Raw genomic sequence first — 72089 nt, forward strand, 5'->3', positions numbered from 1 at the left:
CATTAAATGCATTTTGTCCACACAAGGCCAGCAAGTCCCCACAATGTGACTGTGGAGACAGCCTGTGAGTAATACATGTCCACACACACGTCCACACACACATCCACACACAGCCACGCTTGCACAAGCTATCAGCCAGCTGTTGGTTATGTCAGAATGGGTACAAATAATGCTGGTCCTGGCCCTGGACCGAGTCTGAACTATGTATTTAAAGCAGCCTTGAATTCTTAATGCAGATCAGTCCGGACCCTCGTTCAAACGCTGATCTCCGGCCCTCTAAAATGTAATTTTATATATAAGATCGTGATTTTTAATAACAGAATAAAGCCAAACCAACATTAACTGTGGTAAATATTTTTGCGTGCCTCTGAGTGGTCTGCCACTCTCTGACAAACTTCCTGTCCAGACAGGAAATCCATTCTTTGGTGTGTGTTTCTCAGTCTGGGAGTGTGTGTGTGCGTGTGTGTGTGTGTGTGTGTGTGTGTGTGTGTGTGTGTGTGTGTGTGTGTGTGCTTGACGTGTGTGTTTGTGTGGAGGCAGACAACAGACATGTCATGGTATCTTATAATAACTGTCTGTGGAATGCAACCCACTTCCCTTGGTGCTACAACTCAGCTCCTGTCTGGGCCATAATGTGCAATATATTGTGTTGCAGTGTTTGTACCCGAAACATGAAAGTTAATAAGTATTGCAACAATACAAGTACTGCAACAACCAATAATGTCTGTATTCTTATTCTGGAGCAACAGCCCAGGTCCAGGTCAGTGGTTATGAATATGGTGTTGAAAATAAAGTCAGTAGGTATTGGAGGATATTTGCACTAAAAAGAATTGAGACAAATCGCAGTTGTTTCATCAGTGAATTTTTTGGCTAATTAGTATTAGTATTTCTTTTTTACTTAAATTTTGGGTGATGTCCTCCATACCCTCTTCAATATAGAAGATTTAGCTAGAAGTGAGTATTTTTCTTGAATTCTGCATATTTCAGGCTGGAAATTAGTAAACGGATGAATCAAAAAGAGCCTTCATTTGCAAATACAGCTCAGCAATTTATTACTTAAACATACAGTACCAATATTTACACTACACAACCCGCAACGGAGAAATAGTGAAGTAGCATTCAGGCAAACGTTTTAGCAGAGGTCATCCAGCAAACAACAACTTAGCCTGGCAAAACTGTACACACACACGAAAACATTAACAGTCGTAAACATTTACTGTACAAAACAACATGTGGATCAAAATCGAGCTCTTGAAACAGAACCACTTGGTCTCACATTGCATGAAAGAAAAACTGGTGCTTGGTGCCGACAGAGAAGAAGAGGCCTCCCATTCTTAAAGCTAGTAGTCTGTATCGTTCTTCAAGGGCCTTGACCTGCAGCCAAAGCACTGGATCGCTCGTCCAAAGCCTGAGTTCATATCCATAATAAGTCGTGTGGACAGTGCGGGACTCATAGCCAACCAATAAGCCGTCTATCTACATTGTACATTACAGTGCTGGTGTTGCAGCCATACATTGATAGAGCCACAGAGTAGGTCCTTTTTGGTGTGAATCGATATTCCTTCTTGTTCTCAGTACGTCAGTTAGAACCAAACTGACGTCTTTGGTTTGGCCTGATCAAGAGCTGCAGGGGAGAAAGAAACAAGGTAAAATTACTATTGTACATTCAGTTAGAAGACAGGTGAAGTTTGACAAAAGCCTGCAATTCAGTGCATACAGTATACTGTATCTACCTGTGTCATACACCTCCAAGGATCCATGGAGGGCCGAGGGGGTCCAGGTAACAGTGGTAGCAGTGATTGGGCTGTTGCTGCTGGGGTCCATCTCTGTCTTCACTCCCTCGCTGTGTGGAGGACTCCCTGCGCTGGCAGTCGGCTGGTTCTGGTTCCGAACACCGGGCAGCAGCAGAGGGTTAAACCTCGGATCCAGCGCCGGACCGTGGGTCGGGTATGAATGGAGCATGGGGTGGTGGTGCCGGGTGTGGATGTGGGCGTGGGGGTGAGCGTGGTAGACGTTGTGGACGTTGGGGTAGCCGCTTGTGCTCTGGGGGTTCAGGCTGTAGGTCCAGCTTTCGGGGAGGGTGGCCGGGGAGGGAAGGCTGGCCTGGGAGAGCACGTGGTCTGCCCACAGGGCTCCATCCGGGTGGTTGAAGGAAACAGGGCTGGAGGAGAAGTCGGGGTGGACCGAGACAGACACCGATGGGAGGCAAGACCCGGCCTGGGTTGGATAGGTGTTGTTCCACACTGAGCTGCTCTGACTCTCAGAGAGACACCCACCATCTAAAACAACAACAAATTCAGTTTTTATTGATCAGCTATGGATTAGAATGATCAGCTATGAAGTCAACCAAAGTCACTCAAAGGTTTGAAGCTTATATCATTTAACCAAAGTTTCTCTCACCTTTCCACAGGCCGGCGGCGGCTGAGGCCGACGGCTGAGTCACCCTGATCGGCTTGGTCTCGCTGTTGAAGGTGCTGGACTGGCTGAGCGCCCGGGAGAAGTGCTCGTCCACAACGTCGCCGATGTCCCCTTGGAAGTAGGTGAACAGAACACACCTCGAGCTCAAGTACTCTGCCTCGGCTGGCTGGGCACCATCCTTCAGCTCCGAATCGGACGCGGATCTCCGGCCTGATCCAACTCCTGGCGCCGCAGGAGCCTGCCGGAGGCCTTGATCTCTGGAAAGCATCCCTCTTAATCCTCCTTGTTGCTGCTGCTGCTGCTGCTGCTGCTCCATACACTCCTGCATCTTACTGTAGACACTCAGCCTTCTCTGGAGGAAGAGACAGAGAGAGATTAACTGACACGTTCAGCCGAGAAAAAATAGATTTGAATAAAATAAAAAAAGAGTTTGCAATTTAGCAGAGCCTAAATGCTGTTTTAGAGGAATCAGCTTCTATTATTTCATGTCAAAATGCAGGAATATTCACACTCATACCAGTCATTCTTTTCTGTGGGAGCAGCTTGGGAGTTGTGTGAAAATGAGTTTCCTTTTTCCCATACTGCATTCCAACTATTTGTAAAGCTCAATGCGCCTCATCCACATTCCTGAGAGACTGACTGGCTGTCATTACATCACCGTTTGACCGCTGGATTAATAGTTCCGTGTCATTACGCCTGACCTGAGGTGAATGCCGAGCGCCACGCTGGAATTTAATCATTCAAAACTGAAACTGAAGTTAAAGAGGCGTGTGCGAGGCGTCAGGAAAGTTTGAGGTGGCGTCCCGAGCAGAGGTCAGGCGAAATTTATGGTAAACTTTATCCTGGTAAAAAAAAAAAAAAAAGTATGATGAACATCTCACCTGTTGTTGCTGGTGATGGTGGTTATAGTATGTCGCCTTGTACGCCGCTGCAGGGAGGTAGTGCGCTCCATAGCTTTGGTGGTACATCACATCCAGGCAACTCATAGCGACGGACCGGAGCGCTGAACGAGAGAGAGAAAGTCGGGGGAGAGAAGCGCGCACAACGCAGCCGAAGAGCGACTCTCCACTCCTGACACTTCAGACGGGCTGTATCCTCCGAGCCATCGGTGCCTCCATATATGCCCAAACGCGCACAATGGCCATGCCGTCCAGTTTGCATACAGACAATGCGCCTCCCGCTGTGCGCTCCACCAGCACCACCCGGGGCCACGAAATGGATCAAAAACGGTATGAGACAAACACACTGTATCCCAAAAAAGAAAGAAAGAAAAAAAAACTCTTCTCTGACAAGTTTTCAGGCCGCTTCTGATTGGATGAGTATTCCTTTCCCTCCTCTCTCTTTCTGTTTTGGAGGGGAGTTATATTTAGAGAGGGCTGGGGCCATTTATTCACGCCCACCGGGGAAGGGCCAGCATGGAGCAGTGGAGTTTAGCAAGGCACTAACGGCAAAGCCATGAGACTGAGGTTCCAAACCCAGTGATGGCACTCATTCATGAAAGTTTAATGTACTGATACTCCTGTGGGCCATCTTTAGAGCTTATAGATCAATGACCCCTGACCTCAGTGGTCAGGATTTCGGACTGAAGTGTCCCTCTACACATGAACTGACTCCGAATGTTTTTAATTTTTTAAAATATTGTACTTTATTTTGTAAGTTTTATATCCCATCATGAAAGTTCTGTTTTAAAGCTTTCTCCACACTTCCAGGAACAAGATCATTTTTTTGATGGCCTGAAAACAATCAATATTTGAAATGGTGCATCTACAAAATACTGCAACAACCCTTTAAAATATCCACCAAGTATTTAACTGTAGGATACAAACTCCCTCCCTGGTTGCTACAACTCCTCTTATTAGGACTGGATTTGATTTTTTCCCTGAAAGAGCAGATTTTAATGAATTAAACTGAGTGTCGATTAATTGTTGTCCGCAGGTCATTTTTGAGCAACAGGTGCCGTTCAAAGGCAGGTGAATTTTAGCCTGTCGAAATCACCTTTAATTTTACCCTCCAGGTAAAGGTTAAAGGTGACAGAGAAAAGCAACAGATACAGCAACAATATTGAACATTATTTTTTGCGTATGTGTTTGTGTCTTTGGTTTCTAACTTAATTCAGTTAAAATTAAAGTTGCTCGGATCATTAATTTTTGCCAGATTTTTTTCTCTCAAAATAGCTAAAAAAAAAAGAGAGATTTTTTTAATAGCATTTTCACGTTTATTGGATAGCAGAAAGTGTGGAGGCAGACAGGACAGGTGGAGAGAAGATGAGTGACATCTGATCATCAGTTTTTCCTCTTCCAATGAAGCCCCCTGATGGACTGAGCGGAGCTGTCTGCTGCCACCTGTTGGCCTGACCAGTGACATGACGCGGCTGTCAGTTTGACCCTTCATGAGAGCCGCAGTGAGCTGCACACTTGTCGCATCCATAACACAAAGCAGATGGCCCAGAGTTGGACATGTTGATCTTTAGTAATGAGAAGTGATTACACAAAACTAATAAAAATCCAGAGAAGGATATTTAATGTATCACAAATTGTTCAAATGATTTCAAAATGTGTCCAACTTGCTCTGCTAAACTTTTTTTCCCTTTTTTTTTAAGAAAACCTGGACCATAAACATCTGATGGCACAAATTCCAGATTCATTGCTATAATAGAGGCTTTAGAATCTAAAGCCTCTATTATAGTTTAGATGCACACGTAGACACTGAGCTTTTTAAATTATTTCTTGTTTCAGATCATATTCTCCCTTCAGTCATAAATATTAATTCAATCTATAAATCTGTTATTATGAGGCCATTAAAAATAGGCAGATTATCCATCTACTTCAATATATGAGAAGTGATTCCCATGAAGACGTATTGTTCAGTAATGAGATGCACACTTGATTTTGCTATAACCATAGCTGGGCTTCTATGTAAAGTACAGGATACATTATACTGTGATGTTTCAGTTTCAGCCTACTGTCTCCCCGCTGAACTACAGCAGGAAATAACATGCTGTGAAGGGCAGAGTGTACACGGGACATTAAAGTAATTTCAGGAACTGATCACTGAGATTTTTGGTTCCAACAAAAACCTGAGGACCAATAATCTCTGCAGCACGATTGCCAACATAGGGACTGACCCCAGCCAATCATGAACCTTTGATTCTGATCATTTTATCTAGCTTCTTAAAGTAGAGTCTCTGCTAAGAGCTTATGGAATAACATTTCAGGTAAAATGCTTTTGAGGAATAAATAAAAATGATTTCTAAATTAGGACTTTAACTACTAGTGTAATGTAAATACATAGACATGCATTCAAACAATAAGAAAAAATGAAGTTTTCTGTAGTCTGTGTTGAAAACATGATGTTAGGGAAACATTTAAGGATCACCTGCAGCGCATAAAGGAACAGAATGAACATGCATTATCCAACATAACGGTTGACACATAAGTATGTATTTAGAGAAATATTCTTTATTCAGATTCCTCTTAGCTTCCATAATGTGGTCACTAGTCTACCTGTGGTCCTCACAAAACAAGCACAATAAAGACAATGATACCCTCAGAATTATGACTAAACAACACGTGTTTAGTCACAATTAGCAAATATTTAACTATGAAAATGTCATTATATACCTGCTAAACTTCAGCTATCAGTTAGCAGCACTGTGCCTAAGTGCAGCCTCACTGTGCTAGCATGGCTGCAGACTCTTAGTCATGCTGACCAGCTTTTTCCATGGTTTCCTTTTAGATGTATCTGGGTTGTAAGATGAACAAGGCCTTTTCAAAATGCACTCTAGAGCTCTTGAGCATCTTTCTGGGAATGCCTATTATCTCCATTGTTCACCGTTCTTCCCTGGTCAATGAGCATACACCAATGTACTGTGTCTCAATAGCAAACCTCATTTCACCTGCAGATTAACCAGTGCTACTTACCATTCAGCTCACTGCAGTTTACAGAGCAAAAAGGACAAGAGTTCCTTGAAATTCAATTCTTTATTTTGCACTGTACAAGAGGTCTGCACTGACAATTCAAACTCTCGAGCCTAAAAATGTTTAGCCCAAGTACGATCCCTGAGCTCATTGGGCATGATGGGTTATAATTTTTAATTGCCAACAATGTGCAGTGAGGGGCAATGTGCAGCTTTTTTGTCATGGCTGATGCTTCCTGCAAGTCTCCAGGACTTCAGTGCAGAGGTACTCCCGAACCGCCTTAAGGTGCACTTAAGCACCAGTGTCATCGCTCAACATAATTGCCCTTCCTGAGCAGCCAATGGTTGCGGCCCTTTAAGAAATTGTGCCCTCCGTCTTCAAGCCAGACTGTGTGAGGAAAAAAGCCATCCACAAATATGCAGGATGATTCCAGTTAACTGTAAAAAACAAAACAAAAACAATTACACTGATTCACATACCAAGAAAAGAAGACAAGGTCAATAAAGGAGCTGTCGTGTTTGACATAAAAACACGTAGAATCTGACTTTTAAATATTTCAATATGAGCACTGACCCCATCTTATAACACACAATTTCACAAGTAGCAAATTACTCTCATCCCTGTCAGGTTAGCATCCCAGAATGTGACTGACACTCACCAGTGGTTTCAAGTTTTCTCAGTTCAAACGGAGGCAGCAGTGTGCTGCAGAGGCAGGCAGTGATTAGGTTGATGACACCTGGCTCCTTTGCTGCACGGAGCTGTTCCCCAAAGTTTGGCTGTCTGAGATGCACAGGAATGATTTCCTGTCTCACATACAGGAAATTGTAATAAATAATGCTCCAAGTGGAGAGTTTTGTCTCTGCTGTCAGAGAGAATGTGCTGCAGAGGGGTAAAATGTGTTTTTATAAAAGATAATTAGATCACATACATTCTCTGAACCCATCATGTATCATCTGGTAAAGATTTAGCCTCTGGGGGCAACAAGCAATGTGGTGGGGCTTCCAGTGCAGCCAGCAGATATCTGTATAATGGATATCCAGGCCATCATTTCGCTCACATGCATATATCAGTTTATAGAGATAAGATCATACACGACCCCAGTGATTTTAATCTTAAGGTTGAACAGCTCTTGGTACACATCAAAGCCTCACTGTGCACATACATGCCACGCCTGCACACCACACATCAATCCATCATGCAGTCACACTGATAGGCCCTTTGACTTGTGGGAAAAACACAGGTGTTAATAATAACATTAACAGTAGCTCTTTTCTCTTCAAGTGTCCCAGTAAGTCGTGACAGTGAGCCAGCATGAATGATAGCAGGATGAAACTGAAGCAGCTCAACTAACTTTGGCCATCATTAATTCCATTATTTCCACCTGTGTTTTTCCTGCTGTGACATGTCTGAATGTGTCCTGTGAAGGACCGACATGAGGTTATGTGGGACCTCTTGACATGGCAGCTGTTTACACAAAATACAGACATTTTAAAAAGAATTTTATGTCAAAACTTATGTAATATTTTGTCCATAGATCCATTTGAAAATAAAGCGAATCTGTGCATTTATGCATGAAATGGCATCCATAAATTTCTTCACTGTCTGTATCAGAGATGTACTTCTTCTCTCGCCTTTCATCTCTGCTTTACCCCCACTGTGACGTCTGGTGAAAGGTAACTGTTTAGGAAAGACAACAGGAAGATTTATTATTTATTTCCAGGACCTGCCCTGCATGCTGCTTGCCAGGTCTGATGGGACCCCAGAGACTGGCAAGCGAGTCACCGTCTCATCGTTTTCACTCATGTTTCATTCACTTTGATTTCACAAAAGCAGCGTGAATTATTCAGCCGCAAGCTGACGGTGCGATTAGACACCGTGAAAGTGGGGCAGCTTTTTCGAAAGAAAAGAACTTAGGAGTTAGAAAAACATTTGGAATTTTGCTTATTTCATGGGACCTCAGCTGTGCACACCGAGGTCCATGATGAGAAAATGTTTCACTTGAGAATAAGAGTGGAAAGCTGAAGGAGGAACTGTCTTTGAATTGTACTGTAATTGCCAAAAATGCAGGCGCATATTGTGACCTCCAGAAGAGATGTGGTATTTAATGAGGAGCAGTAGTACCTGCCAATGTGTGGTCAAATTAACTGATCAATTTTACAATGAATAAGCCTTCAAAAAAAACAGATTATATCTCACAGCAAAGTTGAAAAACAGTGAGTGGGGCAGAATTTAATAAAACAGTCAGTATCAGCCCCATAAATCATGCAAATTCTGCTGCCGCCTGCTTGTCTTGACCTGACAGATCGCTCACTGTGACAACACCGGCAGACAAAGAGGCTGATTATATAATTGTGCAGAGACGGCAGAGTTAGTCCGCATCTCCATCTAGTGTTCTCATAGAGGAAATCTGGTCCCTCGCTGCGTTCGCTTGCTTTGGAAGTGGGGCAGTGGAACAGTTAGAGTGATGCCTGGAGACAGTGCAGGAAGTATCAAAACACACAGATCATAGACACACACACACACACTTGAGCAATCACGCACACTTGATAGTGCGCATTACAAGAGACAGACACACACGAGTTCTCCGACACAGACGCTGGACCTCGGGGGTTTTCCAGCAAACATCTGGAGCAGCCTGCGCCTCTACTCTTCTGCTCCTTAATGAGGCACAGAGATGATTATTAGTGGATGTTTTAGAGGGGAAAACGGAGGGAGGAGAAGGGAAGGGACAGAAATTAAAGGGGAGTTTGGAGAATTGTTTGCTTTTCCCTCTGTTGCAACGAGTGGCACCTCCAGTGTTTTAGATCTAAAGAAATTTCACACGCCTGATAAACTTCCATGACTTCAGATCACAGACACATTTCAGAGGAACATTGTTGTCTGAGAGGGAGGAGGTTTTGGGGATACATCCCAAGAAACCATAAAAAACAGGTCACGGGTGTTTTGGCCCAGATCTGAGTCTCAGAGGTAAAAAAAAGAAAAGAAAAAAGTTCAACCTCCAAGTTTGGAGAGACACTGACATTTAAAAACAGTTTTACCAACCATATGGAAAATGCATTTGTCAAACTCCTTTTCAGCATTTTCTTGGCAAATTAAAAGGTTAAACTCTCTTTTAACCTCACACGGCGCTCCTGATGAGGCAGGTGTGGCAGAACGCTGAGTGCTGTTGATGATGGTACCTCACATTAAGCAGAATGCAGCATCATGAGTTTTATAGTGCGGTTGCTGTCGTTCTTTTGCCCTGGAGACAGCCTATGGAAACACACACCTGCCTGAGCCGACTCTCTGTACGACCAGAAGATGATGATGAAGATGAAGACAATGATGATGAGGATGCACAAGGTTCTTGTGCACAATCAGGCAAACGAAAGAAGACTGCATGTGCACGTTTCGCTCATGCACATTTGGATACTCGCTACCTACGTAGATCTCAGTGAGCTGCAAGAATTTGACCAGTTTTATTGTTGGTGGATCCTTCAAAGCAACTTTAACAATACTTTAGGGTTTTCATGGCGAGGCTTTAAAATGTGGATGGAAATGAGTTACAGTCGGTGCGGCCACTCATTTCATATTTCAATGTGATGAACCTCTGAGAAAAGGAAAATATATGCAAAGAGCCAATATCTGCCCAACGAAATAACATAAATATTGGTCAAACTCTTCTATTGCTTCACGCATACACACATGTTATCTATATGTGTACTTTCAGTGGGTGATTTTATGCAGTTGCTACTTCAGTATAATGTGTGTGAGAGGTGGGGGAGGAGTGCAAACATTAAAGCCTAATTAAAGGACCATTAGTGCATCTTCAAGTACATGGAGTGATGCAATATGAGTGGATTTTTATTCACTTCAGTCACATTCAGAAGAAAAAGCTCTACCTACTGCCTATAAGGTTTGCCTCTAATTTAAAACTAGAACACGAGTCTTGATGTATAATTCAGTTTAACTGAGACACAAAAACAACATGGTGGGATCATTTGTATTGTAGCACCAGCGCGTTTTCTAATGAGCAAAAAAAGAGTCATTTGGAAGTTAATGGAAATGGAATTTCCATGTTAAACCAAAACGGGAAAAAAAATGGTTACAGGGCCTTTTTTTGTCAAACAGAAGCGCCATGCTTTCGCCTTTTCATTATCTCAACGATCTCACACATTCAGTTTTAATTGTTCTAGCCATTATTGCACATTTTATAAATGGAAAATAGAGTTTTAATTGCAAAGACTAGACAAAGCAAGGTACTTCCTTCACAGCGTGCACGCTTGTGTGTCCGTTAACAAAGTGACCAGTGGATATTGGGTTCCCTCACAGCTGACCTCGCTTAAAAAGCAGATAATTACTTCGTCCATCCTCCAGTTTTAACTCATATTCTGCATGTATAGAGATAGAGGAGGTGCCCCGGCTGCCTGGCACAAGTTAATGAGATGATGGAGACTCAAAGACAGGGTCGTGTCGATGGAGGGGATGTTGATGTGTGCCCCCCTTGGAGGGTCGAACTGGGGGGAATTTCACTTTTAAACAAAAGCTGGACATGGATTTAATGGTTAAATGTGGAAATCCACAGCAAATTGTAAATAATACTCCGGTTATGAAGGACATTTGGTTTCATGCTTTGGATGTGTGTGAAATTAAGCATACAGGTTCCTTTCCGGAGAAACAATTGGTTTAAACAATGACACAGTGAAGAATCTAGATTGGATTCACATTATCTGTGACAGTAATGAAATGCTCTCCGGCAGAGGTAAGACTGACTGAAAGACACAAAGGAATAAATAGAGACACAAGACAATTCTTTTGCTGTGTTGGCACTTTGAGTGAAAATGTGGGACAGGGTCAGTCTTAGCCTGTTTGGGGCCCTGGAGGAAATTTTGCTTTGGGCCTCCCTCTTCCATATCTTGGTCATCCAAGCTTTTTCCCGACTTAACAAAACTTTCAAAACAGGTTTAAAAACAGAATGTCTCTTCTTTTCATGAAATATTTTTTGTTGATTAGACTGTTTCAGGCTTTCTAGCTCAGTCTTATCTGCTCTCCCATAAAAAAATGTTATATTTTTCTAACATTTTTACACATAAAGGCTTTTATTAAGGGCAATAAACAAGTGAAAATGACAGGGTTCGAATTCACCCAAGCCTCTACACGAATAAATCTCAAAAGTAAAGGAATTCATTGAAAGCAATATGAAGCCCAGGGAACATGTCTGGTGTATTTTTGACAAAAATAAAAAGAGCTTCCTCTTTTTAACATTTAATTATTTATTGAACAGCAGCAAATTCAAAGCTGAAACTGTTGGTGTGAGCCTGGTATCTGCAGGTGATTTTCTGCTCTTCCAGCTTGATGATTCTCAATCAGCAAACTCACCTTTCCTACAGCACTTGTGCAGCAATTGACACTGACCCACACAGACCACACAGACAAACACAAACCTTCATCTCAAATGCAATACCTAGAATTAAACACATTCATTCAAGATACATTGTTTTGGCTTTTCAGAATATGGCATTCAGAATCAGGATAATCCACAATATCTGCTGCATGTATTGATATGTCATAAATACTTCTATGTACTACATATTAGATACATGTTTCTCAGCTACCTGATTAGTAAAGCTTCCCACTTCCCCAAACCTCCTCCCTCCTGTGCAGAGCGAAGGACTCGTCCTCCGTTGCCCTTCCAGATATAATGACTCTAATTCCCTCATGCTAATGTTGTGTCTGAGCCTCGGCCCCTGCTGGGACCACCATCCCACTTCTGGTGGTCACAGCCTGGCTCCAGGGCGAGGAGGACTGTGGACTGGAGAGACGGAAGAGAGAGGAGGGAAAAAAAGAAGGGGCAAAGGAGGGTTCTGGTTTGATGCATGTAGGATCCACCATCAGACAGATTGGCCTCCTCAGGCAAAAAAGACCTGTGGATAAAAGAGGGTGTCATTGAACCGTGTGTGTGTGTGTGTGTGTGTGTGTGTGTGTGTGTGTGTGTGTGCGTCCCTGAGTGTGACATCCAAAATTGGCGCCAGCAGCAGATTTAAACAATAACACCTCGCTGTTTGACCTTACCCACAAAACCATGTCTGTAAGATTGTGTGTGCACATGTCTGTATGTGCTTCGCACCTGCATCCTCGTGCCGAGCCCGCCTGCTTGCATTGGAGGGGGTGCGTGTGCGCGCTTCGTGGGAGGCTGGGGAGGTTGCGAGTGGCAATGATGATGAGCAAACACTACAGGGGAGAATAATCTCTCATTACACACAATTCCCTGATGCTGCACTGCGCCGGTGAGCGCGACTGGATTCGTCCCACGGGCAGAAATGAGTGGAGTCACTCACTCGATTTATTAGAACATCCCAAACCCCCCCCCGCTGCTGTCACCCTTTCTTCCTGCTTCCTACCACCCCTGCTTCTCTTCCCGCTCTCTCAACCACCTGCCGTCTTCCATATGTCCTAAATCCTCTCCGCTACTGACACACCATGTTTTGAAACTGATTAAAATGTCATGAAATAATTCCCCTTGGACATACAGGGCGGCACTGGTCATCTCTACTATACTATAACTGCAAATGATAAAAGTGGATGAACATCTTATTTTGACATAAGTTTGACATTTTGGGAAGTATGTTCATTCACTTTCTGGCCAAGAGTTAGATGAGAGGATCAATACCACTCTCATGAGTGGCCTGTTAGCTTAGCTTAGCATCAAGACTTTAAACAGTGGCGCACGGTTAGCTCAGTCCAAAGGTAAGAAAACACGCTAACCAGCACCTCTAAATCACTCACTAATTAAGTTGTGGTATTATGGCGGTTATGTGTGGGACTATTTCTTTGGAGTCCTGGAGTCTTGCCATGATCTGGAGTGGCCAAGAGCTCCCTCTTTTACAGTTTGTTTTTTGTGCTGATTAGACAAAGTATATGGCTTAAGATATGATAACTGTTTACTGGCTTTAGCTTAATATTTAACAGAGAGACTTGAGAGTCGCATCAATCTTCTCATCTAATTTATGGCAAGAAATCGAATTGGCTTCTTTCACAGAAAGGCACATTTCTTTAATAAAGGGACAATGAACAGCATGTGCTGTATCTGTATGAGCCTGTAGTGCAGAGTCCAAGGTTTAGATCCAGATTTCCTTTTGGTGCCAGACTTCTTGATTATCCTGTGAACTGTAGCTTCTCCCCCGTCCCTGCTCTGCGCTATCTTTCCATTGATTCACTCTTCTCGTCCTCACTGTGAATTTACCCTCTGTTCTCCTCCTGTAATCCCCCTGGTACTCCTTGTGTCCTCCCTGCCTCCCTCTATCTGTCTCTCTCCATCTGGGCAGCAGTGAAGTGTCCATCCATCAGAGAGAAGAAGTGCTGTTGAAATCCCGTGCCTCCCATCACATCCCCCTTCTCTCACTGTGTTTGCATACAAACATATTTCAGCCTACTTTTACATGTCAGGGGCACAGGGAAGAAAGTGGCATATAGTCATATCTTATATCCTATTATGATTCAGGATTTATGCTTGATGGATATGGGGAATGAGATTTACATCCTGAGGAGGCCTGAGGGAGCTTTGTTGAAATTCTATTACAAATGAAAAAATAGAAAACAATAATGGCATCTGTGGTTTTTCCTGCATTTGGGGGAAATATTGGCTGTTTTTTACCAAAAAAATGAGACATCATTGAGTCAGGGATGTCTGTCCCTGTTGTGATGGATAGGAAGTTGTTAAACCTGATTTCTGGTGAGACAATTTTGCAAGCTAAAGTAGAGAAGAAAAGTTTTTGTGATGCTTTGTCTAAATTACAGTATATTAAAGTTGCAAGAACTAAAGGGGGTTGAAAACACAGATCACTACCAATGTTTGTGTGGCTGTCAGGAATGAAAACAGCTAAATTGTCATTCGGTATGAAATATCAATCAGCTCTTGTCTGTTTTCCTCACAGTGAGACTCAACACTTGGCTTCATCACTGGATGTCCATGAATGGGTTCATCTGCGAAGAGGAGACACAGCACAGTTGTTACAAAATTACCTCCACCGTCATCAGATGAAAGGTTTTGTGCGATTTGTTCGATGATACCTTAAAGCTGAAAAGCTTGATGTGCTTTATGGCTGCGACTCCCACTGATTGTGCTGAGATCTCATTTCACACATGATCGTCTGTGTGTGTGTGTGTGTGTGTGTGTGTGTGTGTGTGTGTGTGTCCATACACTCTGTAGTTAGTGCCTGAACATTATATGTCTGCTTGCCCCGGGCTAGATCACAGAGAGGAGGAGGAGGAGAACGGGAAAGATAGTTGAAGAAAGTGGAGGAAAAAGAGGAGAAAGTGATTCTGAAAAAACAGTGAAAATGAAGGAAGAGAGAGAAAAACATTTTTTCACATTTTATATATTATGTAGATTGATTTTGTTTCAGTTCATGAAAGCCAAATATATATTTTTTAATCTGTTTGTTATTTACTAGAGATTTATTTATTTATTTTTTGCCAGATAAGCATGCATATTATATGGATAATAATAATATTGATCAATTCTACAAGGTGTATTTAATCAAAATTCAACATATCCATCACAGGAAGTAAAAGGCTCAGATTTAATCTTCACGTATTGATTTACATGTTCCTGCTTTGTAGCAGCAAAGCCAGAGACAGATACAGGCTTGGTACCTGCAAGCCCTGTGGGTGCTCTGGGCTAGATTTATCACCACTGGGGCTCGCTGATGATGAGGCCGTTTAGTTGGGGGTCCCTGTAGTCCTCCACTGATTAGCGTCAAACATCTTCCCTAATAACCTTAACAAGAACAACGCCTCAGGACGACATGCTGATGCACACAGGCAAGTCGTATGCTTACACACACACATCCTTGGAGATAGAGAAAAGAGCTAAAGGCTACCCATCCTCCTCTCCTTCTCCTCAAAGTCACCCCTCTCTCCTCTGCTCAGGCCATAACTTGGCATCTCTTACAATTTTAGGGTTGAGACCCCCCCCCCCCCCCCCCCCCCCCCCCCCTCCCACCACCTTGAATCTTCTGCGCTACCTCCCACCGCCAATTCCAACACGGACACACACATCCACCAAATTGAGTTGGTTATGGTTCAAGAGTCCCACCTCTGCACATAAAGTTGCTCTCAGCATCAATATGAAATAAGACAATGCGAATACATGAATACAGACCTGCGTGTATGAAAACCCCTTGTCTATTGGGATCAGGAACTGAGGAGGGAAATTGAGAATAACAGAATTTATGATGCTGTGAGAAGCTGCAGGCATTATTTTATAGACAGTAACTCCCACTGTGGATTATTTCCTTATAACACATTACATGTTTGTGTGCTATGACCAGTCTATATACTGATACCATGCACCAGATACACAGACTGCTCACATACACCAAGTGCAAAAAACCCACTTGAAAGCTTGAAAGGAAGGGAGAGCCAATTAAGACATCAATTGGATTAAATATGCTGTTAAAGTAAATCTGTAAAAAAAAAAAAAAAAAATACAAATAAAAGTACTTTAAATGACAGACGACCCACCCATGTCCACATGGCTTCATTTCCTTGCTTAGTCCGACCATTTAGCAATAGTAAGAAATGTCTTTGTTGCCACTTAACATTTTAATCTCTTCCCCTGCCTTTGTGCTGCATTCACTTACTACATGGACTGTTTGGAATATTGGCACTCTACTATATTTTCAATGGGTATGAAGGGTGTACTAGTTTAAACACATTTTATTAGATTGTATTCTATTTTTTTTTAGTGTAGTGGCTACTTTTCAAGGTGCCGGTACTATGGCACTGACAGTGGGGCCATCGTTGTCTGGCTTTTACTGTTCCACCCTTGTACATGCAGATAGCTAGATCTCACGTTGGTATCGGGATGGCATTATCCTGACCTCCAGATAGTCATAGGGTTTTATAGTCCAGCAGACAATAGACGGATGACACCACTGTGTTGACATTTTTACACGGGTGAGGCACACTTTTCTGCTCATAATGGGAATTTTTACGAGTCAACTTGAAAGCAGCATGAGAGTCCCGCCGTGACGTAAGGCGGAGCCGTTGAGTCAGTCAGCTGAGGGAGGAACTCCTCCGACAACAGAAAGTCAACCAGGAAACCGAAGCTGCTGAATTGACCTGCCGCCCCGGTATTGACGGCCAAACGGCGGTATTAACAATAGGAATAACACAGTATAGCAGTAAAGGATTTGTATTTGGTATTTAAGTTGATACAGAGCAGCGACAATGGCTTCCCTTTTCAAGAAGAAGACTACCGACGGTAAGTTTGCGCTGTGTAAAAAGCTAGCTAACTTGTTTTTAGCCCGGGTGTACACTGCTGTGTTGTTCCCATCTTCAATTAGCTGCTCCCACTTGTTTAACCTGTTCTCGGTCTCGTTGAGTCACCGGTCACATTGCCGACTGAAGTCTAAAACCAGCGTTGAACTGCTGCCAAACTCAGTGTATTAGCGTCGGTGAACATGCTACACTTATGGCAACATATATGGCTGTATCACAGTGCAACTCTAAACAACAGTATGTGGTGTTACTCGGGTCGTTTAGTTTAGTTCCTACTTACAGATCACACTCTGTCGTTAGCTCTTTGTTAATATTACGTCCATACAGGAAGAAGATGTTTGTATTGCTAAACTAGAGCTAAGGTTAAGTAATTGCTTTACAATGTCTGGATTACACACCGGACACATAATCCCAAATTAACATAAAATGTATGTGTAAACGTTGAATGTGCCATGTTACATAGATATAAGCAGATGTAATGTAATGTTTGTTTGAACTTTCGTTTTCTTTCTCGGAAAAACATTAACTAACTAATTAAACTAAAATTAAAATTAAACTAAACTTACTCTCCATTTGTGTTTGACACACAGACTCTGAAGTAACAGCCTTGCTGTGCTGTGACAAAATACCTGCGATTTTATTCAAAGCAGTGTGATAAGAATCTATAATGTGAAGGAAAGGCTGTTAAAGTATGACATTGTGTCATGCTGTCTTTATAGTTGGATATAATAATTTTAGTCAGTAACATACAGTGATGTCACCATTCTCAAAGCCTTTCAATGTACATGTTTCAGTATTTTTCTTCAAGATAGGGAATCGGCCTTGCAAGGTCAAAAATAAAAAAAACCTTTTTAATCAAATGTGATGAATCAGTTATTCTGTGTAAAAATGCAGATTTTACTGACTCATGTGGCTGGATTTCCAGAGGGACAGCAAACAAAGCTTCCCCTCCTGTGGACCTTATTTGTGCTCCATAAGAATATCACAGTATATTATCTGCAGGTTTAAAAATAGGCTCTGTTGGTAAAGGCAAATCTTTTCACAGCACCGCCTATCTACTCCTCCCATCATTGTCATTTCAGTTTCAGCCATAACGATCATCTGCATACTGTACTTACTGTGCTGTGTTACCTTCACACCATGCCAAGCCATTGTCAGGTCTTCCCAGCTGTGACAGTCTCCATGACATGTTCTTGATCCCTCTCATCTCTCGCTCTCTGGACGCTGCGTTTTCGGTTGCTGCCCGGGTTAGGGTGGTTGAAGTGGTTTCTGGTTAGTTGGCAAATGGAGGAGAGGGGGGTTAGATCACACATATTTGTAGGACGATATCCCTCCCACTTTGAGACGTTGGCGGCACGTCACCTTTTACGTATACACGTGTCGTTCCTACAAGTGGTCCAACGCACTGACGTGTCTTGACCAAGATTATGATGCAGAACTTTTCAGAAAGAATCGGCATTTTTTGGCAAAAAGTGATATTTTCAATTATATAACACCTTATGAATATAGAGCTGAATCAGTTACTAAGAAATTTATTGTTCAGTTCTTCATTACCTTTAACCAATATAATGTCTAAACTCTGCTTATCTTCTCAGAGAACTTAATTATTATTTATTTCTGTACTCATCTATTCCCATCTCTCCTTCCTGGTCCAGGTAGTGAGGTCCATCCTCTTTTGCCCTTGCTGGGGCTTTATTTCCTCTGAAAAAGGGTTTTTTGGGAATTTATCTGCAAATTTATAATCAGACTTGGTAAAATGATTTATCCAGAATCTGAACTTTATATAGTGCTTGAACATTCATTATAGACTTAAAATGTGTAAAAAGATATTGTGTGTGTGTACTCTGCCGTACATTGCAACATACAAAAACATCTAAAAATTTTGACTTACTCTGATTTCAGTTAAAAAGCAGCTGAATTCAGTTAAATCTCAAAACATTTTTTTCCATAGTCAGAATGGTAGAGTATTCTAAAGTGTGTGTGTGTGTGTGTGTGTGTGTGTGTGTGTGTGAGTGTGTGAGTGATTATTTGGATTACCCCTCACTCAGATGTCGTAGTTGAGTGTGTGACTTCAGGGTCATACATTATCTCACATGATGCCACTTTGTGTTTGTGTGGGTGGGTTCGAGCTGACTCAGTATTGGTGCCAGCTGCCCAATAAGCACGTCCGCAGTCGACGGTGTCAGCATGCATTCTCAATGTGCTGCTTATTACTCTGCGGTATTTCTTGTGCATGTGGGTGCGAACTTGCACATGCTCACCATTAAGCCACTGAATAGATGCTTTAGATTTTTTCCAGAGCCAGCTGACCTGGACCCTGCCCCTTTTCTAACTGCAATGCAGAAGAGACACAGTGATGTCCAACTGAAAAAAATAATCAATTTAGAGATTTTTCTTTATTTCTTTTTCTTTTTTACTGCAGAGTAAAAAAAATAGTAGAAGGTGGTCCACTCAGAAGATCAACGATAGAACTCCATGCCCTTTCTGTTTAGCTGTCAGCTTCTGTTTCTGTTTGCACTCAGAATTTTGAGTGTTTTAGCTTAAATTTCCTGTTGAAAAACAACTGATGTGAAATCCTACATATTTGATTTGGAGTAAAAGTAAAAGTTCATGGATTCAGTGAGAATGTATTTGGATTTTGGCATTTTAGTACCTGAAAGACGCCCCTGTGTGTTATAAATGTTCAGCTTTGACAAAGTACGAGCTGATAATTTTTCCGTCTGTCCCTCTCCAAAGACATAATCAAGGAACAGTCTAAGGAGCTGCGTAGCACTCAGAGACAGATCGCCAGAGACAGAGCAGCGCTGGAGAAACAGGAGAAACAAATGGTGGGACCACACACACACGCACACACACACACACACACACACACTCAAAGTCTGGGGAACAGAAGCATGTCTACGCAAGGCATTTCCCATAGATTTCTACATATTGCATCAATGCTTTATTAAGACCCCCCTGCTCTCCATACACACATACACACACAGCTCGAGATGCATCCACTTCCTGCTATTGAGCCTGATTGGCTAAATGGTCTAAATGAATAGACAAGAAGGATCTGGTGTTGTCGTTTTGCTTAAGGCAAGTGGGACTCTCTCTCGCTCTCTCTCTCGCTCTCTCTTTCTCTCTCTCTCCCAGCTCACACACACACACTCACACACACTCACACAGAGTTACAAGATGAGGCTATTATCACAGACACACATAACATTTCCCCTCTCTGAAAGATGAAAGAAGACGGCTGTGTCCTCTCCCCTCTGTAGTATTAAGTAAATATCATAGAGGACATAATTACCTCCCTGGGGAACCAGATTTTTTTTTTTTTTTTTTTTTTTTTTTTTTTTTTTACAATTTTTATTTATTTGTTTTTGTTAACAATACATTGTAATACAATCTCCTCTAGATAATGGAGAATGAAAAAATCAAATAACAAACAACAACAACAAAATCAACCAAACAAACAGAAAATACAATCATTAAGAGCAGAGCCTGTATACAGTTATGTAAGATCTAGTCTCTCCTTATATAATAACCATTTCCTCCATCTTTTAACAAACAAGTGTTCTTTCACTTTCAACTTGTATGTGAAATGTTCCATCACCAATATGTCGTCTATGATTGACATCCATTGTTTGTTACCAGGGGGTTCAGTCTTGAGCCAGTTTTTAGTAATGGCCTTCTTCCCAGCCACCAAGAGAATCTTAATCAGATATTGGTCTCCTATATGCACTGATCCATCCAAATGTCCAAAGTACAAAACAAGGCAAGATTTAGGAATCATATATCCCAGCACATTGCAGAGAACTGAGTGAACATTCCCCCAGAAGGGCTGAATATTTGTGCAATTCCAAAAAATGTGTGTGTGATCTGAATCTATGTCATTACACAGTCTCCAGCATGGCTGGTGAGTATTCAACTGTTTGCTTTTGATTCTAGGTGTAACAAAATATCGAATTAAATTTTTCCAATTAAATTCTCTCCATCTCAGTGACTGAGTCGTAGTTTGATGTGCTTTCCATAGATCGCACCATGTCCCTTCTGGAATCTCCTCACCCAGCTCCTGTTCCCACTTAGTTTTAACATATAATGTCGACTCCATTTTAGATTCCATTAAGCAGCCATATAAAACAGACACTGCTTTTGGGATAGGATGACTATATGCCTTAACCAGTAATTTAACGATAGGATGAATTTTATCCTCATTTATTTTGATATGTTTTATATAATAATCCCTTAATTGCAGGTATCTAAATAAATCCTGATTAGTTAGATTGTGTTCATTTTTTAGGTCTTGAAAACTTTTCATTTCATTTTTTTTTAAAGTTGTGCATATAGCTGTAATTCTCTTTTTTGCCCATTGTTTAAATGTCTCATCAAATTTACTCGGTGCAAATTTGTCATCATAAGCAACCCATTTTAATAATCCGATTTCTTTACCTATTTTTAATTGTTTCACTGTGGAATACCATATATCTAAAGTAAAAGATATCACTGGGTTTAAGCTATGTTCCCCTCTTATGTAAGTAGAAGATTCAGTTTCCCCTATAGTTGTTTGAATTGGTTTTTTATGAATAGAAATTTCAATATCTTTCCATCTAGCTACATATCCTTCATCACACCAGCAAATTAATTTACGTAGTTGCGCAGCATGAAAATACTCTTTTAAATTTGGGAGTGCCATTCCCCCTTTATCTTTAGGTAATTGCAGGGTGGTATAACGTATTCTGGGTCGTTTACCTCCCCACACAAATCTTGATATGCATTTATCCCATTTGTGAAACTGTTCTTTTGGTACATGTGCTGGTAAAGACAAGAACACATACAGTAAACGTGGCAAGATGTTCATTTTTACCACATTGATCCTATCGATTAATCCCATTGGGTATGTAATCCATCTGTCAATATCTTCCCTTATGTTTTTAGCAATGTGTTCATAGTTGCTTCTATATAATTTGGAAAGGTCTTTAGTTATGTTTATGCCCAAATATTTGATTGATTTGGCAGCCCAATTTATTTGCCACTCTTTGAGTTGTTGGTTTGGTGAACAATTGAACATGAGGACTTGAGTTTTAAGTATATTCACTTTGTATCCTGAATATAAACCAAAAGTTTCTAGAGCTTGTGTAAGCTGCTGAAATGAATTAAGTGGGTTTTTTAAATAAATTATAATATCGTCCGCAAACAGCCCTATTACATGTTTTTGTTGATTTATATCTATGCCAGTTATTGAGGGGTCTTGTCTCACCATCTGGGCCAACGGCTCAATGTATAAGGCAAACAGTGTTGGACTAAGGCAACAGCCCTGCCTAGTTCCTCTCTCCAAACTAAATCTACCTGACAGAGAGCAATTGACTTTAATCCTAGCTGTGGGCCTGCTATAGATAGACCTGATGCATTGAATTGACTTACTATTGAATCCAAATTTTTCCAAAGTTAGATATAAAAATTCCCAATTGACTCTATCAAAAGCTTTTTCTGCATCTAAACTAATCAAAGCAGCTGGTATATTATCTTTGTGTATTTTATGTATAATATGTAATGTTCTTCTAATATTGTCTTGTGTTTGTCTATCCCTAACAAACCCACATTGATCTTCGTCTATCAGGTCTGGTACAAAATTTTGGAGTCTATTTGATATAATTGAAGTGTACATTTTGTAATCAACATTCAATACTGATATCGGTCTATAATTTTGGCAATAGTTCTTGTCTTTTAGGGGTTTAGGGAGGATTGTAATAATTGCTTCAGTCCAGGAGGGAGGGATCCTGCCCTCACTCATAACCCAGTTGAAAGTCCTATGGAGTAGTGGTGTTAGTTCTTCACTAAACTTTTTGTACCACTCTGAAGTGAATCCGTCACTACCAGGTGCCTTATTTGATTTTAATTTGCCAATAGCTTTCCGGATTTCATTAATTGTTATCTTTGCTGTTATCTGTTCATTTTGTTTTGTGCCTATTGAAGGTAGGTCCAGGGAGTCAAGGAAAGTTATAATTTCTTTCTGATTCGAAGCTGGTGACTCAGAATAGAGTTCTTTGTAATATTCTCTAAAAATATTTTCAATTTCTTTTGGCTTATATTTGGGTTTATTCGTTTTTGGGTCAAAGATTTTATTGACTGTGGTTTCTGCTTGTTGTTTCCGTAAGCGTCGTGCTAACAATTTCATTGCTTTGGGACCTGATTCATAATAATTTTGTTTTAAGTATCTTGCTTTTATTTCTACTTCATGTTGGAGTAGATTGTTAATTTCCTTTCTCACCTCATTCAGTCGTTTGTTAACTTGTGGGTCAATTTTTCTCTTATGCTTCTGTTCCAAATCTCTCAATTCCTCTATATAATTTTTATATTGTTTTATTCTTTCTCTTTTGTGATTACTAGTAATTGCAATCAGTTTTCCCCTTATCACCGCTTTTAAAGCATCCCATAGTATAGCAGGATCTGTTTCCCCATTATCGTTTTCCTCCAAGTAGGTCCGTATGTCGGCCCTGATTTGTTCAACCACCGATTTATTGTTTAATATCCCCACATTCAACCTCCATATTGTATCCTTCTGTCTACTGTTCAAGTGTATCTTCAAATATATGGCACTATGGTCGGACACATCTGCCACACCAATCCAACAATCTTGTATTATGTGTCTATTTACTGTCTGCATAAAGAAATAATCAATCCTGGAGTAAACCGAATGTGATAGTGAGTAATGACTAAAATCCCTCCGCATTGGATGAAGATCTCTCCATACGTCAAAAAACCCCATCTCCCCCCATGTATTCCTGACCAGTTTTGTAATAGATTTTTTACTTATCTTAAGACTAGTTGTGTCCAAACCGTGGTCCATTAACACATTAAGATCTCCCCCACATATACATATGCCCTCCGCCTCTAGTGCAATGATGTCGAATAGAGACTTAAAAAAAACTTTATTACTCTCAGGTGGGGCATATATATTTACCATTGTTATCATTATTTGGTCTATTTTCCCTTTTACAATAATATAGGTTCCTTCTTTGTCTTTTATTTCCTTAATGCACTCAAATTTAATTGTGTTAGACATGAGTATTGCTACTCCTCTTTTCCTAGCATTCGAATGTGAGCTGTAATAGGTGTTCTTGAAACCAAATTTCTTTAATTTCTCATGTTCTGCTTTCGTAAGATGAGTTTCCTGAAGAAAGTTTATTTGCGTCTTTTCTTTTTTGAGCTTGGTCATTATTTTAGCTCTTTTGACTGGGTTTCCCAGGCCATTAACATTCAAAGAGAGAATCTTAATTGCTTCTTTGGTTTCCATAAATCACTTTTGTTGTATTAACCTCGTGAAAATGCATCAACAAGCTCTCAGTTAAACATTCATGAACTCGGGAACCAGATTTTTATTCCTCATTAATGCGTTCTGCTAATTAGTCTAGTTTTTTTAAGCTTTGTTATATGTTCTGAATGAAAGATACTTTCACTAAGAAATGGAAATGACCTATATTTGAGGTTTAGGATCATCATGACTGTCTGTTGACCCCACCATGCCTGCTAGTCCATAAGTCTTTGACAAGTTTGGAAAAATAAGTAACCTCTATTTTAAACAGCGAAAGTAGGACCTTAAAAAGAGTTAAAATGCCTTACAGTTGGTTAATACATATGCTGTGTCTTTTCACAATGATGCTGTTTGTTTAATCTCTTTTACGAAATCACAGTTGGACTTAAACTTATCTATTTTATTTTTGTTGTTAAGATGGTTTTAGGTCAGTTTTAGCCAGAACAGAAAATATATTAAATTGTATAAAATTTGGCTTCCTGAAACAAAAATACATTGAAAACATAGCCTGATTTTATTTTTTTTTTTAAGTCTGTGCATTGAAGCTGCTGTTGCAACACAATGTTCATCCGTTTTCCGTCAGAAAAATCTTTATCCCTTGTGTATACATAAAGATTTCCAATTCGTACGAGGCAGAGGTTTACAGCATCACAGAGAGCACTATCTATCCATCACAGCCCTTCACCCCCGTCCTCCTTGTCTGACAGGGCAGTAAATAAGACATTATAAGCTTCGCAACAGCAGCAGTCCCACTACTCTCGTTCATAGTTTTTCAGATGACAGCACAGTTGACATTATTATTGTTACTGTCTGCCTTTTTTTTGCTTTCTCACACAGCTCTGCATTTTTTTCCCCAGTGGCATTACTTCCAGTGTTTTATGCTCCAAGATATCTGCTGGGTCTTAAAGTATTAAAAGTTGATAAATCAAGTTATTCACAATCAAGGCCCTTTTAAAAGAATTAAAAAAGCCAATTTTCAAGGTATTCACTTTTGTAGCTTGTTTTCAGTATGTATATTTGTCTTTGGACCATGGTATCTTAATTATGTATAATACTGTAGTCCTAGGAGTTATCACCAACTAAGGCTGTTTAGTTGTCCTATCTTACCATCAATGTAAATTAAATATTAATATAAGTTAAAAGTCATTGATAAAACCAGTGAGAACTCGAAGAGGTGATGAGGTCTTAAACTTTGTGGAAAGGGGCTTTAAAAAGGTTTTAAAAGGTGTTAAATTTAACATCAGGAATCCTAAATGTACCGTGTGCTCATAATACAGGCTGAGACACTGAGCTGAGTGGGGAATGTCTATTGCTTCATCAAACATTAATAACTGATTGTTGTTTCCTGAAGATGCTTTTAGCTCACACACAAGAAATAAACTAGACATGCTGGAGCTGTTGTAAGTAGCAGTGCTGAGAGGCCTGGCTAGCTTACTGTAACCTGCAGCTCCACACTCGTCTCTTGGGATGCTCACACACACTCATGCCCACACACACACGATCCCTGTGGGTATCCATGTGTTTTCTGATGTTTACCAAAGCTAAAAGCATGTATTTGCTTGCCAGTGTGTGAGGTCTGATCCAGATGACTTTATTTACTATGTCTATATTTGCAAACACACTGGTCTCTTGGGAGCTTTGTGGATACATTTCTGTTTGTTTATAAATGCATACGGTGCATATGCAGGCAAGTACTTTAAGTATATATGTGTTGTACAGTAAGAGGAAGCACAGTATTTTGCATAGTATTTTGATTAGACAATATACACTGCAAAAGCCACCCGGATTTTTCAGAGTCACGAAATGTCATTTGAGATGGCATAAACGAGTGATGGACATCTAAAATGTTCCTCTGTGGCACAGATACTGGTCTTCTGCCAGTGATCTTCTTGCAGTTGACAAGGCTGATGATTAATCTATCCATAATTCTCCAAGAAATCAGTGTATGCTGTGTGCAGTGTGGCTTTTGACATTGATTTGCATGTCATATTGCTGAAACAGATTCGTTCACTGCTATTCACAAAACACACAAAAAAGAAATGTATCTATTATGCATGGTGGCTGCTCTTCTGCAGGTATTCTGCAATATGTGTAATCCTAAACCCTCTGTTTTTCTTAATTTATATGGAACATTACCTCAAATGAAATGCTTATTTTTACTGTTAGGCAGATGAATTACTTTCCCATAAAACCCAGACACACTTGGGCTCTCACTTGCTTCAGTGGATTTGTTCCAGATATCTACAGTGTAGCAGATTTAGAATTTGGAGCCATTAATGGCTGCTTCATCTGCTTTCTTTCCTGTCATACAATACCATTCTGTAATATGGACAATGGACTCCATTCTTACAATTTCCATTCATTTTTTGTGCATACCTGCACTAATTTGCTACATTTGCATACTGATATTGCATGTACTACAAGTTACACACTATTCATGTTAAGCATGATAACACAGTCAGAAGAGTCTTGTTGATGTCATGTCCTCATGTCCCAAATTCTCCTCTCAACCCTCCAGGAGGCAGAAATCAAGAAAATGGCTAAAAGTGGTAACAAGGAGGCTTGTAAAATTCTCGCCAAGCAGTTGGTCCAGCTGAGGAAGCAGAAGAACCGCACATACGCCGTCAGCTCTAAGGTCACGTCCATGTCAACACAGACAAAGGTCATGAACTCCCAAATGAAGATGGCCGGCGCGATGTCCACCACAGCCAAGGTAAGATCCTGTTCTTCAGTTCAATCAGTCTGAGATCAGGTTTTAAAATATTTCATCCATGTTGACTCAGCAAGTTAACAGTGCATGCTTTACAGACAGATCTAGTGTACAAACACAGTATATTAGAAGTATACAGATGGTTGTTGCATTAGTTATCCCTCCCTTCGATATAACTTAGTTCCAGTGTTTGCTCATATCAATATTTTAGTGTTGTAATTAAAGTATTAATGTGGGATCTGTTCATGTTTAAAGCCAAATCTTGTGGCAGCGTCGTCGTTAATGAAGTGTGAGAGGTAGTAATTGGCCAGGAGCGATGTACTGTACAGAGTCAGACTTAGCAAACATAGACAGGTCAAATATAATTAGGCTTCAGATTAATGGAGTGTGATGAGGTGGGTGTGTGGCTGTTTCACTGTGAGAATGTGTTAACTGTTTTACGTCAGATGTCACGAAGTTTGTTTATACACGCAGAAAAATTGGAGCTTCAGTTCAGTTTAGTCAGTAAATAGTGCAGCATTTTCCTCCGTAGCATGGTTAAGACTGACTTTACTGACTGTAAAGCGGGATTATATCTTATCTCTTGTGTCAGGCTCAACTGTTAAAGTAAGTTTGTGCTGATCTTTCACGGGAAGGAAGGAGATGCATAATTTGTGAGTTGTTGCTGTGTGCTAGTGAATGCAGAGCTTGCGAAGCCCTATTTTAACCAAAGAAGTATTTCCTTGAAACACACTCATTTGTAAGTGTAAAAAAATTCTGAAATTAGCTCCTTGGGAAAAAGCCTTGTCTGTAATATGAAAGGTAAGCTTTTGTGAGAATATATGCATTTGAGGACCATGTGAATCTAGCTTAATATTTCAGCTTAATTCAGTTTTTTGCACATATTTTACTGCCCTCCTATGATGAAAAAGAAGGCAGTGTAAGAGCTAACGCTGGAAAATTCCAGCCTGAAGGTTCTTCTTATTTGCTACATCCATTCACTACTTGGTTTCATTGCTCAAAAGCAACTCTGACAGTATTTTGCTTCTCTTTGCCACCAACTTTGAAATATCAAGACTAATTCCCATAACTTTCTCTTAATAATGTGCACAGACAATGCAAGCAGTGAATAAAAAGATGGATCCACAGAAGACCCTGAAGACCATGCAGGACTTCCAGAAGGAGAACATGAAGATGGGCATGACTGAGGACATGAGTAAGGACACATGATGCACACATGCGCATGCACAAAGACCTCTGGTATTTACAGGCTTACCAAAACCAGATTGTCAGGATGTGAATGTGAAAGGACTGACGTGTGTTGCAACCTGTTTTTTGATGAGATGATACGAATGTACGATGGTGACGTGTACTGTATACAGAAAGGCATATTTAGTTTTTAAGTGCAAATGCCAACGCACAAGCACCCACACATACATACACGTACTAGTTTGGAAGCAAAATGTTCAGCTATCTAACTCTGAAGTCCAAGCTGTGACTGAAAATCAATGTGTTTGACTGGCGTTTAATTGACTCGTCTGTCCTTATCTCCCTGCTCCCTGTCTTACTCTCTGTCCAGTCAATGACACTTTGGATGACATCTTTGATGAGTCTGGGGATGAAGAGGAATCTCAGGACATTGTCAACCAGGTCCTGGATGAGATCGGCATTGAGATCTCAGGAAAGGTAAGAAATTCAGTGTGAGAGAATCTACCACTGACCTTATATGGTGGTATCACAGTGTGGTTAAACATGAGAACATTGAGAAACGGTAACTTTAATAATACTTTTTTTCTGTAATATAGAAGTTAAAACATAAAGATTTACCACACATTTTACACATGCAACCATTGTTAATGGAGTGCACATCCCCTAGCAACACGAACTGAACAATAAGTGTACCACATGGCTTTTACTGGACTGTTAAAATGTATTCCAGCTGCCACATGGTGGGGCTAGCCTTCAGCTCTTCTCTCTGCCTACTGGTGTCTGTGGAACTGCCGGGCTGCCCATCTGCTGTGTGTCTGGCTCCCCCTGGGGGGCTTCATGAGTTATTACCCCTCATAACACAATGAACAAACCCACATATTGTCCTATAAACAAGCCCACAGCTGGAGAGAACAAACAGGCGAGTTAAATAAAAACCTGCAAAAACTGTTTCTGAATTCAGGGAGGGGGTAATTATTTCCTGCTCCATCACAATAAAAGACTGAGCAGATGATTCTCTGAATGCTCTCATATCATGCACTTTCTTAGAAAAGCAAAACAATAAAAGCTCTCTCAATCAACCCTTAAGCTGAAAGGAAGTCGGAAGACTCATAAACTATGGTGGTTTGGGAGAAAATAGCCTATGTTAATAAGCAGCCATATGTGTTATTGTCATATTCAGTGGAATTATTGTTCAATATATAATGGAAAATAATAAATGCAGGAAAAGGCTTTCATTTTTTTTCTGCCAGTACAAAGGTCATTTAATAATAGTTCGAAATGAGATTCCCATAATTTAGCCATGCCTTTTGGTGGTGAGAGCCAGATTGTTTTAACATTGTACAAAACCAGATAAAGAGCCTTAATAATGTTGCAACCAAGAAAAAATTTGTCTGTTAAACAGCAAACCTGGAAAGCCGTACTCTAAAAGGAGAACTTAATGAAGGTTTACCTTGTGTTTTTTTTGCAAATGAATGACGATTGATGCTGTAAACACTAAGACTTGTGGAACTGAAGCCCACTTCTACTAAAGCTGTGATTTAAAGGGACATCACAAAGCATTTATGCAATTTAAATTGTTGCGTGGAGTGAATAGTTTTCCAAAGTAATTAATAATAATATTTTGGAATGATTGTGATCAAATTTGAACTTGCCTTTTGCACGGTGGCAGTAGGCAGCACCTGGCAGCAACTCTCACAATAAGTACTAAGCTTTGTGATTGCGTGCATGCGTGCGTGTGTGTTTTAACTTTGAACCGAGTGCATTGGTTAATGGCATTTTTGGGCCCATGTGTGTTTCCAGATGGTGAGAGCTCCAGCTGCAGGAAAGAGTCTTCCGGGCGCCGCCTCGTCCAAACAAGCCACCATCTCCGATGACGAGATCGAGAGACAGCTCCGAGCTCTGGGAGTGGACTAAATACCGTCTTTGTATTAATGTTCGCATCAGAATCCTGTGCAGCATTAATACTGATTGATACAGACTCTTTGAGAAACATTGGTTTTGTTCAAATGCTACAGGTGTAATAAAGGGTGCACACACATACGAACGCACACACACACACACACACACACACACACACACTGAAGGCATGCAGGCAGACAGATTATATTCACACACACATATTCACATGCTCTTCTGCAGGTCATTATGGCAGAACATCTGATCTATTTATGCGAAAATATTTATTATGACCCTGGACCATTGGTTGGACCATTAATAAATGCTTGTCCTAAAGAGTTCTGAACCACCTACACAGCTGTTTACCACCCATGTCTCTTTTAAAAAGGGCTACAGTAGTTGTGACCATAGCTTGCATCTGATGTTTTGGTAAAACTTGAGTTTGTCAGCTTTTACATGACTGAAGACAGATTTTTACAGCAAGTTCTAACGAGTGAGAAACGGTCATTAAAAAGAGCTTAGGTTGTCGTTGACCCGGTGGATCTTGTATTTTACACACTCACACTATTTCCCTGCTATCATTGTTGCCACTTCTTAACCGTTCGTTCACTTCCTCAAACTATCTATTCAATGTAGAGGGTTTTCATTGTTGTGTGGGTAAAATATCCCAGGGGTGTGAGAGATGGGCCATGGTTAGTTTACCATGCAAGCGATTGGGAGAAAGTTGTCACGGCCGATTAGCTAATCCATTCTCATGTTTTTATGATCCTTCGGTACGCGGCCGTGGATACTGGAGATGATGCATCTCAGACGAGCATATGCATGTGAAACATATAACTGACATCGATGCCTTCGGGCTAGAATGAGGCCTTCACCGCACTTCAAAATAATGCATGAGATGGCTTTTAATTAGCACCGCTGAAATTGTGATGCTGCACAGATTATGAGAAAACCGAATCAAACACAAATTAGTTCTTATGAAAGACTGGCATATCAAAGGGTTCTGAATCGATTGTTCGATACTACTGAGTAATCAAATGAGGTTGGGTTTTTTTTTTTTTTTGATTCTTGGTTGATGTGATTGTGTATCGTGCATTGGATGTGGCATTTACACAGTGATTGTGGGATGGCAATGGTCCTGCAGTCTCTCTTCTCTTTCAGCTGCTGTGCAGTTACTGTCATTTGTTTTTTTTAAGCTGCCTCATTCACAAACACACACACAAACGCACACACACACACACACTACAATGACAAAATGATGGAAGTGATGTTTGTTAAAATGACACTGTGATCCAAGAGTTGTTTTCTGGTCGTCAGAGCTGAAGCTGATTCTTCTATACAGTGATTTTATTTGTCAGCCAGCTTCATGAGACTGACAGAGACATCATATTAAGTCTTTGTCTTTCTCTCTCTCTGGCAATCTATTGATTCCCATTGCCAAAACAAACTCAAAATGTTTTTATTTTTGCATGGATCTGACATGTTCAATACATAATCCATTTATCTTGTTTTTGTTAATCATTCTTTCCTCCACCTTTTAACAGTCTATTGTGATTGTGAGCGGAAACAATGTTTTAACCGATTTTGACATTGTTTGAGTGCAGTTCCATGGTTAGGAAATTTCCACACTTTTTGAAAGGTGTATATGCATACTCCTCTTTTTTTCTGTAGTCATTGTAAAGTGACTGTAAAGGGTTAATGGCTTTTATAAGGAATAAAGTTTCTTCAGGTACAGTTTGGTGAGCTTCTGTCTTTTTCCCTTTAAAGGACCACATCAACATTTTAACTGCAAATTATGCATACTTGACATTTCTAAAGACCATTTTTCAATTAATGCTGTAGCCATTGATTTCCATTCATTTGTACATGAACGGCAGATTTTTGACACTTGCTCAAGTTCAAGCAGTGCAGCCTTAAAGTCAGTTTGCAATGAAACTGCATCAAAACCTGCTAATAGATTTTCAGATTATACATAAATACATAGAAGTCATAGATGGCTGGAATGCTAAAAAAAAAAACTGTCTACTTCTAAATATTGTACTTTTTATTCAACTACATGTATTTGGCAGCTTCAGTTTCTAGTTCCTTTCTAAATTAAAATTCTTGCATACAAAACATATGACGTAACCTGCCATGATGCTGTGTTTTAAATTAAACTACACAACAGTCTACAGATATAGACAACTTGTTCCAAGTTGCAGTCTCACCACAACCGACGACAACAGTAAAATCCTGCTTTTACATGAATAGCAGGATTTTAAAAGCAGTTAAAAATAACCTATACAGTAATAGTATGATGGTCACAGGGAACATTTTTCTGCATCGAGTACCCTTACCTTTAATCCTGATTATACTTACATTCTTTTATTTTGGTATCATTTTCAATACAGGCTTTTACTTGTAACAGAGTATTTTTACAGTGTGCCATCTGAATACTTCCTGCACTACTGGCCTTCAGACATCTGTGACTCCGGCACAAAGAAGCTTCTTATGTAGTTTTAGCCCACTCTGCAAAGCACGCCTCTAACTTTCTGCACAGCTTCAGAAATGTGTCGGCAGTCGACGACCCTGCTGCATTTATTTCCCCTGACAGCGCTCCAGTTAGACAGCTGGACATGAATCACAGTGGAGACGGCTTGTGTCTGAATTAACATGTCGTACAGTTTTATTTATGAATCCCCAGTAACAGTCCCATGTATTAGTTCATGCTGGACACATGAGCAGACTCTCTCCTAATGTTTGTATTCATAGGGTAATATAACTACGTTAGTCAAAAATGAGAGACGGTACATGTGTGTCTTCATGAGACATGGTTCTTTATTTGCAGGAATGAATTAAACTGATTCATCTCTCAGTACCTGGAACTGAAAGACTGCTCAGTACAGGGGCACATCTTTGTACTAACCAGCTATATCTTTGGCATTTTTACTGGATATTTTCAATCAATATGAATAAAGGCACTTCGTCTATCTGCCTAGAATACATTCTTCACTTGCAGTCATTTTCTGCACTGTGCCAACGTGACACTCTTATTTCTATCTCTCTCCTTTGAAGTAAGGTGAACTTAAAGCCCTATACTTTCTCTGAAAGGGAAGGTGTGTTGTGCTGGTTTGTTTCTTCACTTTAGACGCTTCTCATCAGTCATCCCAACCAGGTCAGAGTCGTGACTGGCTGATGTGTTTCGTCGTATGACACTTTGTCAAGGCAGCAACAGCAAAAAACATCAACAAATATGAAACATTAAATCAGACCTCAGATCCATTTGTTGACAAAAATGTCAAAAAGCTTCACATATTCCTGACTTAGAACCATAAATCAAAGAGGTTGTACTCCGCAAAGAAGATCAACATAATATATTAGATTTCAAATAAATAGGTTGTTGCGAAACTTTAAATATATCGTTTTGACCACAGTTAAATTAACTTAAATAAAAAAAACATTTTGTGATTAATGAGAGGACACAAAGCTCCAATCACAAACACATAAACTAATACAACCAATACAAAGAATCCTGCTGTTTAAATGCAAATATTTAAATAAGAATACTTAATCGACAATAAAACTTCCCATTCCTCTTAAAAACAGGCAAGAGCAGTATCGTCTTTTGAAAGGCACAGGCTGATCTATATGAGTACTCATCTGCACTTTGGTGCTGATGGATTAAATTACGTCTGGTCTGTGTGGTTAATAGACTTTCAGCAAGCATGAGCAAACAAGGCACAGCCAAGATTCAGTGCATTTAAATGTGAGGCCTGGCGGCTGCTGCATCAAACCAGCAGATCACGTACGGTTAAAGAAAGCCTTTCGCCTTCACAGGTTAGAAACACTACTGGCTGCTCATCCACATTTATATTTTTGGAAAACTGGAATTTTTGGGGATATGAGAAGATTAAAATACCGTCAAGGAACATTTATAGTCAAGTTAATAAGAAACAGAAGAAAACCAGATTGTCTCTTCAAGTTAAGCTTTGGATTCAAATCAGAAACTGGCATTGCTCATGTTTTTATAGCAAAACTGTGGTGGAGTGTTGTTCAGGCTTTTTTCTGTTTGTTTTTGTCAGACTGACCATCACAGGATATAAATTCTCATCTGAATGTCAGATCGATGTTTGTAGTTGTTTTAAGAGTGTTAGCAGCTGCTTGATGCAGGATGAGGGCAGTATTTATTACTGTTTTGATGCTTCCTGTTGACTAAAATTTTCCCTCTACATGGTGAAAGGTTTTCTGTCGAGCATTTGATTTTTTTCACAGAGAACCTCCATCAGGCTGGAGGTGAACAGATGAAATCACGCCATGGGTCTTTGTGCTTTACTCATCTGTGGGATGCAGTTTGGGCTGATTTTGGTCAGACAGGAGGTGAGGTTGAGGCTGGTTTTGACACGTTTCTCTCTTTGCCGTCTGTTGCAGAACCAGACTCTGACCACCTCCTTCTCCAGATGCAGGCCTTTGGCTATCCGGGCGATTTCCTGAGAGGATGGCTTACTTTTTTCCATAAAGCTACGCTCCAGAGCCTCCTTAGCTCCGAGGCTGCAGCGGGGAACATGGGCAGGAGAAGAAAAGATGAACTCTATGAAACTAAACATTGTCTGGCATGCTGTGTATATTTGCTCCTTACAGCTGATACCTGATAGTTGTTCTCCTTTTCCTCTTCCGCTCATTCATCCCTATTTTATCATTGTACAAGGCTGCAGGAAGGAAGAACAATACTGTTACTTTGTGGTTTTGACGATTGAACTTTAATTACCGCAAAATCAAGTAACAGGTCAGCTGACTAATAATGCGAGTCACTGGCTGACTGAGTGATTGTTAGCTTAAGTTAACCTGCTGGACGAAAATGTCCCGAGTAATTGCTCATCTATGACCTTAGGAATAAATATAAGGGTCTCATATCTCATAAATCTAGTACTTCAGCAGCTAAATTGTTCTCAGCCAAAGAATCGGAACCCCTCCGAGGGGTCACGAGATTAATCTGAGGGTTCAGAAGAGCTCTACGATAGGAAAGAGAAAGAACATATTTCTGCAAATCTTTTATTATGAATCTTTTTAAAGCAGTTTCAGAAGAGTGTATTGAGAAGTCATGTGTAGATATTGGTTCATTTTCTAATATGGCAAAAGGTTGGGAATCAAAAGTGCATTTGTAACTTACAACCCAGATTCCAAAAAAAGGTGGGACGCTGTGCATAATGTAGTAAAAACACAATGCATTCATTTCCAACTGAGTTGTGTTTACTGACAACGGTTTTACAAATTGTTCCAGAGCCCATGTAGTAATATCCTTTACTCAATCATGTGTTCACACAGTGGTGAACCTCGCTCCATCCCTCGAGATGAGATAACCAGGTAAAGATTATGTTCAGATAAATACTCTAAATGGAGGCTGATGGGGAGGGGTGGATGCGTGTGTGTGACTCACCTCCAGCTAGCTCGGCTTCGTCAAGCCATTTAGCCAGGATGGCCTTGAGTTTGCAGGCGTTCTTAAAGCTCAGCTGCAGATTTTCAAAGCGGCAGATCGTAGTCTGGCTGAACTCTGAACCGTGCACTGCAGCGAGAGCTTCGCCTACATTAGTCTGCGTGTAGCCTTGCGGTCAAAATGACACAGAAAAAGAAATACTTTATAGAGCGATCACAATCGGAGATGCAGCATGGCGAGTGCAGCAACAGAAGCATCTGTGGTAAAGGTATCCAACTGGTGCAATTAGATAGTGGTACAAGTCATTTTAGTGATAATACTCACCAAGTTTGATCCTCCGTATTTTGAAGTCGTTGGCAAACATCTCCAGCTCTCGGATCTGTGGGGAGTCCATGGCAGGGGCATCTTCTGGGTCCCGCATGCTCTTCCTTTGGGCGTCAGTTTTCATCTCTACAACACTGGGGCCCCCAGGGGCCTCATCAGTCGAGAGGAAGGCCGAGGGCAGTGAGGAGAAACCATGGCTTAATGCACAGGAACCGCTACTTAGACCATGATCCGGAAACTTGTACAAGCAAGGAGTTAGAGACCCTGGAGGGGTAGACAGAGGGAGAGAGAGGCCGGGCAGAGAGGAAAATTAGCTGGAAAGAGTCACAAGGGAGTCAGACTGTCAAAAGGGTACTGAAAGCAGCATGGCCACGATTCCCACGTGTATTCTGAGAGCCTTTCTTTCGACAGCACAAAAAGTCTTGACGTGACCCCTTGAGACACACTCGGGAATAAAAACTGCTGGAATCTACAAGCTAGTTTTTCTTATCTTTTTCTTTGTTCATTATTCTGCTCTGATAGCCAATATACGGTATTTTTCATATAAATGTGACCATTTCCATCCGCTCATCAAACACTGAGATCTTTCACCTCAATTTTTAACTAAATGAGAAAACCATCTGTGAAACCACATGTAGATCGTGACCCTGAGCCAGGTCCCATTCACATTCTGACAAGTGCTCAGATCATTTGAATGTGTTTTCATGAACAGGTATTTCTCTGTGCTTTATTTATCTCCGCAGCGGACCCATAATTGAACATGCATCACATCACAACATCACATTTCTTCCCAGAATGCTCTTATCCTTGGCCTCATTCTCGCCACACAAAGATGAGCTCACCTCTTTGATTTGAAATTCTCTTCTCCATAGAAACCCTTTTTAAACCAGTTTGCCACACAGGCTACGACCTTCATATTAAAGATTCTTATGTCTGTGGGTGGACGTCAGTGCTGATTGGTTAGATGCAGAGCTGGTGGCTGAAGCTGCTGTTGCCAGTATTAATGACAGATTACTGCCAGAGTACCAGATGGGTGTTCGACCAATCAAAATTTGGAATACGATGCTTCTCAGCACAACAACACTCTGCACAGCTGCTGTGGAGGAAAAAACAACCGCATTCATCAGTTGTGCCATCACACTCGACATACTATAGGAGCAGAAAACATGCAAAACCCAATTTAAAGTCTGACAGCAGCCAAATGTTGCCTTCTATTCACTCTGAACTATCCCACGAAGATTGCTTCATCCAGTAATCAACATGACTGGAACGTTATCTATAATGAGCAATGCAACACTCCCATCTTGTGTTAGTGGGATTGTAGTGCAGCGCAGACTGTTCTGCAAGTGCAAAACCTGAACTTGCAGATCCAGTGATTTAAGATTTTTGCGTTCTCTTGTTATTTATCAGAGATACTAGATGGAGGTTGCATATAGAGGCCATGCACAGCCAGATTATCAAGTACATCCAGCTAAAGGTCTAATACATCATCGCTGCAACAGATCCTACCAGCATGAAGGTTATAATTCTCAGTTTCAACTTTATGAAGGCGGTGCTCTTACACTGTATTGTTCTATACCGTTTCTAATATTTTCTCCACAACATAAGGGTAAACTGAATATTAGAAAGTGTCACACAGCTTTCATCACACCTGAAGGCTAAACCCTTTATCTGTTTTGCTCAGGGCTATAATATTTGCATCTATCTACTCGGCCGATCAGGACGAGCCTATGTAATCCTACAAGTCCATGTGAATTGAGCATGTGTAGAACATCTTTTCTACAGAACCCTAGGTAACAACATGTCCATGAAAGCCTTGTCTGAAACTCTGACATAGCTAAATACTTCCTGACATCAGCAGCGTTAGAGCCATTCTGGACTCTCCCTGGAGCAATACAGTGGTAGAAACAGTAAAGAGTAGCGGTGAAAAGGATTGTGTCATTGACCCGCTGAATTGTTCAGTTGGATCTATACAGCAGTTGGAGGGCAATATGGCAGATTCTACACTGAAACTGTATGCATCAGTGATTTTCTCCTGTCCTGAAGGTGTCAGGGAGAGGTTCGACTCTCTTAGGATCTCTTTTAAAGTCTAGGAGGCAGAATCTAGGTACAGTGTACGTCTGCCTTCCTGCAATCGCCTTAACATTAACATCAGAAAAGAATCCCTGCACCTTATTTGTTTATTATTGGTGAGGAGGGATTCTGGGGGAAAACTCTTTACCCCTGACAACTTCAGCAGCTCTTTTGGGGAACGTTGGTTCAGCTTGAGGCATCCCACTCTCCTTACCATGCTGGGGGAAGAGTGAAGGCTTCGTTTGGTCTCTGCACGGATGCTCCCTGAGGAGCGAACATACAGCTATGCTGCGGTGCACACAGCCGCTGTTTGTGTACTGTGGAGACAGACTGGACAGCAAAGCCTCTTTCAAAACACATGTGGGCTCGGAGGGTTTGTGAACACACCTAACAAGCCTTTGTGTACATGGATATGGAACCTCTGGCTGTTACACTGTACATGTGCACCATCCAAAGAGTGTGGCAGCTTTATGCTGAGCAAAGACAGAAAGCAAACAACCTGACAAATGTACGAACCTCATGTTGTGGACAACACGCTGAAGCCACAGTATTTACTTTTCTCACACTTTGAAGTTGTTGCCACTGTCTTCGCAAACAGATGCCTATTTACACAGCAGATGGGAAGAAATACAGTTGGAGATGTGTTGGGCCAAATAATGAATGTAAGTCCATATCCTCTCTCATTTTAGCTCAGTTTTGGTCTCCACCATCTACTGGGGAAAATATCTGCTTATTTAGCTGCAAAATGCTTCGCTGTGTGCCATGTGCTCGGCAGGCGGCGACCAGCATCAGCCTGCTTTTGCCGTAGTGGCTGAAAACAAGGTTAACGGAGCAGAGGAGGATGAAAAGCTGCAGATAGCCGAGAGGAACTGCAGAGTTGATTACTGTGAGCTCATAAAGCCACACCTTTCACACTGCACTTCCATTCATTCATTTGATCCATTGTTACCATAAAAAAATAGATTAGTGCAGCTTTAAAAAATGAAAGGGCCAATCTCTTCCCTGACCTTGTCTCATCCAGTTCACGTAATTACAGAAGTCTATTTAATGCTATTAACTCTGTTGCTGCCCGTTCCTCTGAAATATCCTCCTGCTGGGAGCTGTTGCTGACCGCTTTGAATCAGTTTCATGTTGTGATTTCGTCACATGGACTCCACCACACGCACACTTGATGTGCCTTTTATTGAATTTCTTCAAAGAGGTTTTACGCAGTTGGTCTTCTAATTGTTAATACTTCGTCTATTTCAAGCTAAGCTACATCCTTTTGTCCTTCATAATCATCTTCCAATGGATCCATTTACCTTTCTTTACTAAGCATGACGATGAATGCTGCAAACTAGCTGACTGACAGAAACAGAGTTCATTAAAGTGACAAACGACCTCCTGACGGTCATAAACGTGGCCAGCTGTTTAGCTTTAATCCTAATGTATTTCAGCTCGGCCTTTAACACTGCAGACCACCTAATTTTATTAGAGCATTTACAAGAGCGGGTCGATGTCACCGGGCCTACACTCGAGTGGTTAAAATCCTGCTTTTTAACAGTCTTGTCTGTTAAATGAAGCAACCCCATTTCCTCTGCAAAGTTAATTGCTCTGTGCACCCAGGGTTACATTTTAGGTCATTTTGTCTTTGGTCTGTATTTGTGCCCACTTGATTATATTGTACGAAATTCTTATAGTTGAATTATACTTAGAAATACATCAGAAATTAAATTATTTTTTATCTACCTCAGGCTTTGAAAGGCGTTTTATGTCCTCATTCTTTCTCTTTTTTGTCTTGGCTCAGTTTTTCATTATTTTCTAATTATTCAGAGGGATTAGTATGCAGTACACCTGTACAGTGACGTCCTCTCTAATAGATTCTACTTGTTGGATACGTCTGGGTGTTTCTTGTGGTCTGTGTTCATCACTGTCATCACTGATCCTGAGTTGCTACAGACTCAAACAGAAGAAAAAAACATTGTCCCTGACTCACTCAGTGCCTGCACAGCAACAATTACTGCTTTAAAGTGATTTAACAGAAGAAGGAACGATGGTGTTCCTTTACTGACGAGTATAATGTCTCTTGAAAGACAAAAACAAAGCTGCTCCATTACAGCAAATGCATTTATGTGCATACCTGTCCTCATAACCTGTTCTCATTGTGGATATACATTTTCTATATTCCTGCACAACCTGCTAGCATTACAGTTTATACACTTTACTTTTACCGTGCACCTGCCTACCACAGTATAATATTCTATTTTATCTTATGTTACTGCTATATTCAAGATGTTGCACTATTCTATGTCTTGGGTTCTAATTAGATTTTACTGAGGTGACTGTTTTTTTCTATACATATGAGCATTGATGGAGAGGAGTTTCATTGGCGACACTTCACTGTAACTGTTCAAGTGCATATGACAACAAAGAACCTGTCTTGACTACTTGTTAAGCAGTGAACACTCAAAAACTATTCAGATTAGATTAACAGTGGTCCCATTAGAAAGCCGTCTGGCACCATGAGCAAACCACCAATCAACTGTCATCACATTCGGATTCAAATGTTGCTTAATCGTCAATGGTTCTTGACATTACCTTTATATACGTCCCGCCCACTTCAAACCAGTTAAAAAAAGGCCAGATAAACACAGAAATACAGAACTCCCTCATGTGAAATCCCCAGAACACTTCCAGGTTTGTCAGAAAGTGTAATATTGAACCACATCACTCTTCGTCATGTGTCATTGCATATCTTGCTCACACTACTATGTTAGCTTTAATACGAAATGTTGCAAAATAGGGAGCTACTTTTTATTCAGATTAGTTAACTGTTAACTGCATTGCTAAATGTCGACTGTCAAGTCTCGTGCCATGAAGAAAACAGAAACACCGCTCCTCCTGACTGTTTTCACATAGCCAGGAAGTGGCAGTCTTCTTTGACAGTTACGTTGAACAAGTGTGCTAAAGAGCCAAGGCGCTGGGCAAAACAATCAAGTCTGAATTGATTTTAACTGCTGGCAAATTTAAAATTAAATGGGAATAAACCAATTGTCTGCTCAATTTAGTCGCTTTAACTGCAGGCTAGGACCGGCACTGATTATTTATTTGTGTGTCTGTGTGTGTGTGTGTGATAGACTGATAGTGAGAGTGTGTATCTGATCATTACCTTGCAATGGGTTTGCACCGCTCACCATGTTAGGGTGAGGGACACCACATGTCTGCAGGATACGAGTCTGAGAAATACTGGCAGAGAGCATCTCCTGAGCTACAGAGAGAGAGAGAGAGAGAGGCCTTCATTATCATAATCATATTCACCGTTACCCTTGTAACGTCTTTGTCTGCACAACAATCATCATCAAAACCTCTATCATAGTCATCATTCGTTCGCCATTGTAATACCACCGTGACTCTGGATTTTTGATTTGATTGGTCAATGATGATAACTCTGCGTCCATTTCTGTGATCACACCTGGGGATGGCAGTGCTTTCAGGATGCAGATCGTGACCAGGTAATGTCAACACATCGAGCTGAATAATTTAGTGGCAGGCCACCTCAGACTGTGGATTTTGAGACTCAATTTCAAAAGTGAATTGGTTTGTGCCAGGTTGGTTAGAAGAAAGAAGAAGAAGAAGAAGAAGAAATCACCTCTTTATTATCTTCATCCAAATCACAATTACTATCAACGTTCTTATCAATTAAAGCACCACCAATTGTATTTGCTGCTAAATGACATAGAAAATAATTCGAATCAATCACTGCTGTAACTAATAATTATATCAATATATCGACAATTAATAGTTCTGTAAGATGTCAGACAATAATGGGCAAACAATTAATGACACTCCTCTATGACATCTTCAAATTGCTTGTTTTGTCTGATATAAAACAGATGAAAGAAGAATATTCTCAAATCTGGAGTAAGAAAATATTTGCCATGTGTGCTTAATAAATTAGTTAAATGATCAATTTACCATCAGAATTGCGAGAAAGGTGTGTGTGTGTGTAGGATTTAGTGACATCTAGTGGTGAGGTTGCAGTTTGCAACAAACTGAATACACCTCACCTCATTGCTCCCTTTCAAAGTGTGTAGGAGAACCTATGATGGGCATGAAACCCAAAAGGTGTTCTCCAGAGTCAGTGTTTAGTTTGTCCATGCTGGGCTACTGTAGAAACATGGTGGTGCAACTCTGTGGAAGAGGACCTGCTCCCTCTGTAGATATAAAGAGCTCCTTCTAAGGTAACAAAAACATAATGATTCTTATTTTTAGGTGATGATACACTCATGATGACGGACCAATGAATCCCCCTAAATCTTACACATCCGGTCCTTTAAGTGCAGTCCTGCACAAATGCCATCACCACCACTCACCTGCCATCATGCCGTAGGTGGCCTGCTGGTTGCTGTAGTGACAGGGGGTGACCGGGTAATGTAGGCTCGGGGGGGCGTTGCCAAGAGCGTTGCCGAGGGACGAGGTGGACAGGTGCATGTGTGAGCGCTTGGCGGACTGACCCAGGGACAGCCCGGATGATACTGATGGAGACAAATGAGGTTACAGTCTGAGCGGAGAGCAACAAATCAGCGAGCTAAGGCCCGGAGAGATGTCTGAGCTTGGATCTGATTTGAGTAGAGCTCAGCTTTAACGGCAGTTCAGACAAGAGTTTAACTTTGAAAAGTATTCTTCTATCTTAACAGCTGCTGTGTGTTTGCATAAGATCTTTAAATTTGACTTCATAACAAGTTGGTTCTGAAAGTGCCTCTGAACTAACATTAACATCATGGACATGCAGTTTCTCACACACACTAAAACTCTGCACTGAAAACCCATTAAAGATATTCTTTTGCTAATCTAATCAGACACATAACGTAAACCATCGTGCCTAGCTTTGCTCATAAAGAAATGTCCATCATATCAGACAGAAAAGGACAGAAAGGATGAATGAGGATGAATATTTGAGAAATATCACTCTGATATGAACAGAGACAGATGTGATGACAGTCTGAGTGGATTTATTCTTTAAACAAGAGACTGGAGGGAACCATAGAATTAGATGCTAATACAGCTTTAAATACTCTATAACAACAGTTGACATTTGACAGAAATCCTAAATCCCAACTATATTCAGACTTTTCTTTACAACATCTGTTTCTGTGGATGCTAAGTGTATTTAAATACAGTTGCTATAACATTGCTCGGGTCATGTCCTCTGCTAATTGCATAATTATTCATGTGTTCGTCTTCGTGTGCAGCTTGGTGTTCACTTCAGACACTAATGCATGAGTCCTGGTATTGCTAAGATGCACCAATGCTCATGTGCAGACAGTATCTGTGTTCTCCACTGTCACACATAATGATTCCACCCAGACTGTCTCAAACGTCAATAAAAAAATACTCTGCCACTGAGGACCTACAATCCTGTTGTAAATGCTATTTTTGCTTCTTTCTTTATTACATATTTTATTACATTTGCCCTTCATTTTTATAATACACCAGGTAAATATTTCAATGCAGCAACGCAGCATCCTCAAAATTCCACATACAATGTTGTCTGAGGAGAAAAATCCATTTTATGTAAAGATACGTTTGACCTGCTGCTATTTAAATGTTTCGTGTGACTAATGTTCTGCATGATGTAATCCACTCTATTCTCAGCTATAACAATCAGGCACTGAAACCCCAGGAAGTTTCTTCACAATGCTCCGTTGTGAAAAAGACCTTGGGGAGTTTGTCAAACTGATAAAACATCCTCAAAGCAATTATCCACTGAGTAGAGACAGCTGGGCAAAACCAGATGATTAGATGATTTACATAATTTCGATTGGCTTTGAATAAATGTATTTTTTTTAAATCCAATTCATCCTCCCCATTGCCTGAGAACACAACTGTGTGCGATAAGGAGGCATAAGCAGGACGTGGGCGAGCATGGTTGGGTCAAGTAGAGGTCTATGGGAGCAACTTGCAGCCTCACATGAGACATAACTCGGTTGCACCACCGATTGATGGGACTTCCTATGTAATCCATAGCTTAATCACTAGCGACCCAAGCATCCCTGCCAGCGCCTATTCACGTGTAGCTTCCCGAGGCTGAAGTGGGAGACTGAAGTGGCTGTGAGAGGACTGTCATCCTGCAGCTGGGATTTAACATCATGACAACGGCATGTGGGTTCTGATCCATATTGCTCAGGCCCTTCAAACATCCATTCTTCAGTGTTTGCGTAACAGATTTGGCAAAAGTGAAGCGCCCAAGAAGAGAACGCAGCAGGAGAAAATATGTTTACTGGACAGAAGGCCACTCGAGGCCAGCTTACCTGGAGAAACCTTGCTGTGAGCATGGGAGGTGGTTGGCAGGCAGTCACCTGCTGAGGCGTGGTGCATGAGGATTGGCAAGGGCGAATCTACCGCAAGTGGGGAGAAAGAGTCGAACGCCTGGCACGCCATTCTTCTCTGGCCTTCTTCGAGCTTCTAGCACTGAAGTTTGCCGCACTCCCTTAATTAGTCTCTTTGCTTTGTCCTCTCTTGCTGTATTCGGTCTTGTAGCCGTCCTGCGTCTTCTCTTGTACCGTCTCCTTGAAATCTGTCTCCTTTCCTTCCTTTGTTGTATGCTGTCTTACTTCGCCTTGCCTCCCCTTGTTCCGCCTCGTCTTTATCTTGCTGCGTCTCGTCTTCTGTCACCCCTCGTGTCGCCTCCTTTTCTCGTCCTTTTCAACCTGTCACAGTCAAACGTGGGTAGAAAACTGGGTGGAAAACTGTGAGAGGTTACCTTTATTTTTCCTCAAAGATAAATGGATGTAAGCACTTCAGCCAGAACTCTTCACAGATTTAGGCACATCTGCACCCTCAGTCAAGACCCCCGGAGATGAATGGTGATGAGCCTCAGGTTCAAGTTAAGTCATGTTTCTCAGCTGCTGAGTTTTCTCTCATTAGGGCCTCTGCAGTGCATGTCCCTGTCTCTTTTCCTCTATTATAGATGCAGATAAACCAGTGTCTGTCATGCCCTCAACATTTTGCCGCCCTTGTCTACTGCAGGTATTTATATCCCACCCACCTACAACTAACCACCCCTCTCCCGACCTATGAGGCCCCCCTATTTCCTATCAAGCTGCTCACCCCCACCTACCAAACTCATGTCAGTGCTGTTATTACTTGTGTTTGTTCTTACCTGCGTCCTCTTCATCCCGTTTCCAAATCCAGGATTAGGGTACAGGGCGGCTGAGAAACCCGATCCCCTCCTCTCCTCTTCCCCCCCTCGCTATCTCTCCGTCTCTCTCCCTGATTACAGGGTTGTGTTGCCGTTGCAATGGGAAAGTAAAGTGAACGCTCATTAAAACAAGAAAGACACAGTTTTTGTGTGATAATAGACAATGCTTTATTTTAATTGAGTGTATCCCTCGACCAAGCACGACTTGGAAAAACACACTGGTTTTACTGCAGACACTGAAGTGCCTTGCAGGATCTTTTGAGCGTAAATTAGATGTGTTTTTTGTTTTTGTATGGACCTGGAGCTTGACCTGGAAGTCAGGAGCCCTGCTTTAGCCCTACCTCTTTAGCCCACAATCCAAAAACTCATGTCGCATTATCTCAGCGCGAGCCGAAGAATGGGTTAGCATTGTTTCGCTGCGGTGTCCATATTGTGTTGGATGCAGAGCGCTCCAGGTGACGACAAGAGGTCTCATCGGGGAGGATAAAGGTTAATCTGAGGAGTGTAGCCACCATGTGCACTCTGTTGTGTCTGTTTGTGTTTGTGTTTATCCTGGACTCTGCTTCACTATTGTTGATGTAGGTGGGCAGCAGGTGGAAAATAGCTTGTGGGTGGCAGGCACGATTCAGCTTGCTGAAGCATGCAGTTTAAATTTGGTGTGGATGCACTTCTTGGCAATGTCTCTCCTCAACAATGGTTTTAAAAAATGTATTGTGCCTAAAGGTTATTTTCTTTTTTTTTTGATGGTCTATGAACTTCAGTTTGACTCAAACATAAAGAAAGAGTCTTAAAAGAAACACCTCTTACTTACAGCTAAAATGTGTCACATTTACAGACATTAAAGTCCAAATATAAATCCAAATGCTGATAACGTGGAGTCACTTTTTCTGCCCCTCTTTCAACATGCAGCGCTGAGAGATGTGCATCTTCAGTCGGTCATTTGATTAACACAAAACACAATAACACTGCGCGCTGATAAAGAAAGCCTCTGTGACGAATAGCCGAGCAAATCGAACCGGACTTCAGCAAATCTCATTTCTCCAGAGCTGGTTTGAAATAACCATAAACCGAATTCCTGATATGAAGAAGACAACTGAATGTAATGGTGTGTGACAATAGAAGGAGAAAAAAAAATCTCACCAGCAGCAGTATCATCCTTAAAATACTTCTCTCTCTTCTTTCATTTCAGCCAACTACTCCCACTCAGGCTAAAGACCATCCTCCCTGCTGGCGAATGCAGGCTTATTTTTACACATAGAGACTGAGCCACCTCTGTTTTCTATCAATCTGCACCCTGGTGTAACTCTCCCCAAATTCAACAGCAGGTCATTAAAGTAATCCTTCAGCAATTTTGACTTTACATGAAATAAGATCAGACTAATAATCCTTCATAATTATTAAATAACAACAGGAACAAAGATTCATACACAACATGCAGGTTGTGTGTGTGTCCACCTCTCTCTCTGTGTTTGTGTGTGCTTATATTTTTCCTTTCATTTCCATGTGTGCACACCATTATTGTGGTAAAACTGACAAATGTGTAGATCAGCCTGTAAGCCACTGATGGTGTAACAGCCTGCTGAGATGACTCAAAGTCCATGCAATGGTAACTGTAGCTGCAACAAAAACACCAAAAAGACCACTACGATTGAGAAAATCTGCGTTAAAATATCATGTTCAGTTTCTATGCTGGACTGAACTGATCAGATGTGGTCAGTGTTGTCTCTCTCTGATCTGATGAGTATCGTTTTCACGTTGCAGAGGTTGGGTCTAATTAATGGATATATCTTACCCTGAAATGGCTCCACTGTAACGCTTGTTTTTGCTGCAGACAAGGATATAAAACAGTTCTATTGTTATCATGACAAATAAACTGCAACTAAACAGTTTCAGAGGTGACACACAAAACACTTGCACATATTGCAACTGCAGTATTTGAGAAGAAAAATGGCCAAATGTCATAATATATTTATTTCCGCTGTTTTAAAATAACAACAAATGGAAGCTTCAAAGAGAGCGGATCAAACTTGAGTAGAGCGAATGTGCTTTTCGATGGGTTAAAAAAAGATAATGAAAGGCTGAGGGAGCGGAAAAGGCAAACCTTTCCCATGAATAGACAAGTAGACACACACACACACACACACACACACACATGCATATGCACATAAAGAGCCTAAACTTAATTAGTGAAGAGACCATGAGTCAAAGGGGTTCTCTTGAAGCACCTGTCCTAGGTCCCCTTCCTCATCCTCCCTCCCCTTCACACACACACACACACACACACACACACACACACACACACACACATGCAAGTAAATACGGTGTTCCAATGTTGACAACTGGACTGTTATTCTCATCTCTTATCCTGACAATAAAAGTGTGTTTTAACAACCACAAAAAGAGAAGTATGCAAACATATTTCCCGCCCCACCACACACACACACACACACGCGCACAAACACACACACACACACACACTCAGACGACCACTGATCCCATCCAGTGATGCAGTGGGAACAGAGTGCGGTGACACATTCTCACAGGTATCACATCCATTCATACAGTGTACCAGGTGGACTGTGTGTGTGTGTGTTTGCGTGTGTCTGTGTGCATGTGTGAAAACGAGATGCGCAATACACTTGCGTGCGTGTGTGCTTGTCTGTTTGAAGAAAAGATCATGACCCTTTACGCCACATAAAACTGCAATAAACAACAGCACCATGACACAGTTTGTAAAAAACTTAATTGCCTGTTCATTAGCAGTTTAGCAGCCTTTAATGGAAAGACACAGTGTGTGTGTGTGTGTGTGTGTGTGTGTGTTTCCATGCATCATTGTACTATAACACCCAATGAACAATGTAAACACTGGAGTGTTAACAATTTTAAGAAAAAATCAAATTCTACTCATTTCTGTCAAAATTAAATTCCCTGTTGACGAAGCTAAAAAGACCAATTATGTACACTAATATAAATTCTTGTTTGATAACTTAGAGTTTATTCTAAAGCATTACCATATAATCTCATAAATCTAGCCAATTTTTTTATAAATGATAAATGCATAAATTTTTCAGATCAGCTTTCATATTCCTTGGTTTTTATAGCAAAATATGTAAAAGCTTAGACGTGCCATTACCGAGTAAACTATTTGAAGTTTAAGCAGCTAATGCAGTGTGAAGCAGAAAGTGGTTTATTCCAGATGTCAAAGATCTTTCTCAGCTAACAAAACTTAAAGTGACTGCAGCTTGAGGTTTTCACTCGAGAAAGAATTTCAGGGCTGAGTGTGGGTGTGTGCATTTTACTTTTAATATCAACCCTGCGACAAGGAAGCAAATTCTTCAAATAACTGACCTTGAATCAGCACAGGTGTTCATTCCCCAAACCAACATGAACACTGAAAGTGGATTTTGTCAGAATTTATGTTTTTTGCCCAACTGAACCAGGAGAGATCGGCAGGGGCAGCAGACGGAGAGCTGAAAACTGGCTTTTGTCTTGTTTTTGGATTTCTGCAGCCATTTATTATGCAGGGGGGGAACTCTGAGTGAGGTCTGTTGGATGCTTGAATACATCATGGCAGAGGTCAGCTCTCCTGATGAATATCAAGCGTACCTTATGTACCGCTCCGACCACCATCTGCCCGGAGCTGCGCCTGACTCACCAAACGCAGCACAAACACCGCCCAAAAGCATCCGAGAGGGCTAATTTCATCAATATATTCAACAAACCCTGTTCGAACAGCAAAGGTTAACAGTCCATAGGAGGGAACAGGAGCAGGTTCTGAATCTGCTCCCCTCGTCTCCCACAGATTACCATCTCTCCTCATTAAATAAATGTCAGCGTCAAACATTTGCTGGTTAAATGATATTATCCACACACTAATTTCCAGCTTTCAGTCTAGTATCGCAAAGACCACTTAACTTTGTTGTCAAATGTTCATGTTTTAAGAACCAGTTTCTCCACAAATGCTTTTGATGTATTTTCTGTATTTTTCTCATATAAGAGCTGATACACTGAATGCATTTTTTCTAATAAAAGGGATACAGTAGAGCAGAGGAACTGTTTTATGCTCCAAAGCTCTGTGCAACAAGTTCAACAAGAAGAAATAAGACGTGAACGGCTTTCAGTCACACAAAGTCGCAATTTACTTTTACCCTGTTCATCAAGGAAAACTGCAAGGAATTTAAATTGGCAGCTAACGTATGATTCACAATGAGCACTCCAAGTCTCCATCGCTTGCCCTTCTCTGTTTGTGCATTCCATGTAATAAAAGTCCAAAAAAACATCCAATTTACTGTCAAAAGTTTTCAAATGTCCTTGCAAATGGCACCAAAACCCACATACATGCACCATTTAACATATCCAATAATTATAACTCGCTGCAGAGCGTGAGCAATGATTGCAGGGCAGAAAAAGAAAAAAGAAATAAAACATAAACCTACTGTGACATTCCAGTCGGGAACTCGGTTTCTTCCGTTTCTCTTGAACCCAACAGCCACATATCAGCCACTGAGCCTCAGCTGTGAGCACACACTGTCCCTTTGTTCCTTCTGAAAAACACACAGGCATTATTGGACTTGCTTAATATATTTATTGCACAGCGTGCTGAATGTTTAAAGGGACTTTTATTTTACAATCCATATACAGTTGTGGCACCGGACGAGTTTCGCCCTCTGTCTTTACATAGTCAACACTGCTGCTGGCACACTGCTCTCTGTGACTCTGTTCTTGTGATTTTTCTCCTCTGCTCTTTGTGGTGCTCGCGGTTTGAAGGACAAATCAACTGAATAGCAAAATGCTGCAGAAGGATAAGTAAATGTAACAGATAGATGACATTGTTGAAAAGCACTGACAGGAAAAAAGTGACAGTGACACACGGGTGTATGATGGAGCAGATATGATAAAATAATAAAAAGAAAAAGAAATAACATTGACAACAAGTGCTGGCTGTATGGAGGTAACACTGCTTTAAATTCAAGGCATATTTGGAAGTAGCACTTGTTGGTGTCTCAAGTCTGAAGTGGCATTTCAATCCTTACGAAATCTGTCTTTTCAGGCTGCTGTGTGCTCGCATTGTTTTCCGCTGAGAAAACAACCTCAATACAGAAAGTTCAACATCATTAGCCTCATGTGCTGTGCACCATGCAGCAGTCCCTTAAAAACCTGAAGCACGGTGCCATTCTCCATCACCGCTCTGTGGATGATTGTGATCCGAACATTCAGTGTGAAATAAATGGGAGAGCAAACAAATATTGAGAGGAAAAACCAACGAGACATAAAGACGTGCCCGCTACACCATGTAGACGTGGACACTTGCATGTTATGTAATCAGCTTCATTCAAGTCTTCACTGCACAAGAAAAAAAAAGACAAAAAAAAAAAACAAGAGATAGGATAAAAACCATACAGGATGGATGTAGGCGGTAACTAGGCAACAGGCACCAAGGCAGGGCCGTTTACTCGTTTGCTCCGTAAGTCTACAAGCTTTATGAGTTTCCATCCATCCCCTCTTTTGCTGAAGAAGGGCTGTGCCCTCTGGGCGTTAAACAAAGGCTGCAGGATGGAAACCCATCTTTATCTGCATGTCATGCTCAGTCACTGCCGATCGGGTCTGCACAGAAGAAAAAAAAGTGTTTCTGTTCAAATGTAACAGTCATTTTTTGGTAACTGTGAGAACTAGTGACACATTGCAAAAAATGCCCTGTCAAACACAGTTAAAAACATTCTAGATATGAGCTTTCTTTTGCTTGAACTGTGAAAATTTGGTAGTCAGTGCAGTGAGTGATTTCACACGATTTCATAAAATATGTCAGAATGTCCAGCTAAACTTCACACAGGCATGTATACCTCTTTGCTGCTGCACAGTCTTGCTCAGGCAGGTTTTCAGCTGCAGTCGTCAAGTTGGGAGTCGCTGAGCCGCCACGCAAAATGACTGCTGGAGCTGTCAACTATTGAACGGATTCCCACAAAAGCTTGTGCAGATATTCACGTTCCCCAGGTGATGAATCTCAGCAACTTTGGTGACCCTCTGACTTTTCTTGTAGCGCCACCAGCAGGTCAAGTTTTTACTCATCAAAATGACCATCAATCAAAATGGGGCAAATTTGCCAACATTATGTACATATAGCTACTCTCCTCTAACAAAATACAGTAAAGAATATAATGAGGGAATGTATGTAACAAAAAACAGTATATAAAGAATATACCATCATGCAATCCAAAAGACTAAAACACCAAAGCTGTTCATCTCTTGTATCTAGCTAATTGCTAAAATTGCTAATGAAGACAAAATAAGATTATTGTTATTCTTTGTATTTATCATTAATTGATAATATTCCCTAGAAACACTACAACTTTACTTAACCTTACTCGTCTGATTAGAATGGGTGGCTAAAATATTAGTTTTCCCTTGAAAATATAATATTTAGACTTCCTCATTATATTATATTATAATTATTTACTCATGCTACAACTTTTTACCATTTAAGACTACAAGGTTAATTCTGGGCTCATGTATGTTAAGATATGGTCAATTTCCTAAACGAGGCCTGTGTATTTAGTTCCAAGACTGACTGTTCCCCACCTGCTTCCTTCTTGTGTTCTTTGTGCCTCACCTGACCACCAGGAGGCTGCGGGGCTACGAGCACCGAGAGGATCACCAAACCAGAAAAAAAGAGAGAGACAAAGAGAGAGCAGGGGGGAGAGCGCTCGTTCCCCTGAGTCGTGTTCATAACCACAGCAGCAAATTCAGCGGGGCCACCGTTCTCCCCGCCGTCACTCCTGCTGACAGGCCCGTCTGTGTACAGTTCATTACACAGAGGAATTAGAGCTAGTGTTAGAGGGAAAGATCATTACAGGGGATCAGGGTATTTACTGTTGGCAGGCTCAAGCAAAATGTATCTGAGATGATGAAAGGCTCCTGACGGTCTGACTGATAAAGCTGGTTAACTTCATGTTGGGCTATTTATTTACCTGGATCCACTCAGGCTTGTCGTTCACTGACAGCTGTTCACATACAATAAAAGATAATTTAATATGTGCAAAGTGTAGAATAAGGCTCAAAAAGCGCTCAGGCGTCTTTATCCCCTCCTGGCTGAAAACAGTTCACACTACAGTGCAGTTTAAATTGTTCACCTGTTCCATTCTGCTGAGCTACAAATGAGCCGGTGTGTGAGAGACAGTGCTGTAGCGTCAGGTGGGTCACTCAGCTTTCACACACCTCTTAAAAAATGGAGGAACATTTTTGCTCATTCAGTGCAGGCAAGTGGGAGACTTAAAGCCATCGATTGACCCTTTTTGTTCTCCCAAATTGTATTCCATGCAATTGTTGTGGTGTAATTTTTTTTTTGGCCACTGGTGGCAGTGCAAACAAGTTGAGTTGATTCAGTGAACTCAACCCATTCTCACCAGAAAAATGGCTGCACGGGTGGTCTGTGTTGGTTATTAAGACTCATATTTGTGTTTATTGCAAGGTGGCGAGTAGACCGTGTGGCCGTAGTAATCATGACGACAGCAAAGGAGGAGTCAGGTGCTGCAGTGTAAAGAGCAAGAAAGTCCACATATGGAGAAGGTCCGTTTTTTCTGGACCCTTAGACCTACAGAAACATTTTAAGTCATGTAATATCCCCACAGATTATCTGACTCAAAAGTTAGTCCTCAATCAGCAATAAACCAGTTTCTCAGTTGCTGATAAGTTTTTTGACATTCCAGCTTTTTGACCTGCGCTGTCAATAAAAGAACCAGCTCTGGACGGTCAGTCAGTCAGCCAAGGCTCATTCTGCCCACATGGCATTAACTGAGCCAGCGGGCCTATAGGCCATCCATGCCCCCGACCAACTCTTTGATGGTGCCATGGGGGCAGATTAAACAGGAAAGGCTGACACTGACAGGCACTGGGTCTGGCACCGGTACGTTGATAAGCGCCAGACGAGCCAGTGTAGTAGGACAGCTCTGGTTTTAATATGCAGGCCTGGTCTCGTCTGTAGTGACAGGAAGACAGGAAGCACGAGCAAGCGTTACATTTCAGCGTGCCCGTGGCTTTTCTCTGCAAAATTCAGAGCGCTGGGATGATAAAAGCAACACAGCAAGTAAATTAAAAGGAGTGATAATTACACAGATGATAACACAAATATCAGTAGAAAATGGGCAGCACAATAAAATTTGAAAACAATGAGTCTTCTCTCCTTCTCTTTGTGAGTCTGTTTCTGTGTAGTAAAGACCAGAGCTCAGAGGCTCAGATCAAACGGCCCTGGTGATGAAAAGAGCAGGTCTCCGAGGGCTGATAGAGAAAGGAAGGGACGAGACACAGAGATCAGAGAGAAGGGCCAAATGAAGGCTAATTTGCCCTGATGATCCGGACTGTAACTAAAAAGCTTCAAAGAGTAGCAGCATGAACTTAAGATCATTGGTCAGATTGTGCGATTGTACACAGATCACCTCAACGCACCACAGAGGGGCCTCTACAGTGAAATGCATCTTTTCCCTAATCACGCTACCTTTGAAGATAGATTCATTTTATTCACCATGTTACATATTCCAGCTCTGCTACTTTCAACTGCTGCTGTTGCCTTCAAGGCCACCTCCGCAAAGAACTGTATTTGAAAGGAGCTGAGGTGACTGCTTGGTACGCACTCAAGCTGCTGACAGCAAACTGTTTGATGTCTATGAGGACCCTTCAAAACTTTAGTATAATAAATATGCAGCTGTGTAAATGGAATGACAATTAATTTGCCTTCGTTATCTATTTAGCTTCATGCCAGCCTTCTACTCCGCATAACAGGCAAGTTTTCTCTGCAGCCTCCTCCTGAACTATTGGAGTGGATGGGAACAGGCTATTTAGAATATGCTTACAAGCTAAAAGCTATATTACATCTGTGCCAGTTAAAGGTTAAACATATCAAAACTTGAAATATTGGGTGACATTAGTTTTATAGTGTTGTTATGAATATGTTCAGGCATGCTCTGTCTGTGCTTTCCCACGGCATTTGCTTTGCTGGTGAACATTTAAAAATAAACTAAAGTAAGTAATGGCCTTTTTATCAATAGTGCAATCATATGGATTCAGAGTATCACTTTGTCCTCTCTGCATCTCTAAAGAACATGGTCTCATCTATTTAAGTGTTTTGGGGTTTTTTTTAGAAAGATGACAACATTAGGAAAAGCACTGCTCTGTAAGTGTAAAGTAGTGGTTGTAGAGATTATAGAAGAGTTTATTAACTTTTTTGTTGCAACAAGCAGCAGTAAACCCAAGGGAGGCCCTCCTACACACACGCTTGTGCACTGCACACCAGTAAATCCACAACAATGGAGGCAAAAGGGTGGAGAAAAACTGTTTTTGGTGCAGCGAAAGAAGAAACACTCTAAGAAGCTGCGTAGTTGCTGTCGTGAAAACTCACATTTATAGGTGCTTTTCCTTTACAGTAAATGTTTTTTTGAAATCAAAAAAATGTCAACTTTATTGACAAGTTTTTTTTTGGGTAGTTAAAACAATATTCAAAACAAAAAATGTGACATAAATGTTATTTTAAGATATTTCTTCAATAAGAGCTGTAGCTGCCATAATGAAATGTACGCTTTTCTGTGCCTTCCCAACATGAATGCCACCTCTATAGTTAAAGCCGCTCTACTGAACATTTTTACATCAATAACAAATTAAATGAGTGCACGTAATTTGAAAGGTGTAGCTGGTGGTGTTGGAGCCACAGACGTTTATTACCTGAGCCTATAGTTCCCCTCAGCTCTTCTGAGCTTTTTAAAATCTTTAAACTCATTACTTTGCGTTTAATCACCAGTAACTTTGGTTGCAGGTTTGGTTCACTCTCAAGGCTTCCATCGGATGCAGGAGACGCTGTTAAAACGGTAGACGAGCAAAGTTTAGCATTTAGCAGGAGAGGAGAGTGCATTTTGAACTTAAACCCGCCAAGTGGACAGACAGATGGCTCTAGTATCATTCCATGTCAGCTGGATGTGTGCACGTGTTCAGTGTTTGCTAGCACATGTGATAGAGGTGATAATACACAATCTCTGCAGCGTTCTATGAATCGACTGTGATTATGTTTAAACGTGTGACATGTGGTACGTCTCATGGAGGTGTGAAGGTTTTGCAGCAAAAAGTCACTTGTCAGGAAAACATGTCACGTAATAAGACTGCTGTACATCTGTTGCACTGTACCTGCACCTGTTCGCAGCTGATTTGAATTGTAGCTCCCATTGTACTGTCACTCCACTGTACCGGCGCTTCCCTAATGTCATTTTCCATATTGACTAATAAAATGCTCCACTGGGATGAAATAAGACTTGCTTGCCTTGAGAAAAGAAAGGAAGCAAATAAAGCACACTCATTGATAATAGATTTTGCCAAAAGTTACTGAGTCACCATGGCAACAACAGAGAGCACAGCAGCAGATCACTTGTCAATCAAAGCATCTCATGGAGGGAAGAGTTTGTGGATCTGAAAGAAAGCTTTCAGAGCCTCTGTATGCTAAAGGGGTGAATAAAGGGAGTCAGAAAATGAACTGATGGAAATTCCTCAGCTGCAAGGAAGACACACCTGGATGTAGCCCGAGGGGAAAAAAAGATGCTTTACAACTGCTACTCAACACACAGTGTTTGAGACTTGCCCCAACTGTATTATTGTGGTGTTCATCCTCGTGGTAACAAGACCAGCTGATCATTGCAGCAACCGGGCTAAGCAGATGGGCTATGCCATGCTGCAGTACAATGCAGTCAAAACCCATTCCAGAGCCCTCAGGCTGTATTTACACGAATAGTGGTCTGAGCTGCACCTTACTGTCGGCTTGGATACAGAGTCACTGGCAAGACCTCAGCTCGATATGTAAGATCAGCTTTTCATTTATGAATAAGAACCTTTAAATTCTGTTTTGTTACAGAAGCTTTTACCATGGAAACTTTCTAGGCCACTCTTAAATGTATAAGAATAGTTATAGCCATGTTGGCAAAACACAAAGAATTCTGTATAGTACCAGTAAATACTAAACAGGAAAGTGCTACAGCACAACTGTTGGATCCATTAAAGCTTTTGAGGTGCATTAAATTAAATTTTGGTGCATAATATATGAGGGGTTATTAATTTTTGATTCATTCCAGGTATCACTGATGGCCAGATTTCCCAAAAATCTTTCACACTTTGTTCCTGTTGCATCTCTTTGTCTGTAGATGTGCATGCTCTTTGTGCTTCAAATTCAAATATGCTAGTATTTGAATTTGATTGTGCCAACGATGGGATGTAATGACAGCAGTTTAAGCATTCCTCTGGATTTACTCAGGTTCATGAAATGTATGAGGTGCAGTTTTGCGTGAAGATAACAGGTGTATTAAAACAACCACTGCACTTGGGAGGAACTTGAATCAACATTCATTCTACAGAAATCTCAGTGACAGCAGACAAGGAATGAGAACAGTAAACATCTAAGGAAAAAAAAAACTTAAATTAACACAATATCTCTTTAACAGCAAACAAAGAGAGGAGCTGAAGTTTTTCTCTCATCAAATTCATCTCCATGTTCATAGGATTGAGGTTTTACTATAAGCAAGCACTCTTTTGATAAAACCTTATGAGCAAGCATTTGGCTGTCAGTCAAGTTGAAAGTGGTGGTGGGCTCCGGTCCATGCCTTTAAAAAGTTCACATATTTCCTTCAACAAATTCCAGAGTCAAAACTATGCAGTAAAATGACATTAGATCATATAAGAGGCAGCGAGGAAAGGAAAATCTTTTATCGTACAGGTTATTCAAAGTATATGGTCCTGCTGCAAATTCCATGAAAATAAGATTTTAAGCATGCAAAATGGCCAGTGCAATGCAAAGATGGTGTCTATATGCCAGCAGGTTCATTTGATTACCTGATCCATTTCGAGTGGACTAGAGGATGTCCAGGGATCACTGTGTCTTGCTTATTAGTGGCCTCGACAGGGAGCAGAAACACTTGAGAGCACTTGATTTACAAAACAATAATAAGCTCACGGCCAAGAGGGAGAGACTTTGAAGTGTAAACGAGGAGTGGGAAAGGGAGACGGGAGATATTTTGAAGTTGGAGAAAAATTAGAGGAGAAAAGGAATGAGGGGATGCAAGCTGATGTAATGTTGAGAGGAAGTGAGCCAGCAAAAGGAAGGAATCTAAGAGCAGATAATGACAACGATGAAGTGATGAAAGAGGAAGAAGGAATCTCACAAGCAGACTGCAGCTGATACCCATGCTGATGCTTTTTGGATGAAAAAAATCATTTTTCCACCATTTCTATGCTAAAAAGTACAAAGCACCGGAACTGGATGGATGATGACAATTAAAATTAACAATCATTTAACATTTACTTATCATATTGAGTTGATACCAAACCTGGAGCTAATTTAACTTTTGCATGTGGTGGCAATTAAAAGAAAAAAGGTTTCATGAATAAACTTTACCTGTGAGTAAATATTTGGTATTTTTGGGAAAGTACAGCTTGGTCATTTCCACCTCAGGTGGTTTTATAACCAGAGTGTGCTTGAGTGTTGCATCTTTTCAGTCTGTCCTCTGCCTGTCATTGCAGCAGCTTTCAAAGCTCAGCGCATTCCAACAACGTCAAGTCACAAAAAATAAGAAAAAACAAATGTGTTGTGGCAAAACAGCCGCCGGACAGAGAACGTGGACGAGGTCGCGAGCTGCTGGTACATGACGAGGAAACTGATTTTAATGTTCTACAACTCGTAAACGACAAAAGGTCTAGACTGTCCTCCTGAGAAGAACGACAGCATCAGGCGTTTAAGGAAGTGGCCCAAAATAACAACAACGAATGGCTGATGGGAGGAAAGAAGGAAGTCAGGTGTGACCACAGAGCAACAAATTCCATATAAGGATGAGGGTGGAGTGAACGAAACACCAGACTTTAACACAGACTGACATTTGTGATCTTAGCAAATAAATCAGTTTAACCAATTTCATCAAACCAAACTGTATCTGTCAGGCTTTGGCAGTCATTCTCTTTCTAGTCCCTGTGTTTCCTCTCTCTCGCTCTCTCTCACTCTTCTGAGCTGAGCTGGGCGTGGCTTCCTGATCCCTCCTGCTGCCAGCCCACCTGCACACCTGAGGTTCATCAGACAATCAACCCCTGCATTTTATAAACCCCGGTTCTTCACTCTGTTGACCACTGTGCCGCTTGTTCTCGTCTCTTATGTTTGTGCTTGTTACCAGTTGTGTTGTTTTTGCCTGATGATTGTTTCTCCTGACCTCACACCTGTGCTCTGTCTCTCTGTCCTAGAAAACCTTGTGCCACTCACCACCTGGATCTCCTGCCAACTCTTTCTGCCGCACCACTCTGGTCTGTGGTCTGTCCGCTACTCTCCACTGCCCGCCTGGCTCTGCTCCTCTGGATTTTACACATTTGACTGCACTGAACTGTTCGATAAACTGCACACTGCTCAACTGCTCCTCATTCTGCTTTTGGGTCTGATTTATTATCCATTATGATCATAGCATTGTGACATCATAAAACAGATCTAATTTTCAGCAGCAATTTGCAGTAATTTTGGTGGGCCGAACATCAGAAAAAGCTCATATTTGTCTCTCTACAGGACATGGACAAACATATTTTTGTCATTTAAAGGTCCAGTAGGATTTAGGAGGACCGCCATGTTTCTACAGAAGCCTAAAACAGACACATTAAACACTGTCTTTGTAGAGGGCCTTTCGTATTTTCAGCAGTCATCCTATAGGGCAGGCATCTCAAACCGGTTCCATAAAGGGCCGCGTGGCTGCAGGTTTTCATTCCAACCCAGGAGGAACACATCAGGCCAACCAATCAACATCAAGGGATCACTTAGTTATCAGCTGAAGACTGAGATCAGCGGATTAATTGATTCCAGCCTGGTGTGTTCCTCCTTGGTTGGAATGAAAACTTGCAGTCACGCGGCCCTTTATGGAACCGGTTTGAGATGCCTGCTATAGGGGAAGTTGAGGCGAGGTGTTTTCAGTTGCTTGGTTCACCGCTAGATGGCACTATATCCAACACACTGGAGCTTTAATTTGAAGGACATCTTTGCAACCTAAAATTGTCGGCTTAGTCAAGAGGCTAAAAACTAAACGTATTGTGACACATCAATTTATGAGTGAAAACGATGCTGGAAGAATTATTCTTTCACTTAAACCTTAAACCTTCACTTAAACCTGCAATAACTGATTGTGACTGATTTTTATTTTTATTTTTTTTACCGCTAATATTAACTCTGGTTCTTACCTCTATTTTGGTCTCCACCAGCTCCTGTTGGAAGATATCAAGAAAAAAGAAATAGAAAAAAAGAAAATATAATTCAGCTGCTAAATGCTCCACTATGTTCACCAGCTTGTCACGAATTGTATCATTTGATCTAATGTTCATATAGAAATATTAAGTAAAGTAAATTTGAGTCTTGAGTCAAAAAGAATGTAGCAGAGAGCGCAAGTTTCCCTCAGACATGTGATGAAGTAGAAGGTGAAAGTAGCATAAAATAGAAATATTTAGGTAAAGAAGCGCCTCAGAATGGTTGCTTTGTTTCTTTCCACCACTGGATGTATCTCATTAGATGTAATTCTACCAGGACTATCACCTCCCCAGCAGCTAGCAGCCACTACAGTATGTGTAATACTGCTGTATTTCCTGAGGTGTTGCTGGTACATGTGTCAGTAAGCAGAGGAAATGAGAAACCAGCTGTCATTCACAGCAACACTTGCACATTCTCCAGCAGATCTGATCTTGAGATGTGGCTTGCCGTGCCGCTGTGCTTTGACAGAATGTCACTCATTCACCTGGTTATCGTCTTTGAAGTGAAAAGAGGAGGCACAGGGGTGGACTGACAGGGATCAAAACTGATCAACACTTCTGTTATCTGCTGCTGCTGTGAAAAGGCTTGAGTTAAAAAAAAAAAAACAAATACTTGAAAGATGGCCTTGTCTTATCTTTGTGCAAAATACTGAATCCTGCCTGTTTTAATACACATAATTTAATTCAGCTTGATAGTGCAGATGGCACCATTGAATATATTTCATGCTGACAATGATATAACCGTATTCTTCCTGCAGTGTGTTCCTGCTGAAATCTGCCGAGCACTGTGTGGACTTGAGAGGAAATCACAAATTATAATCTGTTTTCCCTTGCATCACCTCTTTCCCTGAATTCAGTCACAGTCAACTGGAAACTAATCGAGTTTTAATTTCTTTCAAATCCCTGGTTGGGTATTTGGTCTAACGCAGGGGTGGGGAACCACCGGCCTCTGGGCTGTATACGGCTTGTGAGACCATTTGATCCTGCCTGGAAGCCAATTCATAAACACAAAAAAAGCAATTACTTTTTTCAGTGATAAAGGAAACAACATAAAACAGTAGACAGACACGTTCTTCCGAGAGGTCCCTGAACACAACGCACGCAGCAGTTGATATCATGCATCATGGCGCCTGTCAGCAAAACGGATTTAGATGCAGAGTGTCAGGCTTTCCAAGAGAAATGGAGAAATAATTATTTTTTGTTAAAGTAAAAGGGGAGTGTGTCTAAGTTAGCTTGTTAGTGATGAAAAAGTCAGTTCAGAAACATGCTAAACTGAATGAGCTGCAGGACAAATGCACTCAAAGTTAATGCTCTGTGGCAGAGTCTTGGTGTCCAACAAGCAGCTTTCACAAGACCACATTCTGACAGAGACAATGTTATACAGGCGAGTTTTGCAGTGCGCTAATAGCTAAGAAGCTGAAACCACATTAAGAAGGAGGATTTATGAAGGAGCGCCTTGTTGCTGCTGCAGAGCTGCAAGCACCAGGCAGAGTGTCAGTTTGTTCATAGTGATGAAGGAAAACTCAACAGCAAGTGTCTGAGTGATATGGCCTTCATGGTGGACACTACCAAGAACCTCTTAGAGCTGAACCTCAAGCTCCAGCAGCTTCTCAGCCCTCTGCTTTCAAAAGTGAAATCATCTGAAGCTAAACTAAAGCTGCTGAAAGAGGAAACATTTTCCTTCGCTGCAAGAACTGAAGCTGCTATGACATCTGAACGTGTCGGTGAGTGTGAAAACTCCTTCAGACATTTGGTGAGAGGTTTCAGGACATGAGAAGCAAACAAAAGGAACTCAACATATTTGCTTTGCTACTGTCGAGCAGCAAAGCAACAACCTACTGAGAACAGTCTTTTTCAAAAGTGACTCTTGCAAAGACTCAATTCCACTCAAGACTGACCGACACAAACCTGGAAAACCAGCTGCAAGTAGCATCATCATCATCACTATCATCTGGCATCAGTGGCCCCACTTTTTTTCACCGCCTTGTGAGTGACTCTCAGTAATAAAGTGGGAAAGGTCCTGAAACTGCAAGTGTGTCAGGGATTTTCTCTTTTTGTGGCAAAAAAGGAGCAGGGAAATGTGGTTAAATGTTAACAGTAACAGATTGCTTATCTGAAAATATTAACTCCTGTAAATAATTGATTACTTGAAAGGCAAAACTAAGATATTGCATTTCTCATTAAAGCGAAAAAGTAATCAGTTCTCTAACCCATTGCTATGTAATGCGATACCCCAATACTAATTACCACTGACTACCACCAGCTGTCAATCAGCATTTGAGTGTGAAATGTATCCTCCTGCATGCGACAAAATGAGAATCCACCTGCAAATACATCACTCCATAGGAGCACTACTGGTCAGAAACTCCACAGGGTACCTTCAGTCGCACAAATTCACAGCTGAAGGGGATGAAACTGAAAAACCAAAGATTCTTTGTCTGCTGGTTTGACCTCTTGTCAGTGTCACACAACATGAAATGATCACAGTCAGTGTCAGAAATAGAGTCAGTTGATTTTGAGCCCCTGCAGCGCAGATACAGTTCACAGCAACCCCCATCCATCCCTGGCCCAGCTTGACGATGCACATACTGTACACACAGAAAGACACACTGACCGTGGTGTCTGTTGCTTCTGCAGAGACACAACGTGAGACTGAGTGAAAGAAACACTCTGCTAAGTCTGAAGTGGACTGACATGTTTCACATGTATCAGTGTCTCCTCCTTCCTCCATTTATGCACGTTTTTCTCACTGTATCATATGATCACATGCTTCCACCATCTGCTCGAATGCATCTATAATAAGCCTGGATCACCAGACTACATCCACAATCTCAGGCACATTTGGGAGTGAAGATCCATATATAATCCTGATCATCCCACAGATATACTCCAAATGTCCCCTTAAGTTTCTTAAAATTTCTCAAAAAATCCATAGCTTTCCACACTGCATGACAGTATCAATGATGTAACCAGCATCTGTGTCTTTTAAGTCTTTATTATCCTGTCACTAAGCAACATTATGATATTTATGTCTTCACCATTAAACGTTCATAGATTTTTCATGTCGTTTCATACACAGTCTCTCTAAAATTCATCCGACACGTGTGGTATCTTCGGAAACTCTGGGACCTGCACTGCTGTGCTTTGGATTGAAAGTTAAGTTAATCTTGTATTACCATCTGTCTGGTGATTACTTTATCAGGCGGGTGCCTTCCTTCACTGCTGTTACAGCGAGTCAGGCCAAGAGTAAGTTTTAGTGTCCCACGAAGCAAAACCGTTCCCACCCAGTATCACGCCAAAGTGTTTCAGAGAGCCGCCAGTCCAACCTGTCGGTATTTTGCATCACCTTGGTGTGGAAAGAGCATCATTCCGTGGTCAAATAGCAATAATAAATACGTATTGTGCGGTTTCCAAAATAAAGCTTATTGAGAAACATTTCAGGTGATTGGTGGTTGCAGTTTGATAAAGTTTAAGCACCAAAACTACTTGGTTACATTAAGAAAAAGATGGTTTGGCTTAAAATAATGACTTCCTAAAAACAATCAACTCTGGCTATTGGTTTCACAAAGGAATCAAGCCCTGGTCTCTGATGTGAAGTGGACTTTATTTCTTTTTATACTTCATTAGTTCTTCGCTCACGTCATTATCGCCCCCTGCTGGTACTGCACCTTCACATACGGGTGTACTTTTCATGCCTAGGCGGGGCAATGCGCTGACATGCTATTTTCTAGTGAATCGGCACACTTTGGCATGAGACTGCGCAGATCCTTCACACCTGCTCACTACACTAAGTAGACTGCACAATTCATTTTGACTTTTTATATTACTTTTTGTAGGTGTGATATTGGGCTGTTGCTAAGTGTGTGTTGTGGTTGCAGAGGGACAAAATAGTGTGAAATGAAGATATTTTAGTTTTAGTATGTAGATATGACACAGAGTATTTCTTTTGATAAAAAAGACATCTTGATATATCTGTAACATATGATGTTGTAACATGTAATCTAGAGAACAAGTATTGCTGCAGGATTGAAATTATGAATAGAATTAGCCCCTAAATAGATCTATTTATACTTGCTTACAAATCAATTCTATGACTAATATGTGATGCATGGGTGATTTGTATTCAAAATGAATATTAATTAACTAGATTTGAAATATATCTGTGTAATCCAGTTTACCTTGAATTCACATGACATCTTGAAAACTCTGGGGCAGTGACAATTATGGGGGGCCTAAAAAGTGAGATCAGAAGCCAAGGAAGACTTGGAAACTGTTCAAGTGTTGGTGTGGAGTCTTAAAGCCAGCGTCTTCTGGGAGATTCTGATGTTTATGTGACACTTTAAGAGCCTGCAACAGCCCGTGGGTGGGAAACTGAAGTGCAAAAAGCACAGCTCTCTACCCACAATGTATACTGTAATTACCCTCCCGTGTTTCATAAAGTAAGCTGTCTTATTTTTTTTGTTCGTTTTTATATTCGCATGTTGTAATCCCCAAACTCCCGGAGTAAACTGGTGGTTCATGAGGCTACAAATCCATGGCAACAAGCTTCCACAGGGTTTACACAAGCGGCGCTGCCTCAACCCCGACCGCTCTTTGCCTCCTCCGTCCATATGTCTCATCTAATGCATCTTCCAGTGGCACAGTTTGTTAGAAATAGTAATCAGTCCACTGAGTATTGGATCAAAATACCACGTCGGGTCAGAGTGGTGCTGACTTTCTCTGACAGGAGTTATATTTTTCTGACTCCTCCAATGTAAGAACACAAAATGTCGGGGTCTCTCTCTAAAGACTGTGGTGTTGAATATCAGTGCAACGCTGCACAGACTGTGGAAAACCATCTGAGACCTCCACCAGATACACTCAACAATGTTTGTTCGTCTGGAGCTGAATAACCAGGTGACAGGTGTCAACAGCTAACATTTCATACTTTTCCATCTTCTTTTTTTTATCATGTGATTTGATTTTTTTTTTGCCCAAAACTGTGAAAAAGGCTGATATACTCTAGCCATTTAGCCTTTATTTGAAAGTAATATCCCAGAAACTTGTCGATAACATTGCATTTAGTCCTAATCACCAAGTGCCGTTTTTTATACCTTTAGAAATGGGGTTTTTAAAGTACCTTCAGGGGGAGCAGAGAGACATAAATGGCTCAAAGAGCAAAAGAAGTACTGAGTGATTTTAAGAAAATTTGTCACATAATTAGAAATTATTGCTGCCTTTGCCTTGCAGCACCACTAACTGATGTGTGACTGCCTGTGACCACTATCCTACTTCCATTAGCCATTCATCATCCACTTAAACTAGCTTACTCACGCTGGCCAATCAGGAAACAAGAGTGGCCGTGCCATACCAGCTACACTTTGACTCCACCACTCCAGTGTGATTGATTATAAAAAAAAAGCAGTGCAGAGCCGTGTGTGCCATCACTCAGCTTTCTTAATGCAATCAAATCACAGCCTTTATTACAACCAGTCTGCTCATTTTAAAACGCATTTTATTAGTGGATTTTTTTAACCACTTGGGGGCAGCAAAAACAAGTTGTGAACACAACATTAATGTATTATTATCTTGATATGGTGAACTTGGTAGGAGACAGTTGCTTATTTAGACATCCAGCAGTTACACAGCAACATTATCATTCATTTGAAGTCATTTTAGTGGCCACCTGATGAGTGGAAGTCTAATAGTCAGCCTCTGTTTTTTGGTCTCTTCCAGGAGTTGGTATCTGCCTCTTTAGCTGCTAGATGCTCCAATGCATTCAGAAGCTTGATGCTAACTTAATGTGTCTGCTGTTTGGCGCTGAGGAAGTAGTGCATAATGGATTTTTTGACACAGCATGATGAAAATAGAGCGAGTAAACCAAAAACATTAAAGTTATGGGCTGGAAAGCCAAAGAGTAAGGCTGACTTGAGCTGCAGATTCCCTACCTCATCACTATGGGTGCTTCCTGTCAGTGTCACATTGCTTTCACATTGTCATGTGATACAGTTTTATTCTAATATTGATTATAGCTGCTTTCAGTACATTTGCAGTGATTAAAAGAACTTACATTACTTATACTTACTTTAAAATTTAATTAATTAAAATAAATAATTTTTCGATGAAAAAGTTCTGATCAAAGCAACTTTTGGATGCCTGAGGACGACACGTGGAAATGTTCAGCAGTGAAGCGGCTGGTTTGTGATTTTGCTTGCCTGAAATATTCTGCACTGTGGCTTTCTAATGAGCTCAGCGGAGTGTTGGAGCTAACAACGAGCCGCCGCAGCTATCGCTCGTGCTCACTGCTGCAACACACAGCGTGTTTGGCCAATTAGAGAAAGTGTTTTCTGTGTAGAGACGAACACCATTTTGTTTGTTTTTTTTTTCTCCGGCTGCCTCTCTGGGAAAAACAACGTGCACACACACACACACACACACACACACCCTATGGTGCAATAACGATACTTAATGTATGTATGCAAATTTAAAAATTCTATAATCCCTTCAGTGTTTTGTGTGTATGCAGGAGTGTCAGTACATACTTGTTGCCATGCGGAAAAAGCAAAATTGCCAGACTATTGTAGGGATGGCAATTTGTATGTGCACCTCCTTCCTCCTCTGCATCATCCTGACACCGTGAAATACCATCCTACGTCTGCGCCTCTCACTTGACATTTAGACCAGCTGCAGACCAGAGAGTGTATACATGAATCTGTTTTTATTATTGAAGGACTGATAAGATCTAATAAAAAAAAAGGGCTTGATTCTAATAACTTCCCCTCTGCACTGACAGACACACACACACATTAACACTCCCTGGAAACACCCAGAGTGCAGCCCTTTGAAGGAAATGCTGTCAGCCCTCTTTCAACAAGTGGTGCAACAACTACCACTACTACTACTGGTGCAACTGGGCAACAATTGAAGGAGGGATGCCTGCTGCACTATGAATTCACTGTAGTCACTTCTTTATGAGTTGAATTTCCCTGGATAAATTAAAAGTAAAAGAAATGTGCCATTTCTCAGAGAAAGCTTCTGCTTTGGGCTTTGAAGCTTTTTTCTGTAATTGCTAGTTAGTTTCATTCCATTTCTGGGTAATAGGCGCGGTGGAAATGAATACAGGTCCTTCTGGAGTGAGACTGGAGCAGGAAGTCACTCAGGCAGAGATAATCCTGTGCTGACGTGAATGAAGAAATACACACTCGCTCCTAGTTTGGGCACACACAGATAATCAGAACTCAGCGTATCCCCAGACATCTTACAGTAGGGGAGTGATCATCGCTTTTATGTTCTGTCCCCTCTGGGTTCTTAACCCTCCGAATGAAAAGCTTTTCAAGGCAATATTCGATTTAACGAATTGCCGTTTATCAAGCAGTTTTCACTTGTGCGCACATGCTGCCTTTTCTATTGCGAGCTCTGCCACAAAAGCATTTGTCTGCTCTCCCATAAAGAGCCTGTCACGTCATTTTCTTTTGAGGAAGTTCATCTGACAACATGTGGTTCTCGCACACAGGACGCAGCCTGACAGTGATTGAAGAATCGTGTCCCGCTGAGGCGGGATAGACAGCATCCTACATGGCCACGAATTCTGACAGATTCAATCACCCATGCACACACTGCAGTTTGAGAGGTGGGTGCTTACTGTAGCTCGAGAAGTGATAGTCATCATGGATGAATAGAGAAAAGAGTGAGTGGAACACAAGGGAAAAGATGTCTCAATACAAACTGGCTGAGATATCTCGAATAAGTGTCGTGTGGAAACAGCCCAACAAATGACGCGAAGACAAATGGCAAATATTTTGACTGAAGGAATCGAGACTTTAAGTGACAAAAGAGCCTCAAAGATTGCTAAGAAACACAAAGAGGGCAGACAGAAGCTTCAGCCCACAACTTGAACTGAACCTCAGTCTGGAACATCATGTCTTTTCTCTTCTTGGCATCTTGTCCACAACCAGAAATGAAAAATCCACAATTATTTCACTTGTTAATGCTGTCACATGGTGGCGTTTGCAGTGGGACCAAGTGGGACATGTTCTTCACATCTTCAGGTATTGTTTCACACCCTCTGCTGCCTTAAGGTGGGTGCTGACTCACTTTCCTGGCGAGACACTTCCTTCACGTCCAGCTGCTCACTCAGAGTGGATGCTGCTCTGGTTGATGGCGATGTTGATCAGTCGGTCCATCACAGACTGAAATATCTCAACAAATATTGGATGGATTGCCATGAAAGTTTGGTCTGTCGACGATACGTGCTAAGGCTTTTTTTTGTACAAATAACCATATTTGTACAGTAGCCCAGAACAGACAAACCAAGCCCTGGCTTTAGGGAGCGCCTTTTGTGTTTTGAAGGCCACCATCGATTCCCCTACACGCTTGGACAAGTGGGGTGAGGTGAGCAGTTTTAAATTAGTTGCAATCTGCAACCTCACGGCTAGATGCCACTAAATCCCACACGCTGATCCTTTAATATTAATTAAATAAAGTTGGAGCACAAAGCGAAGAATCAACAGGAAGCAGAGCGAAACAGATTTATCACGGCGAAATGCAGCAGAGATAAACTGAAGAGATACTGAGAGTCTAACTGGGTTTCACTCCTCCACACCCCCACAAACACATACACCTACATGCCTCCTGAACCCTCAATCACCATTACTTGCGCTTAGTTACAAAACGGCTGTAATTTTCTGAACCACAATCATTTTGCAATGAACAATGTAAGAAGGCTTGACCACCCACTCTGCAGCTGCACAATAAAAATCTTTGGAATGAAAGCATTCAGAAAGTCTCATTCTTACTGTTACGGGTAGTGCAGAAGAAATTTTTATCTCTAGACCATTTCCCAACCACACATTTATTTATTTTAGAATTTAAAAATCTACAGATATTATTATTTACAAATATAATTTACAGACACAGTTTGCAGAGCGAGATAAAAAAAACCTTGTAAATCCTCAAGAGGTGTCCCTTCTTGCCGGCTACATGTCTGAAAAGCTACAAATTAGACATGAGGGAATAACAGCTAAACTCTGGCAATGAAAAATACCAAGATCAGCTACAAGGTGTTTTAACTTGAATGTTAATGAATAATGATAAAACAAAATGTGTCCTGCAGCTTAACAAAATAACTTCACTCATGTTAGTCATGACCCCCCCCCCAGCTCATCACAAATTATTATTATAATTTCTAATGAGCTTACATTAACAACATGTGTCAAATCTTCTGCTTTAATGTAAAGGACATGGCTGCATTCATCCACATTGGAATTACACTGATTTATTGCAGAGCATCGCTTGGCAACATAAAAGAGAGAGGCTGATTCGTTCACGCATTCGTTCCATCATTGGCTTCTTGCCATCTTGTTGCAACAAGGTTTTCAAATTTTTGCATTCGGAACTTCAGAGTCATCCTCTCCCTTGGCCTCGGCTGTTCTTGTGTTCTTCATAAACCAATTATTTCACAAACCTAGAAGCGATCCCTCAATAATTATGCATGTGATAAAAAGCCCAGTGCAGCTGCTACTCCTGATTTGGCCCATCAGGGGAATTGGAGCAATGCTACTGAATGACCACTTACTAGAAGCCGCCACAGAGCAGCTGAGCGGGTGGCTCATCATAAAGAAGGGTTCATCCAGGGTTTTGGGTAAGTTAAAGCATGCAAATTGAACTTTAAATAGTCTTCTGCTTTATCATAAAAAATTATAATGAGACTAAAATACCCAGTGTAAAAAACACAACCTCAACTTTTGTAATCAAATTCTGCAATTTAGTCTGAAATCTACACCAAAATCCTATGGGTCAAGACAAAAACATGTATCAATACCATGCTTTGTGGCATTTAAAGGCTTCTGCTACAAGTGAAAAGAACCATTTTAGCAAACAGTCCGCTCTGCATCAGAAAGTAAGGCAGCTTCAGACGAACAAAGCAAATAAATTACCTGCCAGCCCCCGGATCTGCTTCTCTCCAGGCATTATCTGTGCCTCCATTATTTGATAGCATATGATCCAAATGAAAGTGGACAGAGAAAATGATTTTGGTGCAATTTTGTCTTGACCCGGCCTCTGTTTACAGATCGGTGCGGAGAGGGATGGACAAGATAAGCTCTTAAGAGAATCAAACCCATGCTGGGACGAAGCTTTTTGATCCCATCTGTAAACAGATCATTATAATGAGTGACACAAGACTGTCAGACGTCTGGAGAGCAAACCTAATTTAGATTTTCTCCAGGCTTTAACTTGTTTAATCATAGCTGAACCTCAGAGTGAGGTGGCGAAAGTTAAGTGGAGTTGCCGGACAAAACGCCTGGAAGACGCTGCGAGTGGCCAGGAAATAGTCCGACACATAACTAAAACTGCAAATTGATGAGCTGTGGAGGTGCTGGAGGGCAGATTGTTACCCAGAGCAGAGCTAGACTAGTTATTTGCAGTCTTTGTGCCAAGCTAAGCTAACTGTCTGCTGGCCATAGCTTCATATTTAATGGACATATCTGACAGTGGTCTCAATCTTCTCACCCAACTCTCAGCAGGAGAGCAAAAAAGGATATTTCCCAAAATAACCAACTATTCCTTTACACCAGTGTTCTTATTTTTGGGGGGCACTGGAGGCGCTTAGCTCCGCCCAAAACGTGCTGTAATAAATAATACCTCAAAGACCCAGACCTGGTGGGGAATCACTCGAGCCAAAGACCAGATTTAGAAACAAAGAATGCCAGGTGGTTTTAATCGGCTTAAAAATCATTAATTGGCCTGCAGAGAAGAAAAAAGAAAACACAGCCACCTCTCTCAGGGAGTATCGTCTCAAATCAATGCTCTGTGCTCCCGTGCCCATTATAAAGCATCAATGGTGGAAGATGCCCTCATTTCCCCATTCAGTCAGCATGTGAGTGTGTTTAATGGCAGCGTGCATTGTCACCGCTGTTCATCAGATTGGACTGGCATTATCTTCATCTGCCTCTGTTTTTTAGCACTGCCTCAGCCATTGGCGAGATGTGAGAGTGACTGCTATTCAAAGCGTGACTCATCCCCTCTCCGCCGAGCGAGACGTGGATTTGCGGCTGAATGCAAGTGGGCTTTTGTGCATACATGTTTGCATGAGTGTGGTCTTTTTAGTGTGTGGCAGCGACCTCTACTATCCTGTTTGTGAACCCAAACTCAGATGTGGCGTCTGTGCTTTTGCGTTATTTGGCTGGACTGAGGGAGCTCTGAGCGAAAGCCAAACCCACTGCAATCTGCAGTAATGTGTCGACTGGCACAGGCATTTATAGGGTCTCACTGATAAGTACTGATACCCATGTCAGTTTTTAGACTGATGCTGCCAGGATTTTTCTGCTGATGTAATATACTTGGGTTCTACTATTTATACTCCAAAAGATCGCCTGAAAAATAAGGATGCATGGGCAGTGTAAAAAGGCCTCTGAAACAGCTTTTGGACCATCAAAGGACACTTAAACACGCCAGTGAAAGCCAGACTAATGAAGGCATGGGTTTTACAGCAACATAAGGCATAGTGACACAGGTTTCATTAAAACCTCCCACACAGTTAGTAGTAGTTAGTAAGAACAAAATGCAAACTGTTATTTAGAGGATAAATGATTTGAAGTAGCTAGGCTGCACTTGAAGGGCTGCATGTAGGCTACAGCATCTGTGCAATTCAGACAAAGGCTGGACAGACTGCCAGCATGTGTGATAAATATAAAGGGATTGTTGGCAATGCCGCTGGACAAAATGCTCAGGACAGCATTTGTTACCTTCCACTGCCAGTGAGATGTTGGCTTAGCTTGGAGCGTCTCCACTGTTTACGGCCACACATGGTGCTCTAGTGTAAGGGGGTTTTAGCTGGTGTATTTTTTAAAGAAATGTTAATATGACTTATATATATCAAGTCTTATACGCTGTATAGACTGGAAGTGCATTGGAGAGCACACAGGGCCAATAGTCCAATGTTCTATTACATACGAATCCACAAGTGCAAACTTCACGGTCAATAATATTGCTTGTTCTTGTGAAGTTCGACTGTTTCTCTTCAAAATCCCAGGTGGAATCTATTTACTTTTGGACGTTAGTAAGTGTCTAATTAGTTGCATGATATGTGTGTATTTACATTTTCATAGGCACACTTAAGATTGAGAAATAAGTCTTACAAATGTAATGTTGTATTTGTAAAAAAACGGTAAAAAACACGACAGTACCAACAGTAAATGCTTTCTGCATGAAGAATGAACTCCTACATGTGTCAGCTGCCCCAGAGGATTACTGCTACCTGTGATGTGGACTGTGATGTACGCGTGTCAGCCTATTTCTACATTTGGTTATGCTTTGTCACTGCTGAATTTCACTGCCATCGATTTTTAAGACATATGCTATTTATTCCACAGAGGGCGAAGGTCCTATCTCACAAGGTCAATGAAAGTGACCAAATTTAGGCTCCAAAAATATAACGGGCTCTGTTGATGCTACACCCATCCACCAAGTTTCATGAAAATGTTGTTTTTCCAAGCCCGTCCTCACCAGAGAAACGACCATAGGTTGACTTTCCAAGTTATTATGTCCCATATCTATTGTTGTTGTTGCTCTAGTGGCTATAGTAATTATGACAGGAGCAAAAGACGTCAGATGATGTGGTATAAAGAGCAAGAAAGTCAGCATTTGGAGGAAGGTGGGGTGGGTGGATGGGTCAAACAAACCCATGTGTCCCATGTGAAAACAAAAGTCAATGTTAATCCATTTTAAGTTCAATAACAGACTTGTTTTAACCCATGACCTTTCCTAAACTTAACCAGGTGGCTTACAGCCTGAACTAAGATGATGGACATTGTAAATATTATATCTGTTTAACATTAGCATGTTAGCATTGTCATTAGCAGTGTGTTAATATGCTCCACGGTGCCTGATTGGAGCCTCACAGCATCGCTACCGAGCCGCTTAGTCTTATTACGATAATCAAATGAAGGCAGAGGGCATTTAATTGAGGGCATTTAAGGGTTACTTTCTCTAAAATTAGATTCACAAGTCTGAGAAAAAAGAGAGCAAATAAGAGCTGGTTTACCCAAAATTTAGAAAATCTCTTAATCCAGCTAATAAACTTTACAAGATGTGGAATGTGTGAATGCCTGCACATGACAGTGCAATCAAAATGTAACTGCCTTACA

General features: G+C 41.1%; 3 protein-coding genes across 3 annotated transcripts; 1 reads left to right on the forward strand and 2 right to left on the reverse strand.

Annotated features, from left to right (window-relative positions):
* Positions 1-1048: 1048 nt before the first annotated feature.
* vgll3 (vestigial-like family member 3) lies at positions 1049-3719 on the reverse strand. Its single transcript, XM_041951330.1, has 4 exons — positions 3300-3719; positions 2401-2770; positions 1734-2279; positions 1049-1624 (listed from the first exon to the last, which is right to left on the reverse strand). Exons 1-4 carry the CDS (start codon positions 3402-3404, stop codon positions 1584-1586), a joined length of 1062 nt encoding a protein of 353 aa, XP_041807264.1. The 5' UTR covers positions 3405-3719; the 3' UTR covers positions 1049-1583.
* Positions 3720-16395: 12676 nt separating this feature from the next.
* Positions 16396-31426, forward strand: chmp2ba (charged multivesicular body protein 2Ba). Its single transcript, XM_041951172.1, has 6 exons — positions 16396-16581; positions 19335-19426; positions 26417-26611; positions 27701-27803; positions 28167-28273; positions 29597-31426. The coding sequence occupies exons 1-6, from the start codon at positions 16548-16550 to the stop codon at positions 29708-29710; spliced, it is 645 nt and encodes a 214-aa protein (XP_041807106.1). The 5' UTR covers positions 16396-16547; the 3' UTR covers positions 29711-31426.
* A 2552-nt stretch (positions 31427-33978) lies between these two features.
* pou1f1 (POU class 1 homeobox 1) lies at positions 33979-43919 on the reverse strand. The gene is made up of 7 exons (XM_041951077.1): positions 43790-43919; positions 41852-42013; positions 40648-40746; positions 35427-35690; positions 35106-35270; positions 34317-34377; positions 33979-34219 (listed from the first exon to the last, which is right to left on the reverse strand). The coding sequence occupies exons 1-7, from the start codon at positions 43917-43919 to the stop codon at positions 33979-33981; spliced, it is 1122 nt and encodes a 373-aa protein (XP_041807011.1).
* Positions 43920-72089: the final 28170 nt, after the last annotated feature.

The sequence above is a fragment of the Chelmon rostratus genome, chromosome 13, assembly GCF_017976325.1.
Source record: "Chelmon rostratus isolate fCheRos1 chromosome 13, fCheRos1.pri, whole genome shotgun sequence".
Classification (NCBI taxonomy): domain Eukaryota; kingdom Metazoa; phylum Chordata; class Actinopteri; order Chaetodontiformes; family Chaetodontidae; genus Chelmon; species Chelmon rostratus.

What these genes read in the sequence shown, in the direction of transcription:
- chmp2ba (XM_041951172.1), top strand. Translation starts at nt 16,548, where the DNA reads ATGGCTTCCCTTTTCAAGAAGAAGACTACCGACG. An exon ending in CAAGAAGAAGACTACCGACG is followed by an intron (nt 16,582 to 19,334) that starts GTAAGTTTGCGC and finishes CCCTCTCCAAAG; the next exon opens with ACATAATCAAGGAACAGTCT. An exon ending in CGATGTCCACCACAGCCAAG is followed by an intron (nt 26,612 to 27,700) that starts GTAAGATCCTGT and finishes TAATGTGCACAG; the next exon opens with ACAATGCAAGCAGTGAATAA.
- pou1f1 (XM_041951077.1), bottom strand. Translation starts at nt 43,919, where the DNA reads ATGGCGTGCCAGGCGTTCGACTCTTTCTCCCCACTTGCGGTAGATTCG. An exon ending in TCACAGCAAGGTTTCTCCAG is followed by an intron (nt 42,014 to 43,789) that starts GTAAGCTGGCCT and finishes TGTCTCCATCAG; the next exon opens with TATCATCCGGGCTGTCCCTG. An exon ending in AAAAGGAGAACAACTATCAG is followed by an intron (nt 34,220 to 34,316) that starts GTATCAGCTGTA and finishes TCCCCGCTGCAG; the next exon opens with CCTCGGAGCTAAGGAGGCTC.
- vgll3 (XM_041951330.1), bottom strand. Translation starts at nt 3,404, where the DNA reads ATGAGTTGCCTGGATGTGATGTACCACCAAAGCTATGGAGCGCACTAC. An exon ending in CGCCGCCGGCCTGTGGAAAG is followed by an intron (nt 2,280 to 2,400) that starts GTGAGAGAAACT and finishes TTGTTGTTTTAG; the next exon opens with ATGGTGGGTGTCTCTCTGAG. An exon ending in CTTGGAGGTGTATGACACAG is followed by an intron (nt 1,625 to 1,733) that starts GTAGATACAGTA and finishes TCTCCCCTGCAG; the next exon opens with CTCTTGATCAGGCCAAACCA.